Source organism: Nerophis ophidion, linkage group LG19 (genome assembly GCF_033978795.1).
Source record: "Nerophis ophidion isolate RoL-2023_Sa linkage group LG19, RoL_Noph_v1.0, whole genome shotgun sequence".
Taxonomy (NCBI): domain Eukaryota; kingdom Metazoa; phylum Chordata; class Actinopteri; order Syngnathiformes; family Syngnathidae; genus Nerophis; species Nerophis ophidion.
In genome coordinates, this window is record NC_084629.1 from 28910000 (window position 1) to 28982088 (window position 72089).

Genomic DNA, 72089 nt, shown 5'->3' on the forward strand with positions numbered 1-72089 from the left:
CATATTTTTATTGACAGCTGTTGCGCGTGCCTGCTCCCTGTCGCCGAAGGAAGGAGGTGGCGACGTCATTTTATCAGGTATTGTGGCGGTGATGTCAAAGTTTTTAGACTTTCCCGCTCTGGAGCCAGTTTTAAACAACTTTCGTTTCAACCCCCTGAAAATGCCGTTTGCTTGGGGATAAAAGACTGAAACGGTTTATATCTCTTCACCGTTTCCACCAAAAAACAGTAGAAAAAATATTTGACTTATTTTTTGCAGTACGTCTTAAAAAAACAGCAGCTTGTCTGATGGAGGAGCAATAGTGCTGGAAACAGCAGCAAGTCATAAAGAGGATTTTCGATTTTTATTTTGGCTGTATGTTCTTAAAAACAGTAGATAATCATGTAGGAGATCTATGGCTAGCATTTGTATAGTGGTTGCTTAAAGGGGAACATTATCACCAGACCTACAGTATGTAAGTGTCAATATATACCTTGATGTTGCAGACAAAAGACCATATATTTTCTTAACCGATTTCAGAACTCTAAATGGGTGAATTTTGGCGAATTAAATGCCTTTCTATTTATCGCTCTCGGAGCGATGACGTCAGAACGTGACGTCACCTAGGTAATGAAGCCGGAATTTTCTCAAACACATTACAAACACTCCGTCTCAGCTCTGTTATTTTCCGTTTTTTCGATTATTTTCTGGAACCTTGGAGACATCATGCCTCGTCGGTGTGTTGTCGGAGGGTGTAACAACACTAACAGGGAGGGATTCAAGTTGCACCACTGGCCCAACAATGCGAAAGTGGCAAGAAATTGGACGAAATTTGTTCAAAATACGAGGGTGTGGGGAAAGCCAACGAAATGGTCAGTTGTTTGTTCCGCACACTTTACCGACAAAAGCTATGCTACCACAAAAATGGCAAGATTGTGTGGATATCCTGCGACACTCAAAGCAGATGCATTTCCAACGATAAAGTCAAAGAAATCTGCCGCCAGACCCCCATTGAATGTGCCGGAGTGTCTGTACATTTTACCGGCGATGCTAAGGAGGACACGGCACAGAGATGTATGGATAACCTGCAGATATATTTCGAACGATAAAGTCAACTAAATCTCAAAGATGAGTTTTGTTGATGTTGTTGACTTATGTGATAAGACATATTTGGTCGGACCATGACTGCCAGCTAATCGATGCTAACATGCTATTTAGGCTAGCTGTATGTACATTTGAAACTATATTTTCATCCAGCGTTTCCCTCCACCCACATTTAATGCCAAACAAACACTTACCAATCAATGGATTTAAGTTGATCCAGTGTCACAAGATGCAAAACTTCCGATCGTTGGTCTGCACATTTTACCGGCGATGCTAAGGCAAACATGGCCGAATAGCGTCAATAGCTATTCGCTCAATAGCTTCAGTTTATTCTTCAATTTCGTTTTCGCTATCTGCCTCCATACTCCAACCATCCTTTTCAATACATGCGTAATCTGTTGAATCGCTTAAGCCGCTGAAATCCGAGTGTGAATCCGAGCTAATGTCGCTATATCTTGCTGTGCTATTCGTATTGGCATCACTGGATGACGTCACAGGAAAATGGACGATGGATTCACAGATAGCGAAAATCAGGCACTTTAAAGCTTTTTTTTTTAGGGATATTCCGGGATGGGTAAAATTTTGTAAAAAACTTCCAAAAATAAAATAAGCCACTGGGAACTGATTTTTATTGGTTTTAACCCTTCTGAAATTGTGATAATGTTCCCCTTTAAAAACAGATGCTGGTATACAGTATATAAGATCTTTTGCAGTAGGTTCTTAAAAACAGCAGCCTGTCATACGAAAGATCTTTGCAGTAGGTTTTTAAAAACAGTAGCCTGTAATTTTGCAATAGGTGTATAAAAACAGCCTGTCATATAGAACGTTGTGTTTTGGTAAAAGATTCTTAAAAACGGCCGCCTGTTACACTGTATAAAGGATATTAGAGCTGCAACAACTAATCAATTAAAACGATTAAAATCGATTATAAAAATAGTTGGCGATTAATTTAGTCATCGATTTGTTGGATCTATGGTGTGCGCTGCGGCTACGTCTCATGAGGTGGCAGTAAGCCAGCCATTGATGTGTCATGTGCCACTCACGTGACCACGCAGTCTCCTTTGCCTAGAAACATTAGAAAAATCACGGAGGAAAACAGTACCGATAATTCAGCGGAGAAACATCTCGAGGTTATTGCTTCAATGGAGAAAAATGTGGGTACACTATACTTTAAAGACTTCAAAGAAGACAGTTTCCTGCAAAATCTACAGCATGGACCTCGGTTGGCACGGAAGTACAACATTGATTGGGGAGCAACTGAAGAGGAAACATGTTGGAGCCATGGATGAAGGGAAGAACTCACGGTATGTAACTTTTTAAGTCCATAGGCCGGGTACATTGATCTGTTGTGTCCGTCTTTGTGTCTTTTAAATTTTTTGTTGACGAGATCCTGAGTAGTCAGGGTTCAATCCTGGGCTCGGGATCTTTCTGTGTGGAGTTTGCATGTCCTCCCCGTGAATGTGTGGGTTCGCTCCGTGTACACGGGCTTCCTCCCACCTCCAAAAACATGCACCTGGGGATAGGTTGATTGGCAGCACTAAATTGGCCCTAGTGTGTGAATGTGAATGTTGTCTATCTGTGTTGGCCCTGCGATAAGGTGGCAACTTGTCCAGGGTGTACGCTGCCTTCCGACTGATTGTAGCTGAGATAGGCACCAGCACCCCCACGACCCCAAAGGGAATAAGAGGTAGAAGATGGATGGAGATTTTTTTTTTTAAGGAAGCGCAGCAGCAAATGTTGTGTATTAACTTTCAGTGTGTTAGGAACTTCTTGGAGAGTGCGACGACTTCATTTTCTGTGTTGTTTTGAATGGCAACAGGCATTCATGAGTTCAGCTTTTTTGTGAGTAACGTTAATGTTATCCCTTTGTTGCAACGCGGGGCTGATAATGTGTCTCCAGCAGATTTGACTCCGTTTTGAGAGAGAAAGCGCACGTTTACCAATTTGGAAATAAACTTAACGGTTGTGGCGGGCACTAGGACCATTCTCACACCCAGCAGAAGGGGTGTGGTTTGTTCTACTGGGAGACACTTTAAATATTGCATGTTGTGTTGTGTTTGAGATTTTTCTCATGTTGGCAGTCTACAATAAAGACCTTGAAGAGACAACGTTCTGTTTCTTGCATTTGCCACATTGGAATGACGTCAGGGTCACCAATGTGGCAAATGGCAAATATTTAAAGTGTCTCCCAGTAGAACAAACCACACCCCTTCTGCTGGGTGTGAGAATGGTCCTAGTGCCCGCCACACGGTCAGACATATCTCAGGTTGGTTTCATGATGCAGTGGTTCTCAACCTTTTTTCAGTGATGTACCCCCTGTGAAATTTTTTTTAATTCAAGTACCCCCTAATCAGAGCAAAGCATTTTTGGTTGAAAAAAAGAGATAAAGAAGTAAAATACAGCACTATGTCATCAGTTTCTGATTTATTAAATTGTATAACAGTGCTCATTTGTAGTAGTCTTTCTTGAACTATTTGGAAAAAAAGTTATAAAAATAACTAAAAACTTGTTGAAAAATAAACAAGTGATTCAATTGTAAATAAAGATTTCTACACATAAAAGTAATCATAACTTAAAGTGCCCTCTTTGAGGATTGTAATAGAGATCCATCTGGATTCATGAACTTAATTCTAAACATTTCTTCACAGAAAATAAAATCTTTAACATCAATATTTGATAATAATAATAATAATAACTTAGATTTAAATTGCGCTTTTCTAGACACTCAAAGCTCTCACAGAGAAGTGGGACTCAACATTCATTCACACTTGGTGGTGGTAAGCTACATCAGTAGCCACAGCTGCCCTGGGGTAGACTGACGGAAGCGTGGCTGCGGTTTTGCGTCTACGGCCCATCCGACCACCACCTATCATTCATTCATCATTCATTCACCAGTGTGAGCGGCACCGGGGGCAAAGGGTGAAGTGTCCTGCCCAAGGACACAACGGCAGCGATTTTTTGGATGTCAATAGGTGGCAAGCAAACTTGCAACCCTCAGGTTTTCTGGCCAGCCGCTCTACCCACTACGCCACGCAGGAACATGTCCACAAAAAATCTAGCTGTCAACACTGAATATTGCATTGTTGCATTTCTTTTCACAGTTTATGAACTTGCATTCATATTTTGTTTAAGTATTATTCAATAAATATATTTATAAAGGATTTTTGAATTCTTGCTATTTTTAGAATATTTTAAAAAAATCTCACGTACCCCTTGGCATACAGTCAAGTACCCCTAGGGGTACGCATGCCCCCATTTGAGAACCACTGTCATAATGGATCAAATTATCAAGCTATATAAATATATTTAGATTTGAGTGACGCTTTAGCATACTAAAAGTTATGAAGTTGCTGGAATAATTCATGCTATTATTCAGAGGCAGCCTAAAATGAATTCTTTATTATTCACAACAGAAATGTGTACAATATATGATCAGTTCTGATCTGATGAGTTACATTTCTGTGTTATTATTGTTGTATACTGCAACCCCAATGTCCATTTATTTAATTCAGCTTTTTTTTTAATGTGGTGGCGTATTTTCCTTTTACATCAGAAATTATTAAATAAATCAACTAGGTATCTATTAAGTTACATGTAAATGATGCTACTATGTACGTTCATTATAAGGTTTCTCTCATTTCAGAAAGAAACAACCCAGAATTAGAGACTTGGTACAAAAGAAGGTGTGCAGACCACAGCAAGCGGCTGCATTGACTAATGCTATCCTCAATACGTTGGTAACTGACATGAGGCCACTATCAATTGTGGAGGACGAAGGTTTTAAACAATTGATTCACATCCTCAACCCTGGTTACTCTTTCCTCGAGGACTCATTTTACCAAACTGATGGAGAGGAAGTAAAGCAGACATTCCAAGCAGTGTAGACTGACATAAAAGCCACCCAGAGCAAAACTGCTCTTACTACTGATGTGTGGACAAGTGTAACCACGGAAGCCTACCTCGGCAATACATGCCATTACATTGGAGACGAATGGAACATGAAGTCAATCTGCCTTACGACCATGCTACTAGAGGAAAGACATTCAGCATCCAACATTGCAGAATGGTTGGAATAGGTAGTAGCCAGGTTTGAAATTCCCTCAAGCAAAATTATTACTATTGTGCATGAAAATGGTGCACTTTATAAAAATAAGTTTGTAACATTTGCCTTGTTTTATTTGGCTAGTTGAAATAACATGGTGACAGTATGCTTGTTTTTTTTTTTGTTTAAATACTTGAAAGGATATAAATTTAGTTTGTCTCTTATTTGATTATTAATTGATTAATCAAAGTAATGATCGACAGATTGATCGATTATCAAATTAGTTGTTAGTTGCAGCCCTAGATATATGATTATCATTTTTGCAGAAGGTTCCCTAAAACAGCAGCCTGTCCTACAGAGGATCTTTGACTTGTTTGGCATTTGGTTCTTAAACACAAAGCAGCCTGTCATTAAAATGATCTCTAACTTACAATTTTGCAATAGGTGCATAAAACAGCAGTGAGTCGCTTAGAAGATCTTTGACTTGTGTTTTAGCAGTAGGTCCTTAGAAAATCTTTATTAAAGTTTTCAGTCAGTGCTTGAAACAGACACCAGCCACAAATGATCTTTGACTACTATTTGTATTTGCTGTAGGGCCTGGATTAAAAAAAAGCAGCCTGTCATATGCAGACAGGATCTTTGACAAGTGTTTTTGCAAAACAGCAACTACTTATAAAATAGCACTTACAGGATCTTGGACAAGTATTCACGAGGTATCTTTTATAAAAACAGCAGCTTGTCATATAGAGGATTTATAATTTTTCTTTTGGCAGTACATTCTTAACAACAGCAGTCAGTCATTGACAGGACCTTTACATTGTGTTTCTGCACTAGGTGCCTAAAAACGGCCAGCTGTTATACTTCATAGATAACCTTCACCATACAAAGAGCCATTTAAGCCCATTTCCCACCAAATAAAACCCACTGAGAGCCGCAAACTCTGTTCGATCCATAAAATGCCGATAATTCCACTTATAGTTCCACTACACTTATGAAATAGCACTAGACCAAAAACGACTCACCAAGTTTATTTGCTGTGATCAGCTTTCCGCAGCAGTTCTGAAACTGCTCTTTTTCAGTCATCTCCAGCTGGGTATTTTTTCGCAAATGTGTGTGTTTGTTCTGGAAATTTCTTCCACATGCAATTTTTTTTGGTTGTTTACTATTTTCTCCCCACATATGAAGCACACACATGAACCAATCTCGTCAACAATGAAGGCATTTGAATTTGTCCATGAAGTATTAAATAATTTCCGTCAATTGCTAGTTTACCGGATGTTGACCACTAAAAACAATACAATTGGTTGGCAACAAAAGATGACACATAGGGGGTGTGACGTACATTTTGATCGAAAAAGTGTTTTATTTTTATATTACAAGATCACACAACTATCCAAAAAAAACCTAACATGCAAATAAACTAACAAAATATAATTAATTAAAATTAAATAGCTATCATTTATTGAGATTTTGTGTCAAAAGCAAACCAAAGGGAGCCAGGGCAGAGGCATGAGAGAACTGCATGCAGCTCCAAAGCCACGGTTTGCAGACAGCTGGTATAGAGGATATTTGACCTTTTTTTTTGCAGTAGGTCCTTAAAAACTTTGATTTGTGTTTTGGCAGCAGTTTCAAAAAAACAGCAGGCTGACATGAAAATCTTTTACTTACAATTTTGCTGGAGGTGCATAAAAACAACAGAATGTCATACAGAAGATCTTTTTTAGGGATTTTCAGTCAGTGCTTAAAACCGACACCAGTCACATAAAAGATATTTGACTGTTTTTTGTTCAGTAGGCACTTAATTTTTAAAAAAGCAGCCTGTTATGTAGAGGATCTTTGACAAGTGATTTTGCAGCAGGCCCTTGGTTAAAAACCACAGCCTGTTGTATACAGGATCTTTGATAAGTGTTATTGCAGTAAATAGAGCTTTAAAAACATCAACCTATTGTTTCAAGGATCTTTGACAAGTGTTTTTGCAGTCGCCCTTAAAAATAACAGCACGTTACTGTATATAAAGCGTATTTGACAATTGTTTTTCCAGTCGATGCTTAAAATGAAGGCTTGTCACATAAATGTTCTTTGACTGGCTTCAAGTACTGCAAAATAGCCAAAATGGTTCAATTACCTGCAAGACTTGCCTATAAAAGCTCACCAGCTCGTCTCTGTCCTTCGTTGGTCCTTAATGGGGTCCTTCACGGGGTCCGTCAGTGCGAGTCTCTGTGTTCAAAGACAAAAGGCGCTGAGGTAAAACCAGCATGTTTACAAATGACAACAGGGAAATCAAATATTACATTGGCTCTGAATGGAGGAGGGTTTTTTATGAGTAAATATTAAATAAACTTTTTCCAAATTAACAAATGAAATAATCTGATCTAGAGGTCAAGCTCTCGCAATCATAACCCTAAAACTGTAAAGTATGTATGTTTTTAGCAACATTTTAATTGTTATAAATGTGATCAAGAAGTTTTAAAATAAGATTAAATAAAACTGACTCACCATTTGATGATGCTGGATGCAGCGAACGAGGAAGCTGTGCTGTCCTACAAGTGTAAAAAGAAGTTAACAATAGTAAAATTTAACGGACGACAAATACATTTCTCACTGTTCAAAACATGCAGAGGGAGGAGGGTCTCCAACTTAGAATACTTTCAGACTTTTTTTTTTTCTTGAATTATCAGACAGGCTTTTTCCATCTGGGTTTTTACATCTCACTTAAAAAAGTATTATATCTTTCTAACCTTTTCTGTGAATTTCTTATTTGACTTTGATTTATTTTACTTTAATTTGACTTCTTAATTTTGTTTTACTTTGGTAGGTTATGTAACCCTTTTATAAGATTGTTTTTTATTTTAAACATTTTTGGTTACATTTTCTAGTTCTGTTGACCGTATATCTTAGAAGCATTTTAGTATGAGTACTTAAAATAAGCAGTGCTTGAGTATAATAAGATCTTGTTAGACAAAAATATGTATTTTTGGCCCGAATTCCAGGATTTGAATAGAACTTTAATTTCAGTTTTTGCAGTGAAAAAACACTATTTTCAGATCCTTTCAGCCTTAACAGGACAGTGCAGCACTGGTTTTGGCACACGGACCTCTGGCTTGACACATATTAAGACTCTGGCTTAGGCCCCGTTTACACAAAGCCAGATAAGGTTATCCAGGGTAAATCCCACCTAACGTTATCCGTGTCCAAACACAACAAAACCACCATTTCAGACCCCCACCCCACACCGTCCGCCGGCAAAATGCGACATAGTACGCATGCGGGAAAAAATAAAATAAAAAATCCAGCTCAGCGTCCATCTGCTCCAAGCGCTCCACTGTATGACTTTACTTCACTGTGAAGTTATTTAAAAGAGCTATATTGTAAATAGTTTGCTGTGCATTTTACATTTGTTTGCTGTGTTTTGTGTGCAAGTTTTTAAATTAAAAAAATCTCTCCTTTGAACAACATCCAGTGTTGTGGTATTTCAATTAACTAGAATCCAGTGTGCTGTGTGGCCCTATTGTTGTGAATCCCACCTGAGACATAATACATTAATCAAATCAATAATCAAAAAGAGAAAGTAGACAATGCGATAAACATTTTACAACAATTACAAAATGTAATCGATGGATATAAATCAGGACACTCCTCACTCACTCTTTTGCCTTCACTACATTTTCCATTTTTGCAATCCAGCCTGTGCTTGGAGGCTTAAAATGTCGTACTCCAAGACGGCAACCACGTACTACTCGTTAAGTGGCTCCTTAATGTCTTCACTGTAGTTACAGAGTACAAAACAAGCATACACAACGGTCTGCCTAATGTCCATGGGGCGCCGCAGTGAACCAAGGCGTGTCTTCAGTCGTCCAAAGGCATACTCGATGACCATGCAGGCCTTGCACAGAGAATACCTATAGTATTGTTGTTGTGGGTTGACTCCACCGTTGGGGTATTCTTTCGTGAGATATGGCGTCAGGGGATAAGCTGGGTCACCCAAAAGAAAAACAGGGACCGGATCTTCATCTTCCAGCAGTTGTTTAGGACACAAGGGGATGGTTCCATCTTACAGCTGCACGCTAATGGTGCAATTAGCGAAGATGCACGCTGCCTGACCATTTCACAGTCCAGTTTCTCTCTGGCACTCATATATATAAAAAAATATATATAAACCACGTGTTAGTGCCCCAGTCGAGGAAAATGAGCAAACTACATAAATAACATCCTGTAATTTGATTTTGATATTATTTTTTATCTTGATGGATTGGAAATTAACACCAATGAGTTGACTGATGAACATTATCACATCATTTATTCAGAAAGTGTAAATAACGACAAATAAAGATAGAATACTATTAATCGCAACATGTACATGCACCTGGGGATAGGTTGATTGGCAACACTAAATTGGCCCTAGTGTGTGAATGTGAGTGTGTATGTTGTCTATCTCTGTTGGCCCTGCGATGAGGTGGCAACTTGTCCAGGGTGTAAAACGCCTTCCGCCCGATTGTAGCTGAGATAAGCGCCAGCGCCCCCCGCGACCCCAAAGGGAATAAGCGGTAGAAAATGGATGGATGTATGTGTAAAAAAAAAACAACAACATTATGACTTGTACATTTTCAGAGTGTGCTTGCTCTGTTTATAGACAAAGAAAACAATCTGAAGTTATCTTTGTTTTTAAGTTATCGTGCTGTGAATTTACCAGTCCGACTCATTTGGGAGTACATTTTTCTCCAAGTGGCCCCCAATCTAAAATGACTTTGACACCACTGGTTTAGTGTCTTTCACCTTTTACTTTCTGAGAAGTACTGTCCTCTACAGTGGACATTTTTTTAAATTAGTTTGGAAAATGCTGTTATTCAGAAAAGTTAACTAAAAAATAATACTTTTCAATAATGTAAATACCTCTAACTGATGTTTGGCTTTGCTGGCTTCAAATATTTTTTCCGGGTGACCGTTTATGAGGTGGCGACTTGACCAGGATGTTTGGGTGTAGGGTTGGCAGGTCATATAAAATGATGCAAGGTACCGGTTTTGGCCCGCAGAGCTTCAGTTTGAATACGGACAAACACAGAGCTAAAATCTTCGAGATTTGGTGAAATCTGGTCATGTTTTGACATTTTTACCATAAAATTGTCTAACTTGAGGTCTTGCTATAGCAGTCCACTAAAACACGACAAAGGAAGCCAAATCTTCAACATTGCGAGGGCTCGGCTGCATTCTAACACTTTTAGAGTGTTAGAGAAAGGATAGGACAACAATAAGACACCTCCTCAGTCAGTACGAGTCAGCATTTTCATTTTTTTTCTTGTCAAGTGTTGTGGTCTACTGAAGCCTATCGGATGTTTACGCTGTAAAGTGGGAGTAGCGGCTTCCTTGAAGGAGGAAGCCATTCGGGCCCTGACGTTCATGCGTATGTGAGGAAAAGGCCGGTTTTGCAAGATCTCGGATGAAAGGCGGCAGATTTGCACAGGAAGGCTGCTGTATGTGGACCTCTGTGCCAACACACAAACGGAGGGAGGCGTAGAAAGGAGGAAAAAACTGAGAGAATGACAAATCACACTTAATAATAGTTTAGGTCAGGGGAGCTATTTCAGGTCAATGGGTTCTTTTTAATGGATCCTGTCAAAAGTAAAATGTTGTATTAATGGACTCAAACTTTGTTGTTTTTGGTCGTTTTTACTGACTGAGGTGGTTTCCACACGTTTTGCAAATATAACTTTTTTTTTCTGTATTAGTTTTGAACAACGATGTGTGCAATGGCCATTTCGGTAAATACACTAGGAAATGTCTGACAAGTGCATGCGTAAAAATTTGAAATAACCACAAGTTAAAAAGCAAAATTTCACTAAAAAGGAGCACAACATTCTTATATTGCTTTTGTGTTCGTTCAAATGTCAAAAAGGCAAGATGTGTCGTGGATATTTTCATACATTTTGGACAAAGCAGAAGTTAAAAATCTGCTGCTCCCCATATTTTATATGCAGCTGTTATGGCAATATGATTGTGTTGATTTTTTATGGGTACAATCTTCTGAAGCTTACCAAGTGCAACATATTCAACAGTGCTTGTATTACGTATGACGTAGCATATGGATTAAACTCTAGACTCTGCCAGCTCATTCCAGTGACCACTACTTCTCATAGTCATAACACTAGAAGGAAACCTTGATTGAGAGAGAAAAATCGTCATCTGAAGTGTCCAAGCTTTAGTAAAGCCTATAGAGGCTCGATCTGGAATGAGATCCATAGCTCTAATCACATTCTTTAAACATTTTTAAAAAGGGTTTTAAGCAAAATGTATTGCAACGTTATGCTTAGTACATTTAGCACAACCCTTATGGTTGAGGAACTCACATTAGTTGCATAATTTTGGTTTTGACCTCTGTATGTATGATGAGATTATCGCAGACCTTCAAGATGCAAACTTTTAATCAACTTTGACAAATAGGATATTGAGACTGATTTGGTGGATTTAAAGATTCCTTTATTTATAAATGAAATTGTACATGGGTATTAGGTGGGTAGATTTTGAAATGTATTGTACTGTACTGTATTTTGTATGTACGGTAATATCCATCCATCCATTTCCTACCGCTTGTCCTTTTTGGGGTCGCTGGCGCCTATCTCAGCTGCATTTTGGCGGTAGGCGGGGTACACCCTGGACAAGTCGCCACCTCATCGCAGTTTTATATAATATGATGATGTATATTTTAGCTGTGGGTCCCTGTCCATAAATTGTGTGTTTCTCAGAATTACCTTTTTGCAGAACGGACTCTGATATTTACAAAATAAACAATAATGAAATACAAAACTATGTCTGTCTGTAAAAAAAAAAAAAAAAAAAAAAAAATATGTAAATTCAGATTTGGCTTTTTTTCCAACAACCCCCTGACTTAAATGAAACCTCATATAAATGTATTAAAAAAACATTGCAAATGTTCAAAAAAATCCCATCCTGATCATGTTTTATCAACTTTAATCACCCTGGACTTTAAAAGTGTGCAAAGTCAGCTTTAATAATGGCAACCCTCCAAAAAACAACATGAAATAAATTACTAATGTTAGGATTATTGAAGCAATATTAATGCTATTAGTATGTTAAATATTATGGCTTTCAAATAATCCCAAAAGCAGCCCAAACAAGGGTTTGCATGAGATTAACGTGAGATAATTGCATTTCAGCGTATTTAAACACATTGCTATCGATTTATCGAAGTTATTATCATTGTATTTAAGTGACTGTGTAAACTTAAACAGTAATGTATGTTATAAAATAGTTTACAGGGTGGGAGGGAATTTTTATTTTACTTTTAATATTTTTCCGTAATTTTTGTATTTTTTTGTATGTTTTTTTTGGGCGGGGGCAAAAACGTTACAATAAAAATAAATAAACAAATACAAAAATTACAGAAAAATTATAAAAGTTAAATAATAACACTCCCTCTTACCTTTTTAAAGTATTTCACAAAATTTAGATAAATTTGCTAACTACACGACAACGTGACAAATTATACCTCATCGTATAGCTGCACGTGGACCAGCCAGGTCCACACAGCGACTACAATGTACACACATTACATTTCTCGGGCCTCCGGAAGCAAACATTGGATGTGTTTGAGACATAATCACGCGGGAAAAAAAAATTGACATGCCCAAGAGTAAAACGTCTCATCGTGGACCAGCCAGGACTACAGGACTAAAGCATCCTTTCCTTAGACTTCCATGAAGTAAGTTAGACACTTTAATATTACTGTAAAAATGCCCAATAACGGACGCTTTTTTATGGGCCAAAGTCAGGAAGAGAACATCCATCCATCCATTTTCTACCGCTTATTCCCTTTTGGGGTCGCGGGGGGCGCTGGCGCCTATCTCAGCTACAATCCGGCGGAAGGCGGGGTACACCCTGGACAAGTCGCCACCTCATAACATGTATTTTTTTATTAAAGAACATTACGTAATTGTATATGCATATATTGCCTATTAAGATTTTAGCCATATCTAAAACACCTTCAATTGGACAAGATTGGTCGCCAAAATATGCTGACCGAATGTCCGCTAACTCGCATGGCGCTAACAACAAGTTGAAATCTAACGTCTGCCCTACTGGACCAGCCAGGACCATCGACCAAATACTGACTATAATGAAGGCACAACAAACATTTGAGGTTGGAGGCTACAAAATGCCCTTTTGGTGGTGGCATTTTATTACCCTGATTAGTGGACCAGCCAGGACCACTGACCAAGCACAGATGATGTTTGATATCTTTTGTGGAGAGAAATGACCGTACACTGACCACAATACTTCTGTTTTGTAAATAGCTCAAACTCTTCCCACTTAAAGAAAAAAAACATTTCTTTAAGTTTGTGGAAAAAGCTCCATTGGACCCCTAAGAGTGTTTAATCACTATTAAATGGACAAAAAATATTTTTGTAGAGATAAAGTCAATAAATGGCCAAAAAACAGACTTTTTCCTATTATTAAAAGAAATGCTGTTCTATAAAAAATAAAACCTTACATGGTAAATAGTTAGGTGTCGAGTGAGATGCCCGAATGCAAAGAAAAAACTGAAAAATCAGGCAAAAAAAAGAAGAAAAAAAATGTGTGTATTTGACCACTGTACTTCTCTGTTTTGTAAATAGTTCAAGCTCCTCCCACTTTTAAAAATATATATATTTAAGTTTGTCAAAAAGCTCCAATGGACCCCCTAAGAGTCTTTAATCAAGTGGAGGCTACAAAGTTCAGTTTTTTCACTATTAAATGGACAAAAAATGTTTTTGTAAAGATAAAGTCGATCAATTGATCAAACAGTGACTGCAACTGCTTTTTTCCTATTATTAAAGGAAATGCCGTGCTATAAAAATAAAACCTTACATGGCAAATATTTAGGTATCGAGTGAGATGCCCGAATGCAAAAACACCAGAAAAATTAGGCACGAGGAAGAAGAAAAAAATGTGTATATGACCACGTACTTCTCTGTTTTGTAAATAGTTCAAGTTCCTCCCACTTTTACAATATATATATATATATATATATATATATATATATATATATATATATATATATATTTAAGTTTGTCAAAAAGCTCCAATGGACCCCCTAAGAGTCTTTAATCAAGTGGAGGCAACAAAGTTTAGTTTATTCACTATTAGATGGACAAAAATAATTTTTGTAGAGATAAAGTCAATAAATTGACCAAACAACAGCCTTTTTCCCATTATTAAAGGAAATGCTGTGCTATAAAAATAAAACCTTACATGGCAAATATTTAGGTATCGAGTGAGATGCCCGAATGCAAAAACACCAGAAAAATTAGGTACAAGGAAGAAAAAAAAAGTGTATATGACCACGGTACTTCTCTGTTTTGTAAATAGTTCAAGCTCCTCCCACTTTTCAAAAAATATTTATTTAAGTTTGCCAAAAAGCTACAATGGACTCCCAAGAGTCTTTAATCAAGTGAACGCAACAAAGTGTCTGTTTTATCAGTACCTGTATTATGATTTTCTTATATATATAAACACATGAATGACGTAAATTAGCGTAATTGCTGACAGGTGGCGCAGATGTAATGACGAAGAATTATTGAAAAGGATTATTGCAATAATAATACGGTCGGCATTCCAATGAGTCGACCTGGCGAGGCAACTACACGTTTATTTTAATCTAATTTAATTTGTGTGTTGCTATAATGTGTTTTGTTTCACATTTTTCGACCGCCTGATGGCCTGGGAGCTGACGAGCCGCAGCACACAAACGTACGACACACGTCACCGTACCACGTATTAATCGTTTTAATCATTATATTTCTTCAACTTTATGAAGCATAAACACAATAATTTTCGTTACCTTTCGATGTTTTACTGCCAAAGTACGTCAGAAAAGATGTGAAACGATACAATGTAGAGACTGTTGTGGCCCGTGAGGCCTGCGGATGAATACCTGCAAACGAATTAAAAAAAAATGTTGTGATGCGTCCGCTGCGTATTGATATACACACTATTCAATTCCATTGAGACGCACTATTTCTGGAACTTTTACGTAAGGGTTACGTAAATTTTAAAAAAAAGTTACGCAACAAAATACAATTTACGTGATAAAATCCAAATGTCCAAAATAAATATGTATCCTAAATGGTAGACATTGAAAACAATGAAAATATATTTAAATAGTGTGACGTCATAGATCTGCATTCAAAACAGCTTTAATAGAAGATAGGAAAAGGAATTTTACCTTTGCAACCTCTTTATACTATTGACAAAGTTTTATATTCATAAATGTAAGTGTCTCAATAGCCGGCCTGTTTTTTGTGCCTTTAAAAAAGAATTAGAACTTTACTTTCAAACGCTTTCTAGCTCTAACAACCAAAAGGCTGTGAAGACTATGATGCTGTCCTCCAAATTTGGATTATTTACAGAACTTGTGTGAGCCTATGGCCTGACATTTTGTTACATATGTATATTTTGCATTCTATTTTGGTAACTTTATTGAGTTTATAAACCCCTGGCACTGTTTTTGTACTTGTTTTGATTATTATTCTTTCTTTGCTTGTATGTAAATGTTGCATATAATAAATAAAGGTTTATAAAAATCTCCAAAAATATAATAATAATAAAAAATAACAATAAAAGTTAGTGCATAAAATATGCGTGTGAGTTCTCAACATGGAACAGGTCCACAAGGGACTAAAAAAGAAGAAGGGGAAAAAAAAAAAAAGAAGCCTGCATCCTTCAGCGGTGGATCGATATGAGCCCAGCAGGAGCAGAACAGGAACTGAGCGCCATGTGGACCCACTGAGCATAAATGACCTTTCCTCGCTTCCTGCGGCTAGCGGCTTCTTCTTCCTCCCTGCGGCTAGTGGCTTCTTCCTCCTCAGAGGTCACTGGGCCGCTGCTTGCTTATGGTTTATTATTGTTATTATTATTATTGTCATTGTAGAGAAACACACCGTGTGATGCTGCTCAGCGCCATGTTGGGAACTAAAACACAACTCAGGAAAAAAGTGGTGAGGTGTCATGGAAACAGACACACGTGTTGCACGTAAACATGTCACGTTGTTGGTGAATTGTCGTGCATGTCGGAAGTCAGACTTGTGTCTCTTGGACCAGCCAAAAGTCTCAAATCTGCACATGGACCAGCCAGGACCGCACAAAATGAGGACCATAAAATAGAGACAACACAATACTCACAACAATCCTACTCCTTGGACTTCCAGAACCCAACAACAAAATAAAACTGGATATGTTTTAAAAGAGTAAAAACAAAAAACAAAAAAAAAACCTGCTGTGTACCAGCCAGGACCGAATACTGCATGTACAACAAGGTGAAAAAAGTATTTCCAATATTAACGCGCCCCCTATTAAAACCTTCAGAACCAGGCGACAAAATTGGAATTAGAAAATGTTCAGAGGAAAAATTTTTTTTTTTCAATTATATCTAAGTGGACCAGCCAGGACCACAGAGCCGTACAACTTACAGTACGTACGACAAGCCTCTCTAAACACCAACTTGGACTTTCAGAACTCATCACAAATCACACGTGAAAAGTCAAGCACCTATTGGACCAGCCAGGACCACACAGACTACAATGCAAGCATAATAAGACATTTCTTAGATACCCATAATCAAACCAAGATACGTAACACACGACAACTTCATGTTACATTCCCAAAAGTGAAAATCATTGACCAGCCAGGACCACATACCGAACACCGACTACAAGCTATCTCACCATGATCCCCACACCTCAGATCTCCAGAACTAACCATGGGAAGGGATTGAGATCAATTTGCTAATCACATGACAACGTGATGAATTATACATCATCATGAGTAAATAGTTGGACGTGGACCAGCCATGTCCACACAGCGACGACAACATACACACAACATGACATTTCTTGGGCCTCCGGAAGCAAACATTGGTTGTGTTTTAGACCAAATCACGTGAAAAAGAAAATGACAGAAGCCCAAAAGTAAAATGTCTCATCGTGGACCAGCCAGGACCACACAGACGCCGACTAAAGCATCCTCTCCTTAGACTTCCGTGAAGTAAGTTCAAGACTTTAATATTACTGTAAGAATGCCCAATAACCCCCATAAGCCAAAGTCAAGACGAGAAAATGTATTTTTTACTAAAGAACAATACGTAATCGTAGCTGCATATGTAACCTTTTAAGATTTTAGTCATACGTAAAAGACCTTCAATTGGACAAGGTTGGTCGCTAAAATGTGCTGACCAAATGTCCGCTATCTAGCATGGCGCTAAAAACAACTTCAAGTCTAACGTCTGCCCTATTGGACCAGCCAGGACCATCGACCGAACAGTGACTACGATGAAGCCACAGCAAATATTTGAGGTTGGAGGCTACAAAATGCCCTTTTGGTGGTGGTGTTTTTATTACCTCGATTAGTGCACCAGCCAGGACCACAGAACAAAAACAAATGATGTTCGCTATCTTTTGTGGAGAGAAAATGACCGAACACTGACCACGGTACTTCTCTGTTTTGTAAATATCGCAAGCTCCTCCCACTGTGAAACAAACATTTATTTAAGTTCGTGAAAAAGCTCCAATGGACCCATAAGAGTCTTTAATCAAGAGGAGGCAACAAAGTTCTATTTTTTCACTATTAAAAGGACCAAAAATAATTTTTGTAAAGATAAATAGACCAAACAATGACTACAACAGCCTTTTTCCTATTATTAAAGGAAATGCTGTGCTATAAAAATAAAACTTTAGATGGCAAATAGGTGCCGAGTGAGATGCCCGAATGCAAAAACACCAGAAAAATGAGGCACAAGGAAGAAAAAAAATATGTGTGTCTATATATATCACTTGCAACAATTGATTTTATTATATTTGTATGGAGTCAAATGTTTTATCACAGTCAGGATGAAAACACTTTTTTTTTTAAACTTTCCAAAAACAAAACAAAAAAATGCATGACGAAACAACTGCCCAGGTTAAGCTCTTAAAATATACATATTTATAGTTCAAAAAAAAAAAACACAAAAAAAAACAAAGATTCTTTTATAAATACATTTCATCTGTAGCAAGTAATTACCATAATTTACTTACAAATGGATAAATATGGCAGTTGGCTATTTACAAATACACACACAAACAAAACAAAATGTTAGCCTTTTTTTTTCCTTTCCATGGTTTGTTGGCCACAACTTGCAGAACACACACACACACACACGCACACACACACACACACACACACACACGCACACACACACGCACAAACAAATGACACAAGTAAGTTAAGCCTGGCAAACTTTTCAAAATAAAACATAATGTACATTCACAAAGCATGATCAAATGTCTGCGTTCAACTTTGGCACCCTTTCCGCTTCTTATTCTTTTTCTATAATACAATCGATTTTCCAAGTTTAGGACGAAATATGGAGTACAGTTGTTGTTGGATTATGTGCACACGAGAGTCCAGTTCAGAGAGAGAGAGAGAGAGAGAGAAAGCTACCATCGAAGAAACATTTAGACACCAAAGAGACCAAACGAGCACAAAGTCAGCCATTATTTACATCAGCGTTCTATGATACACTTCTTGTAAGCGGCGCTGGAGACTAAGTCATCGTCACATGTCCTTAATGTCCTGGTCCAGTGCTGGGAAATGTGTGTGTGTGTGTGTATGTGTGTGAGAGACGCCTTCAGTTCGGGTCCTACACATACCATTCACTGAAATTGGACGAGAGGCCGCTGTGGCTGGTGCTGCTGTGCACGGCAGAGGCCGGCGACAGGGTGGTGTTGCTTTGGGTCTCGGCTGTGGGCGACACCAGGCCTGGGGGGGTGGACGACTCGTAGCCCGAGCTGGCTGCCGGCGACGAGTCGGACGTGGGCGGGGATGACTCGTGCACCTAAGAAAGAAAAAATCTCGGTTAGATTTAACCTCACGTAAATAAATGACATGTCGGGGCCATTCCGGAAGTACAGTATAGGGCAGTGGTTCTCAAATGGGGGTACGCGTACCCCTGAGGGTAGTTGAAGGTGTGCCAAGGGGTACGTGAGATTTAAAAAAAATATCCTAAACATAGCAACAATTCAAAAACACTTTATATATATATATATTGAATAATACTTCAACAAATGAATGTAAGTTCATAAACTTTGAAAAGAAATGCAACAATGCAATATTCAGTATTTTTTTGTGGACATGTTCCATAAATATTGACGTCAAAGATTTCTTTTTCTGTGAAGAAATGTTTAGAATAAAGTTCATGAATCCAGATGGATCTCTATTACAATCCCCAAAGAGGGCATTTTAAAGTTTATGATTACTTCTATGTGTAGAAATCTTTATTTATAATTGAATCACTTGTTTATTTAGGTATTTTTATATATTTTTTTTCTAAAATGTTCAAGAAAGACCACTACAAATGAGCAATATTGTGCGCTGTTATAGAATTTAATAAATAAAAAACAGATGACATAGTGCTGTATTTTACTTCTTTATCTCTTTTTTTCAACCAAAAATGCTTTGCTCTGATTAGGGGGTACTTGAATTAAAAAAATGTTCACAGGGGGTACATCCCTGAATAAAGGTCTAGAACCACTGGTGTAGGGTTTTATATTAATGGACATTTTTAAATGTTTTTTTTTTGGGGTATTGTGTTGAATTTATGTTAACTGTGTGTCAAAAAAACTCATGTTTAAAAAATTTAATAGATAAATTACAATAAATTATTTGTCATTAATTATTGATCAACACAATTATAAAGCTGCATATGCACATTATGTAGCAAAAAAGTGCAACGTAACACATATTCATTGCACAATATGATTATGTATCTATACTCCAATTTGTGCATATTTGCCAAAAAGTGCACTTATTTATGACTTTGCATGAATAAACCATGTTTTGTGATAGGAAGGACTTCATTGTTGCAGTGAAGATTTTACACACAGCAAAAAAAAAAGTGAACATATTTATATATTGCACGAACAAAAAAAACTATTAATACTGTTCAACTATTAGCATAATGCCAGCTAGCTGATGTTTGAACATTTATAACACATATACAACTTGGTTATTACACATTATGAATATTTTATGCTACTAGTAGACCTGTTAATTCCCTGCTATTATTAAAAAAAAAAAAAAAATCTTCCCATTTGTGTGCATTGTTTACCTTCATGTGTTTCCGCAAGGAGCTGGGATGCGTGTAGGACTTGTCGCACATCTTGCACAGGTAGGGCTTGTCCGAGGTGTGGACGTGCATGTGTTTCTTTCGGTCGCTGCTGTTTGCAAACCTCCTGTCGCAGCCTTCAAACTCGCACTGGAAAGGTTTCTCTCCTGTAGAAAAATGAATTGCAACGTTTTTTTTTTAATTAATGAAAATGCCTCCAGTTGGAATAAAATGCATGTGAAAAAGAAGACTTAAAAAATATAGCAATGACTTAAATTAACACAACTAAAACCTTCTTGCATATGCAAAGCTGAATGGGGGTTTGGGGACAGTTGGGGGGCAAATAATGCGCATATTGATTTAGTGAGGGGGGAGTGGGGGTTGGGGGGGGGCAGAGCCATCATCAAGCAGGCCCACAGAAGGCAAGCACCATTTGCTTGAGAGACAATAAAAATCTAATTAGCACCTGGCCATTTTCATGGCACCCATCATGCACCCCCCCCCCCCCCCCACACACACACACACGCACCACCCCCGTCCCCAAAGCAATAGGTGGACATGTGAAAAGGTTGGTAACGGCCTGTCTAGCACCTTCACACACATCTCCCTTTAAAAAATAAATAACTTCGCCACAATGCAAAATTAGCACCATCTTTTGCACGTATTTAATTTGCCCCCGTGGGTAAAAGTGAAAGGCAAACACGCCGAATATTCCAGCGAGCGCTTGGGTCAAATTCGGGTTCTTTTATAGGGCGTAAAAGTGGAAGGAAAATAACCGAAGCAGACATTTAGTTTAAAAGTGAACGAAAAACCACGTTACCTGTGTGCGTGCGCTTGTGGATCTTGAGGTTCTCGGAGCGCGCAAAGACCTTCCCGCAGCCGGGGAAGGGACAGGGAAAGGGTTTCTCTCCGGTGTGGACCCTGATGTGGTTGACCAGCTTGTACTTGGCCTTGAAGGGTTTGCTCTCCCGCGGGCACTCCTCCCAGAAGCAGATGTGGTTGGTCTGCTCGGGCCCGCCGACGTGCTCCACGGAGACGTGCGTGACCAACTCGTGCATGGTGCTGAAGGTCTTGTTGCAGCACTTCTTGGGGCTGCTCAGCTGCTCCGGCTCGATCCACTTGCAGATCAGCTCCTGCTTGATGCACTGCTGCCGCATGTAGCGGAAGAAGGCGCCCGGGTGGTGGTGGTGGTGATGGTGGTGGTGCGCCGCCATGTTCATGTTCATGGAGCCGTATTGGTTGTGCAGCTGCGCCGCCGCGTACGGGTCGGTCCGGGGGCTGGACACCTGGTGGTACTGCTCGGAGCGCCCGAACACCTCCCCGGCCAGGCCGAGCCTCATCTGCCCGTTGAGGACGTTGCCGGAGCCGTGCTGCTCGTGGATGCCCGGGAACAAGATGTGGCCCTGCGGCGTGTCCGTGTGGTGGTGCGACGGGTGCAGGGAGCCCGCCGCCGCCGCCGCCGCGCCGAAGAGCGCATGCTGCCCGCCCGCCGGGGACGAGTCGCCGAAGCCGCGGCTGCGGAACAGAAAGTCCCGCGTGGAGTTGAACGGGGAGCCCGCGTAGGAGGTGACATGGGCGGCGTGCGCGCCCAGAGCCGCCGCCGGGTAGCCCGGAGCTTGGCTGCTGAAGGCGGAGCTCTGCCCCGGGGAGAGGTCGTGGTTGAGCTTGAAGGCGCCCATGTGGGCCGAGTCCACGAAGGAGTTCTGGGCCAGACTCAGGTCGCGGTCCTGCATGTCGGCGGCGGCGGGGTGATGGCGGGCGAAGGAGCCCAGACCGGCATCCAGCAGCATGGCGCCGTGCGCGCGTCGTCTCTCTCGGGCTCGCTTCTTTAGGCAAGGAAAACAACAATAATCTTCTGACTCACAAACCGCATAGCAGGCGCCACTCCGCCCCGCCGCAGAGCGTCAAAAACTACAACAACAAAAAAAAGTTGAAATGGGGAAAAAATTCCTCTTCTTCTGCGTCCTTGGGTTTTTATTTTTTATTTTGTCGTTGCAGCATGGCGACCAAATATTTGCGAGTAAACAGGATGGCTGTGCGCGTCTCTCAGAGTCTTTGTGAGAAAGAGTCAGCAGTCAGATTGTGGTCTCTGTGAGGGTCCTAAAAGATCCTCCTGGACTGGCCCGTCCTCCTCTCACGCCCCCTTTAACTGGGACCACTTGGCGGCGTCCTCGCAGCCTCATTGGCCGCACACGCTCATCAATCCCAGGTGGCCCTCCAATGGCAGGTAGGTAGCGCCTCTCTCTCTCTCTCTCCACACACACACACGCACACACCCACACACACACACGCACGCACACACACACGCACACGCACACATACACACACACACAAATAATTACCGCCTACTTTATTATTTTTATTTTTTTACAGTGACAGCTTTGCAACGAAGCAAAAACATGTATAAATATAAAGATTTGTTTTATTATGTTTGGCAAAAAAATAAATACAAATTGCATTTTTTAATATGTCATAAAAATATGTCAGGACTGGGTAGTGACATAAAAAAGTGCAAAGGTTATTTAAGATGCGCATGCGTGCATAAATTAGGAGAATAAATTGCACGGTTTACAGAAAAAGTCTATCAAAATAATCCGAAATGCATTGTAAAATCTTGTTAGGATAATTATAATTATGTTAGGGCTGCAGAAATAGAATAGAATAGAATCGAGTTTTATTGTCATTATTGCAATGAACAGGTTCAAAGAACAACGAAATTGGAGCAGATCCTCCTAAGGTGCATATACAATATGGTAATATAAATAGTAAAAAAAAATAAAAAAATATGCCCCAAAATACACTGTAACGATATGTAAATAAAACATCCATCCAAAATACCCATAATGCATTGTTACTGTAACCCAATATTGTTATTTTTTACATAGGTTCCAACATATATTAATTAAAACATTATTCCAAAGGCATTAAATTCGCCCAAATGCATTGTAAGTATGATTATATATTGACATGTTTGTTTAAAGTGCTGCATAAATATGACTTTTAAGGCCCAAAATGCTAACCCAGTACTGTTAAATAAATCATTACGACAGGGGGTCCGACACGTAGAACATGATTCTAATCTAAGGCATGAAATAGTTCAAAATGCAATGTCAGTATGATTCTATATTGCTATATTTTTCAAAACTATAGATTGACACCTATGTCAAAAGTCCTATGTGAATGTGACTTTCAAGGCTGTAACCCCATATTGTTATGGTTTTAAAGAACTATAAAAATGTGATATGATCTCAAACATGGATTAGTTCAAAAATGCAACCTAATTATCATTCCATTTTGGTATATGCATCATAACTATACAGTTTGCTATATCATGTTCTGCAAAAATATGACTTGCATGAAATGAGTTGACACAAAATGCATTGAAGCAATCAGCACGTATTGTTGAACCAGTCACAAGTATGAGGGCTGCTATATATTTATATCAAAAGTGATGCAAAATTAAGATTTTGTACTTGCCCAAAATGCATTGCAACTATTAGCCACATTGTTTAAGTAATCGTAGATCTAATGTTTGCTATGTGTATAAAAAGTGCTGCAAAAAAATATCATAAAACTGACACAAAATGAAAAAATATATTGTTAAACTGATCATAACCAAAAAGGCTGCTATCAAAAGTGCTGTAAAATTGTGATTTTAGGACATACAATGGTCCAAAATACATTGTGACTATGCCCATATTGTCAAAAAGCTTCCTAATTACAATCCATACACACAAAAACATGATTTTAAAGCATAAAACAGCATATTGCATAATAATTTACATGGATTGCAATGACAATTGGCACACAAATGTAAAGTTCTAAAGAAAGTGCACTCAAGAAGCCCATACCATGAATTGATTAACGTGGACCCCGACTTAAACCAGTTGAAAAAAAATTGCACGGTGCAATCTACTAATAAAAGTCTCAATCAATCAATCAATAAATCAAAGTGGATGCTATTTATCTATGGAATGCATGAATAACACGATTTTAAGGCACAAAAAGATACAAAACAACTTTTTAAAAATTATGACACTCGAAGCCTATATGAAACATAATAATAATAATACTATTTGTCAAGGAGCCATGAAACAATCTAACTTAGTTCAAATTCATTGTGACTACAAAATAGTACACACAATCATACTAATAATAACCCACACATGCAAAAAAATATACACTACAGATATTATACTTATAATAATTAAAAGTAAAAATTAAAACAATGACCTCCTCCTGCATGGTGCAAAATTCCTCAATTTTTTACTGTAAATTATGTTGAATAGGCCCCGCCCACTAGCATGTAGTGCCTAATTAGCCTCATAAGCTTTGCATGCCTGATCAACAATATGTGCTCACAGTGTGGCTGAGGCACCTATTAAATATTAACATCAAATATGAATACCACCATATTTATTACACAACTGTGAAGCTGTTCCACCACACACACACACACACACACACACACACACCTCGAATGGAAGTGTTCAAAACGACAAAAACAGAACCAGCGGTGACCCCTGAAAGGTCAGCAGCACAGAGAACAGTCTCCCCCCCCCCCCCACCCCCCCCCAGCAGACAGTGAAGGCAACACATTGCAAACTCCACTCAGCCTATTTTAGTTTTAGTGGAAGGAAGTTGACTTACATTGTCGTGGTTCCTCCATGAGTTCTCTAGGTGCATGCGGGACCACGTCGCCTCCAGTCTGGAAGCTTCGTCTTGGTCTTCTGGTCCATTTCAGGGACGACACGGTGGGAAACGGGGGAGCTGATCCAAGTTCAAAGTCAGGTCCGCCGACCCTCTTTTGTAAGACCTTCTTTATTCCAGTCTGGGATAGGAGCGAGAGAGCCAGAGGGGGGAGAGAGAGAGAGAGCTGAAGGATTAATAGTTTAATAACTCCCCAGTTTATGATTGTAATTATTATCAATGAGGGTGTTGTACTTTATGACAATATCAATATGTTGACACGCCACAAAGGTGCTTTCGCTGACCTTATGTTTCATGGATCTTTGACCTCTGACCCCCTTAAGACCACATATGCCGCCCTCTTGACTCTTGGCGGTAAAATGAGCCCGTTTGTGACAAAGAAGCTTTGTTTTTGGGAAGGAGGGCTGCAAGACGTGTAGGACACCCCCCCCCCCTCCTGCAGACCACTCACTTTAAATGATGTATGTCAATATAATTTAGTGCATATGAAGATTTTTTTCCTTTCTGCAATGTGATAAAAAAAAACTGCTTTTCCTGCCTGGTTTTTGGATTTCAAAATATCTACATGCCCCGCAATATATTAATTTTGGCACCTATGGGTGGTCCTCCTGGTATGCATCTCTTATCAGCGGTCGCCCGGCACCCGCTTTCTTCCCCCACAGAAGTAACGTGGACAAACAATCAAAGCACAATTTGAAAAATTAATTTACACGCATTAAAATTGTGCATTTCCTAAAAACAAAAATCACTATATTTAAGCCATATTTGGGTCAAATGCTGTGTTTACACTAAATTTGGACAAAAATTGTATTGTTATCAATACGCACATGCATGTACATAACGGTAATATATAGCATATAGTGGAACACAGACATAAATAAATTAATTTAGTACACAATTTAACCCAATAATATTAATTTTAGTAGTATATATAAATGGAAATGAGTAAAACTGAAATGCATACCAATTTGATGGCCTAACCATGAGAGCAAAACATCTAAAATACCAACCTGACTAAATTTTGACCTAAATTATTATTGTAAAGACTAAATGCCTGCAAAAAAAACAAAAAAACAATTAACACAAAATATGCTAAAAATAATGATTAAAAAAATAATTTTATCAGAAAAATACAAAAAGCATATACTAACAGTGAGCTAAACATATACATGAATAAAATATAATAAATTGTACAAAACTTAAGGATTTTACCATATGTTTCATATTCAACAAATTAAAATGTTAATTTGGTGTGGGCAGAGAAAACATTTTTTTCCCCCAAATTTGGACTTGAATGCTTACACAAGGTAAAAAAAAAACTAAGGTGGGACAATCTTGACTACACAAAAGTTGTACCTCAATACACAAAACATTTATTTGACATTTAGCCAAAACGTGTCTTTATGCCAAACAAAACCGACATTTCCTGTCACTTATTTACAAGTATGTCATTTTTTCACCTCACGGAGGTGACTTTTTGATCATTTTAGCACGTGCAACAGGACTACACGGCGCGCCAAAAAAGGGTAGAATTGCAGAACACTGTTGCACTGACAACATGCACGGCACAAAGCTGCAGCATAAACAAACATGACAATGAAGACATTTGAGTGACAGACTGCTGTCACGCGGGGACCAGTCAAAAATGTGTGTGCGTGATCCGTCTGTGAACTTGAGCTCAGTTGCACGCACGCAGACTGGTGCGTGTGCATGTGTGTGTGAAACCATCCATCTTTAAGCTGATGGTAAATAACAGTTGACAGGTGAAACACACACACACACACACACACACATGATTAGAGCTGAAATGATGTGGAAGGTGCAGATGCTCAAGTGTCGCAAAGGCATTTTTTTTTTAGTTAAAATGTAGACTAAAACTGTATCAATTTATATGTCATTTGTAATGTGGCATTAAAGCTCAAATTTCAAATTTGGAATCTACAGTAAAATCTGGTTCATGCACATTAAAGAAGACAATATTACGAATCATAATAAAATCATTCAATTTTTTTGTTTTTGTTTTTGTTTACTTCAGTTCTGCCGGGGTTTGGAGTAAAGGTTAATGACGTGTTTGCACCTAAAATGGCCACTTTTTAAAGTGGAGTTCTGCATTGGAGCATCCGACTCGTCTCCGTCGCGCCAGACACGGACTCGAGTGCGACCCGCAACTTTGCGAGTCCCAACTTTTTGTAGTTGCGACCGCTCGACTCCGGGAGGGGTCGGGGGAGGGGGGGGGGGGGCGGAACCCTGCTGGGCCCCTCGGCTGAACGGCAGCCAATCGCCTCGTCCGCCGAGCTGCCAGTCACCCAAATCCGTCCAATACCCGCGGTGCCATTTCTAAAGCGCGTCCCCCCACTGTGCGCTCCAACTGTTGTGTGTTCTGCCAGGCGCTGGAGGACAGAGTGAAGGGGGGAAAGCGGAGTTAGGAGCCGGACAAAAGAACTTATAGAGCCCCTTATATCATATTTCCATGTTTTGGCGCGCCATGGACCGGTGCGAGTAGTCATGGAAGCCCCTTTGAGCAAGAGGAACCCCGCGTTAAGATTAGCGGACTTGGCGGCGACCCAAGCGCACAACATGACAGGCTTCCCGGGGCTGGGGGGGCACCACCCGCTCTCCCACCATGCCCACCTCCACCCGGGGGAGCTGGCCAACGACCCCGGCGTGGCACTCACTCCATTCGGACCGGAGCACATGGCCCAGACCGGTGCAGTCAAGCTCAGCCCCTCGCAGCACCTCCAAAGTCACCACCAGGCGCAGACCGCGGCGGCGGTAGCGGCGTCGTTCGCTTCGGCTCAAGGCACCGTGGGCTTCCCCGGCGTGGGCCACCCCCACTCGGGCAGCTACCCGAGCAGCAGGGACTTGATCCTCAGGAGAGAGCTGTCCGCCTCCGCCATGCACGCCCTCGGCGACCAGTCCGCCTCCTCCCCGCATCACCACCACCACCACCACGGCGTCTTCATCGCCCCAACAGGTGCGTACGGCCACGCGGAGAGCGGGGGCCTCTTCTCGGGGCTCCACGAGCAGGCGTCCCCCGGCTCGCACCACGCCCTCAACGCCCAGATGCGCCTGGGTCTGCCGGGGGACATCTACGCCCGGGCGGACCACTTCGCGGCCAGGCAGGACCACTACGCGGCCTCCGCCCTGCACGGCTACAACCCCGCCGGCGCGCCCCACGGCCCCGCGGGGGCCTTCCTGCGGTATATGCGGCAGCCAATCAAGCAGGAGCTCATCTGCAAGTGGGTCGAGCCGGAGCAGCAGAGCCACGGGAAGACCTGCTCCAAGACCTACAGCACCATGCACGAGCTGGTCAACCACGTCACGGTGGAGCACGTCGGCGGGCCCGAGCAGAGCACCCACGTCTGCTTCTGGGAGGAGTGCCCGCGGGAGGGGAAGGCGTTCAAGGCCAAGTACAAACTCATCAACCACATCCGAGTGCACACCGGGGAGAAACCCTTCCCGTGTCCCTTCCCGGGCTGCGGGAAGGTCTTTGCGCGCTCGGAGAACCTGAAGATCCACAAGAGGACCCACACAGGTAATGCGTAATTACGCACGCAACATTTGTGTACGCATGTCACTTTTCTCCCGTTAAAACTTGACGAGTTGGTGCGCTTTTACGCGTGGCAAGTGGCTTTCCTGAGCAGGGGCGCCGAAAAGGGGGTGTAAAGGAGAGGAATTCTAGGGGCCCATGATGGAGGGGGTCCCAGAGAGGCCCTTAATGTGAAGTGAAGTGAATTATATTTATATAGCGCTTTTCTCTAGTGACTCAAAGCGCTTTACATAGTGAAACCCAATATTTATGTTACAATTAAACCAGTGTGGGGCCCAGGGAGCAGGTGGGTAAAGTGTCTTGCTTAAGGACACAACGGCAGTGACGTGGATGGCGGAAGCGGGAATCGAACCTGCAACCCTCAAGTTGCTGGCACGGCCACTCTACCATCCGAGCTATACATGCTATATAATGATGATGAAATCATATGAAATTATGTGTTGGGGGCCCTGTAAAGTTTCTTTTCATGGGGCCCAAAATCCCTAGCGGTGCCCCTGTTCTTGAGTAAAGTTTTCAACTCGCAATAATCGCATGCCACGGCTAGACCTCACGGGCTACGATATTGCCACTGACCCCTGAAAGGGACAAGCGGTAGAAAATGGACGGAGGAATGGTTTCTTGAGTCGAGTGGCCCTGCACGCGTTTTAAAACATAAAAAAAAAAAAAAAATAGCAAAACTACACAAAAATGCAAACACTTGGACGTGGCAATGTGCATGCGCACCATGTATGCATACGTAGTGTTTACGCGTGGGGTTACAGCACACTCCACTCCACTTCAGGGTACATAAAACCACTCAGTGCACAAAACACACACACACACACACACACACACACACACACACACACACACACACACACACACACACACACACACACGCACACACACACACACACACAACCAGGGGGCCTTCAGGCATGTTACATGTGTTCACACTGTAAAAAGCTGTGTGTGTTTATGCTTTCAAGATGTTAAAAAAAAACTGCTCTGCTTGTGTCCACTAAAAAAAAAAAAAAAAAAAAAAGGTGAGAAGCCCTTCAAGTGCGAGTTTGAAGGCTGCGACCGGAAGTTCGCCAACAGCAGCGACCGGAAGAAGCACTCCCACGTGCACACGTCCGACAAGCCTTACTACTGCAAGGTGCGCGGCTGCGACAAGTCCTACACGCACCCGAGCTCCCTGCGCAAGCACATGAAGGTGCACTGCAAGTCGCCCCCCCCGCCCCCCGGTACCACCACCACCACCACCACCTTCATCCCCTCCACGCACCCGCTGGGGGAGCCCCTCTCGCCGGACGCGCAGCAGCAGCGGAGTCGCACCACCGCCGACATCTCCCCGCAGGTCACCAACCTGAACGAGTGGTACGTGTGTCAGGGCAGCGGCGTGGGGGGCGGGGGGGTGCAGCCACACCATCATCATCCTCACCAGCATCAGCAGCATCAGCATCAGCACCACCACCTGCACTCCCCCTCCAGCGAGGTGCCCACGTCAGAGTCGGAAGATGAGGACTCGTTCGGGGACTCGGACCCCAGGACTATGCTATGATTGACCAACAACAACAACAGAAAAAAAAAAAACTTAAAAGAGGAGATTCCAAATAAATAAATAAAAATTTCATACTAAAAGGTCATGCAGAATTACAGCAATATTAAAAAACCAGTCCAACAAGTGTCCTACATTTAGTGTGCTTCTTCTGGGCCACCGAGGTACAATTTTTGATAAAAAAAAAAAACTCCCAAGGGTTCCTTTTTGTAATATTTAAGAGCTATTTAAGTCTATATTTTATGCAAAAGGAAAAGTCCCAAGAGACCCCAGATGTTTAAAAAAAAAAAAAAAGACAGGCTTGGTTGTAAATATGTTTGTGATATCATGTGTTGTTTTTTTAAATTGTTATAATTGTAATTTATTCACTGGTTTTTAAATGTTGGAAATGACAAACGCACCAAAGATTCATATTAATAATAATAATAATAATGATAATAATAATAATGAAACCAGTTTTTTGGTGATGCCCTATAGTAACCTGCTGATACTTTTTGGTAACTTTTTGCTGATTTTTTTGTAATTATTATTATATAAAAAAAAGAAGAAGTTTTTTTCTAAACAAAACATGACTTGAATAGGCTGTGTAATGTGAATTTTGTTTTTTAATCTCTCGCATGCCTTGTTTGGTTTTGTTAGTTTTTTTTTTGTTAAAAAAAAGTGACTTGTTGAGGTGCATGGTGCCATTCGGATATGATGGATATTTAAAAAAAAAAAAGATGGGTGACGAATGTGGAACCCTTTGATGTTCAAAATGGTACTTACAATATAAAAAAAAACAATAATGCAAAAATAAATACCACGGCGTAATGTTTAACTCATGTGTCCCATTGTTATTATTATTATGGAATAATTATTTATTTTTAGGGAATTTAGTGAATCTCACCTTAAAAGCTGTTTTTTTTAACTTGCAGGAGAAAAAAAACAGAACATAAATCAACATACATCAGACATTATTGCTATTTCTTGCATTATTAATTGCGTTATTGTGTGTATGCGCGCGCAGGGGCGCCTTTACGCACCGCTTCAAAGGGCTGCAAAAGTCCCGCACAGGAAGGCTGCTTGACCGCTTGGAGGCCCCTTTGTGGCCGAGGAAGGTGTTTTAAATAAATAAATAAAAACACAATAAAAATAGAAGAACAATATGCATTTGAATACTAAATTGGTGCAAAAATAAACTGGACTCCAATAACGCAAAAAAACAACAATTCATTATTATGATGGCTTTGCATTATTAATGCTTTTTTCCCCTCGCACGCACGTTATTACCGTTATAGGAAAAAAAATACCATTTAAAGATAATGACAAAATACATAAATATAAGAAAAAAAATCAAAGTAAAATAAGTCTAATATATAACACTATATTAAAAGTCATACATCACTTAAGTCATAACACTTGCAATATGGCCTTTTCTCTACTGTATCTCTTATGGAAATAGGTACAAATAAAAACAAATCATACTTTTCAAAAAAGCCTACTTGCATTATATTTTATGACTTCATTAAAAATGTCAAATGATTTAATATAATTTGCTCTAAATGACGAGTTTATGTTTTTTCTGATGCATGCTCATCATTTAAATACATTACGAGCTCGTTTAAAATACTGGGATTGTGGCAAAAGTTGTGCCTTGGAGTGCCAAATCAATGAAAAAACACTTCGCGCGCTTTAATAATCACTGTAAAAAATACTTTTATAATCACTTCAATACTTACTTTAAAAACCACTTTAATAACCCACTTTAATGATAACTTATTTCCCCTGCAAGCAGTGTGAATTTTGCACATATAAACATCTTGCATGGCGTGCAGAAGACGGGAGAGTTAATAAAATGAGAAGAAGAGAGGCGGTCACCCTTGAGTGGGGTAGAGAAAAAAAAAAAAGAAAAAAAGAAAAAAAAGAAAAGTGGGCTTTGAAGTGCAACTTATTATCCCGGGAATACTTTTTGGGTTGTCCTAACGACGCAGCTGAATGGGAGAAGGCGCGCCTTTGTCAGCGATTTGTTCTCCTATGGTGGAAATGTACTTACAGCCACCTTAACGCACTGGCTGCAAATCAGTGACTGGCAGAGTCAGACATGCAGACGCCACCTTTAAAGGCCCCAGGAGGACAAAGCGCTTGGATGCTGCTCAGTTGCACCCTTCAAAATCATCATCATCTTAATAACAATAAAGAAGAAAAAGGGTGCCTGAATGACACTTTTTTTTTTGGCATGAAAAAAGAAAGTCTTGTCAGATTGTAATAATGCAAGGAGGCATCAAGTTATCAAGGTTCAAGCACCTGTGCTGCATGGCACCCCTGGGGTGGGCTCCTTCTTGGGGGGCACGCCACAAAAATGTGCGGTACTAAAATATTACTCAAACTTGTGCATTAAGCGGGGGGAAAGGAGGAAAGCGGGACACAAATAAAAGGAGGACACACAAACAGATCCAACAAATTGTTACTTTATGAAGGAGTCATTTTGTAGAGGGGTGGGGGGGGGGGGGGGGGATATATATGCATGGAGAAAAGGGGGCGCAAAGAAAATAATTTCAAAAAAGGCTAAACTTATTATTTTAAATAATTTAGGCGACCTATGTTGAGGGATAAGCAGTAGAAATGGATGGATGGATGTTCAATATAGGCACTTTGTATGCCTATATTCAGTATTGGGGGGCTGGTATAGGGAGGGAGTGAGGAAAAGGGGGTTGGAACAAAATAATTTTAGTCAAACAAAATAATTACAAAAAAAGGCTCAATTTATTTGGAATACTTTTATCATTTTAAATATATTAGGCAAACTATGTGCAATACAGGCACTTTGTATGCTGGTGCAGGTTGATTATTGGGGGCTGGTAGTGAGTGAGGAAAAGGGGGTTCGAACAAAATAATTTTAGTGAAAGGTTAACTAATTAAAAATATGTTATTGTTATGAATATTTTAGACTACTTATGTAGGCACTTTGTATGCTGGTGCAAGTCAATATTTTTGGCGGGGTGGGGGGTAGAGGGATAGTAGTGCAAAAAGAATAAATACAAAAAAATGCTTAACTTATTTGGAATTATTTTAAATATATTAGGAAAACTATGTGCAATATAGACACTTTGTATGCTGGTGCAGGTTGATTATTGGGGGGCTGGTATAGGGAGGGAGTGAGAAAAAGGGGGTATGAACAAAATAATTTTAGTCAGGGGTTAACTCATCAAAAACATGTTTTTGTTTTGAATATTTTAGGCTACTTATGTGCATGTAGGCACTTTGTAAGCTGGTGCTGGTTAATTTTTTTGGCGGGGTGGGGGGAATATGGATGAGAGTGCAAACAAAATAATTCCACAAAATGCTCAACTTATCTGCAATATTTTTATTTTATTTTAAATATATTAGGCGACCTATGCGCAATATAGGCACTTTGTATACTGGTGCAGGTTGATTATTGGGGGGCTGGTATGGGGATTGAGTGAAGGAAAGGGGGTACGAACAAAATCATTTTAGTCCAGGATTAATTGATTAAAAATACGTTATTGTTTTGAATATTTTAGGCTACTTATGAGCGATATAGACACTTTGTATGCTGGCGCTGGTTCATTTTTCTTGGGGTGGGTGGGTAGGTGGGGGGGGGGGTGTTTATATTGGGATGGGAAGAAAAGGGACACAAAAAAATAATTTCAAAAAAGGATCAACTTATTTGGAATACTTTTATTACTTTAAATATATTAGGCAAACTATGTGCAATATAGACACTTTGTATGCTGGTGCAGGTTGATTATTGGGGGGCTGTTATAGGGAGAGAGTGAGGAAAAGGAGTTAGGAACAAAATAATTTTAATCAGGGGTTAACTAATTAAAAATATGTTATTGTTTTAAATATATTAGGCTAATTACTGTATGTGCATGTAGGCACTTTGTAAGCTGGTGCAGGTTCATTTTTTTGGCGGGGTGGGGGGTATAGGGATGGGAGTGCAAACAAAATAATTCCACAAAAGGCTCAACTTATTTGCAATATTTTATTTTATTTTAAATATATTAGGCAACCTATGTGCAATGTAGGCACTTTGCATACTGGTGTAGGTTGATTATTGGGGGGCTGGTATAGGGAGGGAGTGAGGAAAAGGAAGTACGAACAAAATAATTTTAGTCCAGGGTTAACCAATTAAAAATACGTTATTGTTTTGAATATTTTAGGCAACTTATGTGCGATATAGACACTTTGTATGCTGGTGCTGGTTCATTTTGGGGTGGGGTGTCAATATAGGGATGGGGAAAAAAGGGACACAAACCAAATAATTTCAAAAAAGGCTAAACTTATTTTTTATTTTAAATATTTTAGGCATTGAGGGACAAGTGGTAGTAAATGGATGGATGGATGTTCAATATAGGCACTATATATGCCTATATTCAGTATTGGGGGCTGGTATAGGGAGGGAGGGAGGAAAAGGGGGCACGAACAAAATAATTTTAGTCAAACAAAAAAATTACAATAAAAGGCTAAACTTATTTGGAATACTTTTATTATTTTAGATATATTAGGCAAACTCTGTGCAACATCAATCCATCAATCAATCAATCAATCAATGTTTACTTATATAGCCCTAAATCACTAGTGTCTCAAAGGGCTGCACAAACCACAACACAAACCACTACAACATCCCCGGTAGGCCCATATAAGGGCAAGGAAAACTCACACCCAGTGGGATGTCACAGACACTTTGCATGCTGGTGCAGGTTGATTATTGGGGGATGGTAGGGAGTGAGTGAGGAAAAGGGGGTATGAACAAAATAAATTTAGTCAGGAGTTTACTAATCAAAAATATGTTTTTGTTTTGAATATTTTAGGCTACTTGTGTGCATGTAGGCACTTTGTATGCTGGTGCAGGTTCATTTTTTTGGCGGGGTGGGGGGTATAGGGATGGGAGTGCAAACAAAATAATTCCACAAAAGGCTCAACTTATTTGCAATTTTTATTTTTTATTTTAAATTTTATTAGGCAAACTATGTGCAATATAGACACTTTGTATGCTGGTGCAGGTTAATTACTGGGGGGCTGGTATAGGGAGGGAGTGAGGAAAAGGGGGTACGGACAAAATAATTTTACTCCAGGGTTAATTAATTAAAAATACGTTATTGTTTTAAATATTTTAGGCCACTTATGTGCGATATAGACACTTTGTATGCTGGTGCTGGTTCATTTTTTTGGGAGGGGGGGCTGTCAATATAGGGATGGGGAAAAAAGGGACACAAACAAAATAATTTCAAAAAAGGCTCAACTTATTTGCAATATTTTTTTAAATTTTAAATATATTAGGCGACCTATGTGCAATATAGACACTTTGTATTTTGGTGCAGGATGATTATTGGGGGCCGGGTATAGGGAGGCCATGAGGAAAAGGGGGTATGAACAAAACAATTTTAGTCCAGGGTTAACTCATTAAAAATACGTTATTGATTTGAATATTTTAGGCTACTTATGTGCGATATAGACACTTTGTATGCTGGTGCTGGTTCATTTTTCTGGGGGCTTGGGGGGGGGGGGGGGGTTGTGGCATATAGGATGGGGAAAAAAGGGACACAAACCAAATAATTTCAAAAAAGGCTAAACTTATTTAGAATACTTTTTTTTATTTTAAATATATTAGGTGACCAATGAGGCCCTGCGATGAGGTGGCGACTTGTCCAGGGTGTACCCCGCCTTCCGCCCGATTGTAGCTGAGATAGGCGCCAGCGCCCCCCGCGACCCCGAAAGGGAATAAGCGGTAGAAAATGGATGGATGGATGGAGGTGACCAATGAGCAATAAGGCACTTTGCATGCTGGTGCAGGTTGATTATTGGGGGGCTGGTATAGGGAGGGAGGGAGGAAAAGGGGGTAAGAAACAAAATAATTTTAGTCAAGGGTTAACTAATTAAAAATATGTTTTTGTTTTGAATATTTAGGCGACCTATGTGAAATATCGGCACTTTGTATGCTGGTACAAGTTCTTTTTTGGGGTTGCCGGTGGTCGGTATAGGGGATGGGTAAAAGGTGCGCAAACAAAATAATTTCAAAAAAGGCTAAACTTATTTGCAATTCTTTTTTACATTTTAAATATATTAGGCAACCTATGTGCAATATAGACACTTTGTAGGCTGGTGCACGTTCATTTTTGGGGGGCTGGTATAGGGAGGGAGTGAGGAAAAGGCAGCACAAACAACACATTTTTAGTAAAGGGTTAACTAATTAAAAATATCTTTTATTTTGAATATTTTAGGCCACTTATGTGCATGTAGGCACTTTGTATGCTAGTGCTGGTGGCGAAAAGGGGGCACAAACAGAATAATTTGAAAAATGATTAAACTTATTTGCAGTTCTTTTTATATTAAATATATTAGGCAACCTATGTGCAATGTAGGCACTTTGTATGCTGGTGCAGGTTCATTTTTGGGGGGCTGCAGGGAAATATGGGGCTGGGGGCTTACACACAAAATAATGTATTGTGAAAGTTTTAACGTATTTGATTGACTTTATGTGGATTAGGCACTTTGCATGCTGGTTCATTTTGTTGGGGTCGGTGGAAGGGGACACAAACGAAAATTGTTTCTAGTAAAAGCTTTCAACTTGTTTGAAGGCTTTTTTTTAAATTAAATGTTTCTAGGCTGCTTATGTGTCATATGTTGGGGCAGGTTCATTTTTAGTGTGGATCGGATGTGGGAATGGAGACACAAACAAAAATAGTTTATAGTAAAGGTTTAAACTTGTTTTTGTTTAGCTGTTTTATTATAAAAAAAATGGGGACTGGTGTTTCTTTTTGGTGGGAGGTTGGTGGTTGGACAGCAGGGTCTGGGGGAAACATTTGTTTTTTTCCAGTAAAGGTTTCATCTTTTTTAAATGTTTTTCTTCTTTTTTTTAAATGTGTTATTTATGTGCATTATATATATAAGCCCTTTGAGTGTTGGCCCAGGTTCATTTATTGGGGGGCTGGTGGGTGGTAGAGGGGGGTTTGGGGTAAAAATATTTCCTCGTAAAGGTTTCAACTTAGGTAAAAAAAATAATATATATTTTTAATGTTTTGTGTGTTTTAGGCACATTGCATAACCCTAACCTCTTATTAAGACATTTCCCCCTTGAAAATGTCTTATGTTGGCACTTTTTGGGAACTTGTCGAGGGTCCTTGGTGGGAGGGGCACAAAACAAATGATTTAATAAAACTAGTCCAGTAATGTTACTTAAGCGTATTATTTGTCACTTTACATGGGTAAGGGGGTCATTTTGTGGCAATGGGGTGGAATGTGGTACAGGGGAAGAGGGGCCATTAAGAAAATAATTTTCCACAAATAATTAAGGTCTGTTCACAAATATACATATTTTAAAACTGTAAATTATTTATTTGCATCAAAGCCCCACTGGTATGGTCTCACATTCTGGGGTAGAAGGTATAGGGGACTGCGATGAGATGGCGACTTGTCCAGGGTGTAACCCGCCTTCCGCCCGATTGTAGCTGAGATAGGCGCCAGCGCCCCCCGCGAACTCAAAAGGGAATAAGCGGTAGAAAATGGATAGATGGAAGTATAGGGGATGGAGAAAATGAGGTCAAACTAATTTTTTACTCAAGTAAAATCCCACATTTCTTGTTTGAAATATGATTTTTATTTTCAAATTAAGATTTTACTGTGCATAATTTTTAGTATAGGTTTGTTTTTTGGGGGAACTGGAGGGTGGTATGGTGGCAGAGGGAAAGGGGGGAAGTTTCTTTACTTTATTATACGAAGCAGGGGTGTCAAACTCATTCTAGATCAGGGGCCACATGGAGAAAATTTCAAAAAGTGGCCAGTCTTTTTGACAATGTTCATAACATTCATGAAAAATAAAATAAAGCTTATTTAAGGAAACTTACAGCAACATATAGTAATTGATAAAAAAGGCACACTGCACAAATACGGCCGACTACAAGCGGGGAAATGGAACTTTATTTGTCTAAATTGCAAAGTGTATCAGGTTCCTTAATAACTAAAAAAAAAAAGAAAGTATTTTGCAAAAGTTAACGGCAATAATAATCGATCCATCCATTCATTTTCTACCGCTTATTCCCTTTTGGGGTCGCGGGGGGCGCTGGCGCCTATCTCAGCTACAATCGGGCGGAAGGCAGGGTACACGCTGGACAAGTCGCCCCCTCATCGCAGGGCCAACACAGATAGACAGACAACATTCACACTCACATTCACACACTAGGGCCAATTTTAGTGTTGCCAATCAACCTATCCCCAGGTGCATGTCTTTGGAGGTGGGAGGAAGCCGGAGTACCCGGAGGGAACTCACGCATTCACGGGGAGAACATGCAAACTCCACACAGAAAGGTCCCGAGCCTGGAGTTGAACCCAGGACTACAGGAACTTCGTATTGTGAGGCAGACGCACTAACCCCTCTCCCACCGTCAATAATAACATTCTCAAAATTTGTCCAGCCCTAAAAAAGGACAGCCACAAATATGACCTAAATCTTTAAAGTAGGGGTGTCAAACTCATTTTAGAGGGGGTGGGGGACGTGGAGAAAAATCGACTCCCAAATGGGCCTGACTGGTAAAATCACGGCACGATAACTTAAAAATAAAGACAACTTCAAGTTGTTTTCTTTGTTTAAAAATAGAACAAGTACATTCTGAAAATGTACAAATCATAATGCTGTTTTTTTTTGTACATACACGTTGCGGTTAATAGTATTCTATCTTTATTTGTCGTTATTTATACTTTCTGAATAAATGATGTGATAATTTTCATCAGTCAACTCATTGGTGTTAATTTTCAATCCATCAAGATAAAAAAATAACATCGAAATCAAATTTCAGAATGATGTTTATGTAGTTTGCTCATTTTCCTCAACTGGTGCACTAACATCATGTGGTTTATTTATTGTGTTACATATGTAGCATCATCTAAAGCAGGGGTCACCAACCTTTTTGAAACCAAGAGCTACTTCTTGGGTACTGATTAATGCGAATGGCTACCAGTTTGATACACACTTAAATAAATTGCCAGAAATAGCCAATTTGCTCAATTTACCTTTAATAAATAAATCTATATATATATATAAAAAAAAGGGTATTTCTGTCTGTCATTCCGTCGTACATTTTTTTCCTTTTACGGAAGGTTTTTTGTAGAGAATAAATGATGAAAAAAACACCTAATTGAAGGGTTTAAAAGAGGAGAAAACAGGAAAAAAAAAAGAAAATTCAAAATTCAACCGAAAAAAGAAAAGAAAAACTAGCTAATTAGAATCTTTTTGAAAAAAAAAAAAATAATATTAATAATTTATGGAACATCATTAGTACTTTTTCCTGATTAAGATTAATTTTAGAATTTTGATGACATGTTTTAAATAGGTTAAAATCCAATCTGCACTTTGTTAGAATATATAAGAAATTGGACCAAGCTATATTTCTAACAAAGACAAATCATTATTTCTTTTAGATTTTCCAGAACAAAATTTTTAAAAGAAATTATAAAGTCTTTGAAATGAGATTTAAATTTGATTCTAAAGTAAAGATTTTCTAAATTTGCCATAATAATTTCTTTGAATTTTAATCATAATAAGTTTGAAGACATATTTCACAAATATTCTTCGTCGAAAAAACAGAAGCTAAAATGAAGAATTAAATCAAAATGTATTTATTATTCTTTACAATAAAAAAAATAAATATACTTGAACATTGATTTAAATTGTCAGGAAAGAAGAGGAAGGAATTTAAAAGGTAAAAAAGTATGTGTGTTTAAAAATTCTAAAATCATTTTTAAGGTTGTACTTTTTTCTCTAAAATTGTCTTTCTGAAAGTTATAAGAAGCAAAGTAAAAAAAAAATGAATTTATTTAAACGATTGAAGACCAAGTCTTTGAAATATTTTCTTGGATTTTCAAATTCTATTTGAGTTTTGTCTCTCTTAGAATTAAAAATGTCGAGCAAAGCGACACCAGCTTGCTAGTAAATAAATACAATTTAAAAACTAGAGGCAGCTCACTGGTAAGTGCTGCTATTTTGAGTTATTTTTAGAACAGGCCAGTGGGCGACTCATCTGGTCCTTACGGGCAACCTGGTGCCCGCAGGCACCGTGTTGGTGACCCCTGATATAAAGAATTGCTTTTGCGACATCTAGTGGACACATCTAGAACAGTAGTTTCTTTCATTCAAACATTTTGGCTCATTTTTATACTTACCAAACTCGGGCTGGATAAAACCTGTTCACGGGCCTGATCCGGCCCACGGGCCTTACGTTTGACACCCCTGATATAAAGCCACAAATCACATAAATTACCATTACTGGCACACTTTATAGGGTGGCTTTAAGATTACTTTTATTTATTTTTTTTTTTTTTCGGGGGCTGGTGGGCGGTATGGTGGAGTATTTTTTGTGTAGTTGGGGTTCCGAGTGAAAAGTGTAAGCTGGATCCATTGGTCTTGGAGCAGCTCTGGGAGACGGAGGAGCGAGGGAGTTAAAACATCTGACAGTGTAGACCGCCAGGGGGGTCACTACAATGACCTTGGGGGGTGTGTGGGGGGGAGGTTCATTGGAACTTCATTACATCAATTACTCAGTGAACACATCAGGATTGGGGGGGTGGGGTTCATATTAAGCCGTTTTGACTTCACATATTTGGTTCATTGAGGATCAACAGTTTTCATGCTTGTTTGGACCAAATTCCAACAGGAAATATTTTTTCTTTTTTTTAAGCAATAATATTTCATCATCTATTACAATGGGGCGGCATAGCTCGGTTGGTAGAGTGGCCGTGCCAGCAACTTGAGGGTTGCAGGTTCGATTCCCGCTTGTGCCATCCTAGTTTCTGCCGTTGTGTCCTTGGGCAAGACACTTTACCCACCTGCTCCCAGTGCCACCCACACTGGTTTAAATGTAACTTAGATATTGGGTGTCACTATGTAAAGCGCTTTGAGTCACTTGAGAAAAGCGCTATATAAATATAATTCACGATTCACAAAAGAAGTTTGTTTCGGACAGGAAGTGCATCAATGACACACGTCACATGATACAGTTAAGTTAAAGTTAAAGTACCAACGATTGTCCCATACACACCAGGTGTGGAGAAATTTGTCCTTTGCATTTGATCCATCCCCTTGTTCACCCCCTGGGAGGTGAGGGGAGCAGCAGCGGTGGCCGTGGCCGAGAATCATTTTAGGGTGATTTAAACCCCAATTCCAACCCTTGATGCTGAGTGCCAAGCAGGGAGGTAATGGGTCCAATTTTTATAGTCTTTGGTATGACTTTGGCCGGGGTTTGAACTCACGACCTACCGATCTCAGGGCGGACACTCTAACCACCAGGTCACTGAGTAAGTTAGAGTGACAACATTGACAACTTCTACATGTCAACCTTTTTTTTTTAAATCAATCAAAGTTTGTATATATAGGCCTTAATGACAGGTGTCTCAAAGGGCTGCACAAGCCACAACCACTTTAAAAGTAAAGCTAAATAAACTAAAAAGGATGACAGAGTGAAATAAATAGTCATGCCTTCAGGGGTTGCGTGTTGCTCATCCATCACCAAAACAATGTGAGTAATACACTTTTATTTTGTAATTTCCTGTCACCACAGGGTAGCACTGTGACAAATTCAGGAAGTAAGTGTCCTATTTTACCAATTATGAACAAGGTATGTCTGAATGGAACAGTTATTTTTGTCAGGCACTCGTGTTATCCCGATACCAAAGTTATTTCATACTTTTCTAAATTAAGGGGACGACAAAAAAATGCATTATTGGCTTTATTTTAGTAAAACATCTTAGGGTACATCAAACATATGTTTCTTATTGCAAGTTCGTCCTTGAAAAAAATAGTGAACATACAAGACAACTTGTCTTTTAGTAGTAAGTAAACAAACAAAGGCTCCTAATTTAGTCTGCGGACATATGCAGTAACATATTGTGTCTTTCATCTACCTATTATTTTGCCAACATTATCAAAGGCCTACTGAAATGAGATTTTCTTATTCAAACGGGGATAGCAGGTCCATTCTATGTGTCATACTTGATCATTTCACAATATTGCCATATTTTTGCTGAAAGGATTTAGTAGAGAACATCGACGATAAAGTTCGCAACTTTTGGTGCTGATAAAAAAGCCTTGCCTTTACCGGAAGTCGCAGACGATGACGTCACAAGGGTGAGGGCTCCTCACGTCCTCACATGGTTTTTAATGGGAGCCTCCAACAGCAAGAGCTATTCGGACCGAGAAAACAACAATTTCCCCATTAATTGGAGCGAGGATGAAAGATTTGTGGATGATGATATTGATAGCGAAGGACTAGCAAAATAATAATAAAATAAAATAAAATAAAACGCGACGGATCCGGGCGGCGGCAGTGTGAGCGTTTCAGATGTAGTTAGACACATTTACTAGGATAATTCTGGGGGATCCCTTATCTGCTTATTGTTTTAATAGTGTTTTAGTGAGATTGTAAAGACATACCTCGAGGTCGGATGGCTGCGGTGAACACGCAGTGTCTCTGAGAGAAGCCGAGCTCACAGCTGCCTTTCAAACAGCTACTACAGGAGGACGAATAATTTAATGATGTCTCCGGTAAGATATATATCACAATTTTCCCATCCAAAAACATGCTGGTTGTGGTAGAGAAACATGTTCGCTTGACCGCTCTGTGTTAAAAACAAAGAAACACCGGCTTTGTCTCGGTGCTAGAGACAGCTGCAATCCACCGCTTTGCAGCAACAGCATTGTTCTTTATAGTCTCCATTATTAATTGAACAAATTGCAAAAGATTCAGCAACACAGATGTCCAGAATACTGTCTAATTGCGCGATGAAAAGAGATGACTTTTAGCCGCAAATAGTGCTGCGCTAATATTTCCTGACAGTCCGTGACGTCACGCGCACGCCTCATCATACCGCGATGTTTTCAACAATAAACTCCGCGGGAAATTTAAAATTGTAATTTAGTAAACTAAAAAAGCCGTATTGGCATGTGTTGCAATGTTAATATTTCATCATTGATATATAAACTATCAGACTGCGTGGTCGGTAGTAGTGGGTTTCAGTAGGCCTTTAAGGACAAGTGGTAGAAAATTAATTATTAATCTACTTGTTCATTTACTGTTAATATCTGCTTACATTCTCTTTTAACATGTTCGATCTACACTTCTGTTAAAATGTAATAATCAGTTATTCTTCTAATGTTTGATACTTTACATTAGTTTTGGATGATACCACAAATTTGGGTATCAATTCGATACCAAGTTGTACAGGATCACACATTGGTCATATTCAAAGTCCTCATGTGTCCAGGGACATATTTCCTGAGTTGATAAATATAATATACATTTGAAAAAATCAAAAGAAGATGTTGTTATGCCAAAAAATATCGACATAATGATAGTAGTATCAACTAGATACGCTCTTGTACTTGATATCATTGCAATGGATGTTAGGTGTGGATCCACCAATGGCATTTGTTTACATTTTGACGCTGGTGAGCTACAGTGTGTAGTGAAGCATGTTTAGCATAGGTATAGTACAGTTTCATTAGTATCGCGGTATTATACTAATACCGGTATACCGTACAACTCTATCAGGCACATCCTACGGCCTAAATCAGGGATATTCAACAACCCGTGGGGCCAAATTCGACGTGAGATGGAACCACAGCGGCCCTCGAATTCAGTTTAAAACTTGGGAAACAATTTTTTAAGCGAATCCTTAAAGGGGAACATTATCACAATTTCAGAAGGGTTAAAACTAAAAATCAGTTCCCAGTGGCTTATTTTATTTTTCGAAGTATTTTTTCACAATTTTACCCATCATGGAATATCCCGAAAAAAGGCTTTAAAGTGCTATCTGTAAATCCACCCGTCCATTTTCCTGTGACGTCACATAGTGATGCCAATACAAACAAACATGGCGGATAGAACAGCAAGATATAGCGGCATTAGCTTGGATTCCGACTCGGATTTCAGCAGCTTAAGCGATTCAACAGATTACGCATGTATTGAAACGGATGGTTGGAGTATGGAGGCAGATAGCGAAAACGAAATTGAAGAAGAAACTGAAGCTATTGAGCGAATAGCTATTGAAGCTATTCGGCGATCGTCTTCTAACCAACGATGGCATCTTTTGACTACTGGAGCAACTCAAATCCGTCGATTGGTAAGTGTTTGTTTGGCATTAAATGTGGGTGGAGGGAAAGGCTGGATGCAAATATAGCTACAAATGTACATGGAGCTAGCCTAAATGGCATGTTAGCATCGATTAGCTGGCAGTCATGCCGTGACCAAATATGTCTGATTAGCACATAAGTCAATAACATCAACAAAACTCACCTTTGTGATTTCGTTGACTTTATCGTTGGAAATGCATCTGCTTTGAGTGTCGCAGGATATCCATACATCTCTGTCGTAGCATCGCTATCGTCGGTAAAATGTGCAGAACAAACGAGAGACTTTCGCATCTTTTGACACTGGTGCAACTTGAATCCGTCGATTGGTATGTGTTTGTTTGGCATTAAATGTGGGTGGAGGAAAAGGCTGGATGCAAATGAGGCATAACGATGCAATATGTACATACAGCTAGCCTAAATAGAATGTTAGCATTGATTAGCATGCCGTGCTAATCGATGCACACTCCACGTAATAACACGATCCCTGATCGTGTTGTTACACCCTCCGACAACACACCGACGAGGCATGATGTCTCCAAGGTACGGAAAACAGTCGAAAAAACAGAAAATAACAGAGCTGATTTGACTTCTGTGTGCAATGTGTTTGAGAAAAGGGCGGATTACTTCCCATTGTAATGTTACGGGAGAAAGGTCATCGCTCCAACAGCGAACAATTGAAAGGCGTTTAACTCGCCAAATTCACCCTTTTAGAGTTCGGATATCGGTTAAAAAAATATATGGTCTTTTTTCTGCAACATCAAGGTATATATTGATGCTTACATAGGTCTGGTGATAATGTTCCCCTTTAACATCACAAGAGTGTTCTTGTTGCACTGAGGAGCTTTGAGCAATGTTGCAGTAGATCTTAATGCACTGCAAGAACTTTCCCATTTACCCTGGATAAATAAAGTACCCCCTCCATTTCCAACAAAAACTACCTCGATTTAGTTCCACAGGAAATAGTTTTAGGCCCTTTCCACATTGAGGATATCCTGGGTAAATACCACCTAACCTTATCCTTTTCCACACACACACAATGGTCGTTTAAGTCCCCTCCACCTCCTTTAGCGACCTAGAACGCATGCGCAGAAAATGCGCACATCATAGTCACCTCCAGAGTTGCATGGTATGCAAGTTATTAAATTAAATGTAACTTCTCTGAACAATATCCAGTGTTATGGTATTTCAATTAACTGGAATACAGTGTACTGTGGGGCCCTATTGTAGTGAGAGACATCATACATTAATCAAATCTTTGATGAAGAACATGTTACATCAATCAAACTAGGGATTTAGATATCTGGTCAAGACACTCTTTTACCTTCACCTTCATTGTCCATTCCTTTTTTGGTGACTTTATATACTCTGGACCTAGACGTTGAGTCTGCAACATACATGGCGGACAATAACTGATACAGTCTGCTTTGCCAGTCCAAATGCATTCGATGTTTTCTGTACTCTTCCCTCGACGGCCAAGTAATACAAAGCACACGCTACATTTTTCATCACATCCACGGGAGCTCGCATTCTCGTTGCCTCTACTTGGACAAATGGACGAAATTTTTCGGTAAGTAGAATCACAGCTGACCTGGACTTTGGAAAGTTCTCTTGCCGTCTGAGAAGTGTTGTATCCCAAATAGCAGCAATCGCTTTCTCTTAAAGGCCTACTGAAAAGAGATTTTCTTATTTAAAAGGGGATATCAGGTCCATTCTATGTGTCATACTTGATCATTTCGCGATATTGCCATATTTTTGCTGAAAGGATTGAGTAGAGAACATCCGCGATAAAGTTCGCAACTGGAGAAAAGCCTTGCCTCTACCAGAAGTTGCAGACGATGACGTCACCTGTTGAGGGCTACTCATATATTCACATTGTTTTTAATGGGAGCCTCCAACAAAAACAGCTATTCAGACCGAGAAAACGACAATTTCCCCATTAATTTGAGCGAGGATGAAAGATATTGATAGCGACGGACTAGAAAAAAAAAAAAAAAACGCGATTGTAATTGTGTTGCATTGGGACGGATTCATATGTTTTTAGACACATTTACTAGGATAATTCTGGGAAATCCCTTATCTTTCTATTGTGTTGCTAGTGTTTTAGTGAGTTTAATAGTACCTGATATTCGGAAGGGTGTTTCCACGGCCGGGTGTTGACGCCCGGTGTCTCTGGGAAGTCGACGGCAGCTGTATGGACGACACAAGCTCAGCTGATATCCGGTAAGTGGCGACTTTTTAACCACAATTTTCTCACCGAAACCTGCTGATTGACATGTAGTTGGGATCCATGTCCGCTGTGATCCATAGTAAAGTTTCACCTCCGGGAATTTTAAACAAGGAATCACCGTGTGTTTGTGTGGCTAAAGGCTAAAGCTTCCCAACTCCATCTTTCTACTTTGACTTCTCTAATATTAATTGAACAAATTGCAAAAGATTCAGCAACACAGATGTCTACAATACTGTGTAATTATGCCGTTAAAGCAGACGACTTTTAGCTGTGTGTGTGCGCAGCGCTCATATTCATAGCCTGTGACTTCACGCATACACGTCATCATTACACGACGTTTTCAAGAAAAAAGACCCGGGAAATTTAAAATTGTAATTTAATAAACTAAAAAAGCCGTATTGGCATGTGTTGCAATGTTAATATTTCATCATTGATATATAAACTATCAGACTGCGTGGTGGCTAGTAGTGGGTTTCAGTAGGCCTTTAATGTATTCAAGGCCTATGTGTTCCTATTGTTGGCGTGAGAGAAATGCTGACATTTATTATTTGTATATTGTTATTTACAGCTGAAATAGACCAAAATGACTCACTTGACCCTCATGAATTCATCATTTACAGAGAGGATGACTGTTTTTGATTGATTGAAACTTTTATTAGTAGATTGCACAGTTCAGTACATATTCCGTACAATTGACCACTAAATGGTAACACCCCAATAAATTTTTCAACTTGTTTAAGTCGGGGTCCACGTTAATCAATTCATGGTACAAATATATACTATCAGCATAATACATAAGAAGGAGAAACACGGGCATGTCTGGATGACTCGCCTTCATATTTCCAGTGGTTAGCTCCGATTGTTATGAAGCTGGCTGTGGTGTCTTCGTCCTGACGTCACTTCCTGTGTTTGGCACAATCTTTCTGACTTCACTTCCTCTCCAGACTCAGTTTGTAAACAATCAATAAGTCAATACAAAGCGAAGAGCCGGAGATTCAAGAAATACACGGCGCACTTACCCGTGTCAAAAATTATCCAAAAAACGTAACCTTAAAGGCTGGTTTTGTGTGGCTGAGACGAGGCTTAGGCTAAATAATTATTTGTTGAAGAAATTTATGTCTTAATGTAGATAGTAGGGTGGGACTTTTGAAAAGTTTGAGGAACTTTCCAGGGGCGGGCTGTGCTGTCGAACGCTGACTGGTTGGGGCCTTCCTGAAATCTTAGTTTTTCGAACAAAAAGACCGCGATTACAGAACGCTAGAAGACTCGATTATTTCTTATTGTTGTGTGTTTCTATTACAACAAACTCAACAAGAGGACAGAAAGAGAAACAAAAGACGCTTGCGACTCGCCGGAACTTTTTGTGTGGCATCAGTGTGCTGAGGATCGCTGATCAGAGGAAATATCTGGTAGTGTTTGTACCCAGTCCATCCATCCATCCATCCATTTTCTACCGCTTATTCCCTTTCGGGGGGCGCTGGCGCCTATCTCAGCTATAATCGGGCGGAAGGCGGGGTACACCCTGGACAAGTCGCCACCTCATCGCAGGGCCAACACAGATAGACAGACAACATTCACACTCACATTCACACACTAGGGCCAATTTTAGTGTTGCCAATCAACCTATCCCCAGGTGCATGTCTTTGGAGGTGGGAGGAAGCCGGAGTACCTGGAGGGAACCCACGCATTCACGGGGAGAACATGCAAACTCCACACAGAAAGATCCCGAGCCTGGATTTGAACCCAGGACTGCAGGAACTTCGTATTGTGAGGCAGACATAATATTAAAATAATATGCAATTTCACGTGGTTTATTATTATTATTTTTACAAATTTTATTTCAATACACAAAGCTACAAGAAGTGGATGGACTCTTTCAATTGAATTTAGAAAGAAATATTCAGTATTTCGCCATACTTTGGAGTGCCGAGGCGAGCTCTGGACTATTGATTGATTGAGACTTTTATTGACACCTTTGATTGATTGATTGAAACTTTTATTAGTAGATTGCACAGTTCAATACATATTCCGTACAATTGACCACTAAATGGCAACACCCGAATACGTCTTTCAACTTGTTTAAGTCGGGGTCCACGATAATCAATTCATGGTAAATCTAAGACTTTGTAGTTTGTGAATAAATGTAAAATGGACTGGACATGCTTGCTTACATGCTGTAAAAGTAGTCAGTGACACACCTTTTGTGAAATGATTAGCCTCACCCAGTGAGCCGATGCTAATGCTAACAAGCTAACACCAAGTCCGATGTGTTCCTATTGTTGGCGTGAGAGAAATGCTGACATTTATTATTTGTATATTGTTATTTACAGCTGAAATAGACCAAAATGACTCACTTGACCCTCATGAAGTCATCATTTACAGAGAGGATAACTTTTTTTGATTGATTGATACTTTTATTAGTAGATTGCACAGTACAGTACATATTCCGTACAATTGACCACTAAATGGTAACACTCAAATACGTTTTTCAACTTGTTTAAGTCGGGGTCCACGTTAATCAATTCATGGTACAAATATATACTATCAACATATGACAGTCATCACACATGAAGTTAATCATCAGAGTATATACATTGAATTATTTACATTATTTACAATCCGGGGGTGGGATGAGGAGCTGATATCAGTACTTCAGTCATCAACAATTGCATCAACAGAGAAATGGACATTGAAACAGTGTAGGTCTTATTTAGTAGGATATGTACAGCCAGCAGAGAACATAGTGAGTTCAGATAGCATAAGAACAAGTATATACATTAGAAGTACATTTGATTATTTACATTAGGTTATTTATAATCCGGGGACATGGGATGTGAATGTAGGAGGGTATTAGTAAAGTGTTGAAGTTGCCTGGAGGTGTTGTTTTAGAGCGGTTTTAAATGGGTTGTACTTGTATAGCGCTTTTCTACCTTCAAGGTACTCAAAGCGTTTTGAAGGAATATAGAGATGCACTTACTTTTACACCTGTTGGGAGTGCATTCCACATTGATGTGGCATAGAAAGAGAACGAGTTAAGACCTTTGTTAGATCGGAATCTGGGTTTAATGTGGTTTGTGGAGCTCCCCCTGGTGTTGTGGTTATGACTCTACATCACATTTTATTTCCTACTCAATGCAGGGTGGAAACTCAGTGGCCTTGGGTTTAGAGTGTACGCCGTGAGATCGGTAGGTTGTGAGTTCAAACCCCCAAAAGTCATACCATGTCAGGCTTGCCCCTGACAGTTTGTCTATGTTTTAGTGTTTTCCTCTGCATTTGTCTGTTTCCTGTGTTTAGTATTTCCTGTCTTTTAGTTCCCGTCAAGTGCTCTTAATTTGTCAGCTTCCTGTCTTGTTCCCTGAGTGCTGTGTTCCCCTTCAGCTGCGGCTGATTGGCATCTGGCCACACTCATGGCCAATCTGCCGGCTCCTATTTGTACCTCCTTTGTCTTGTGTCAATTGCTGGATCATTTTACTGTCATTTGTATTGTCGTTGCCTCATGTCACTCTTGTGTCTTTGCTACCTGTCGTGTCTGGCATCATTTCAGCTATTACCTGTCGTGCTCCATCTTGTCCTGATCGTCGTAGCGGTAAGCTGTTTTTGTTAGCCATAGCTATTTCCAGTTTTTCTGTTTGTTATCCTCTAGCTTCCATGCTAAAGTTCCTTTTTTTTTCTTGTTAGCTTCTATGCTAAAGGCCTTTTGTTTTTTATCCGCCCACGTGCGCGCTTTTGGTTTGAACTCTTTGTTTGGTTTTGTCTTAGTATTTATATTTAAATCATGTTTGCTCACTCCATGCCTGCCTCCATCTCTGCATCTTGGGGTTCGTCAACAAATAACTCTGACAACCAAAGACTATAAAATGCTTGGCACTCAGCATCAAGGGTTGGAATTGGGGGTTATATCACCAAAAATGATTCCGGGGCGCGGCCACCGCTGCTGCTCTCAGGGGGCGAACAAGGGGATGGGTCAAATGCAGGGGACAGATTTCACCACACCTAGTGTGTAAGTGTGACAATCATTGGTACTTTAACTTTTCCTTAAACTTCAGAAAAATAAATAAGAATAAATATTGCCTGTTTATATACATGGTATCAGTGTAGAAATATACTGTACCGCTTATCCGTAAGCAGTGGTGTGTCGTCAGGGCCAGCAAGGCCTTCTCTGCTGCATGGCCTAACATAAGCGGAAATCATAATTATAGATAATTTATAATTGAAGATACAAATAATTTTGTATTTACTTTCCCTAAATATCTTAAAGCAGGGGTCACCAGGTAGCCCGTAAGGACCAGATGAGTCGCCCGCTGGCCTGTCCTAAAATTAGCTCAAATAGCAGCACTTACCAGTGAGCTGCCTCTATTTTTTTAATTTTAATTATTTACTAGCAAGCTGGTCTCGCTTTGCTCGACATTTTTAATTCGTAGAGAGACAAAACTCAAATAGAATTAGAAAATCCAAGAAAATATTTTAAAGACTTGGTCTTCACTTGTTTAAATAAATACATTTTTTTTTTTTACTTTGCTTCTTATAACTTTCAGAAAGACAATTTTGGAGAAAAAATACAACCTTAAAAAGGATTTTGGGATTTTTAAACACATATAACTTTTTAGCTTTTGAATTCCTTCCTATTCTTTCCTGACAATTTAAATCAATGTTCAAGTATATATTTTTTTTATTGTAAAGAATAACAAATTCATTTTAATTTAATTCTTAATTTTAGCTTCTGTTTTTTCGACGAGGAATATTTGTGGAATATTTCTTCAAATTTATGATTAAAATTCAAAAAAATTATTCTGGCAAATCTAGAAAATCTGTAGAATCAAATTTAAATCTTATTTCAAAGTCTTTTGAATTTCTTTTAAAATGTTTGTTCTGGAAAATCTAGAAGAAATAATGATTTGTCCTTGTTAGAAATATAGCTTTGTCCAATTTGTTATATATTCTAACAAAGTGCACATTGGATTTTAACCTATTTTAAACATGTCATCAAAATTCTAAAATGATTCTTAATCAGGAAAAATTACTAACGATGTTCCATAAATTATTATTTTTTATTTTTTCAAATAGATTCGAATTAGCTAGTTTTTGTCTTAATTTTTTTCGGTTGAATTTTGAATTTCAAAGAGTCGAATTTGAAGATAAACTATGTTTCAAAATGTAATTTAAATTTTTTTCGTGTTTTCTCCTCTTTTAAACCGTTCAATTAAGTGTTTTTTTCATCATTTATTCTCTACAAAACACCTTCCGTAAAAGGAAAAAAAATGTATGACGGAATGACTGACAGAAATACCCATTTTTTTTTATACATATAGATGTATTTATTGAAGGTAAATTGAGCAAATTGGCTAATTCTGGCAATTTATTTGTGTATCAAACTGGTAGCCCTTCGCATTAATCAGTAGCCAAGAAGTAGCTCTTGGTTTCAAAAAGGTTGGTGACCCCTGTCTTAAAGTATTCATCTTCTCTTCATGTCATATTATGCTCCTTCCAGCTCTGTTGTTTTTAGGTTAGAGTTTGTATCCAATCAGAATTCAGCTAGCTTATGTTGCCATGCTGTACCAAATCTGCCTTGACACCTTCAGAATCAACAATGCAGGCGTCTGTGCACTGTCAGTGAACAGGCACATACAGTTGATAGATAATTACGACAGCCAATCAGATCACGAGTTCTTGTCAGTAAGGCCTTCGAGATGGCCTAAGGCAGATATATATTGTGATGTCATGAGCTAGGTAACATAAGAACTCCATTACCCAGCATGCCACAGTAGTGAAGCGCATTCGCAGTTAACCCATTTAGGTTGTTGAATCTATAAGCCGGCAACTTGATTTTTATAATCATGATTGAAAATGAACACATTGAGTTGAGTGATGAACATTATTACATCATTTATTCAGAAAGTATAAATAATGACAAACAGGTTTTATCCGGCCCGCGGGATGAGTTTGCCAAGTATAAAAAAGAGCCAAAATGTTTTAATGATATAAACTGCTGTTCTAAATGTGTCCACTAGATGTCACAACAGCAATTATTTCTCTCTTTTTAGATGATGCTCCATATGTAAAAAAAAATAAACCACATGATGTTAGTATACCAGACGAGGAAAATGATCAAACTACATAAATAATATCCTGTAATTTGATTTTTATATTGTCTTGTTTTCATCTTGATAAAAAATTAACACCAATGAGTTGACTAATGAACATTGTCACATAATATATTCAGAAAGTATAAATAACAACAAATAAAGATAGAATACTATTAACCGACAACATTATGATTCGTACATTTTCAGAATGTGCTTGTTCTATTTTTAAACAAACAGATCTGAAGTTGTCTTTATTTTTAAGTTATCGTGCCGTGATTTTACCAGTCCGGCCCACTTGGGAGTAGATCTCCATGTGGCCCCTCATCCAAAACGAGCTTGACACCCCTAGTTTAAATAATCTATAGCGGGCGCTGTTGAGTGAGTGACGAGGATTCCTGTTCAGGATTTCTAAAAGGTGAGGAAACTTGCAGAATGATATCAAAGGCCTACTGAAACCCACTGCTACCCACCACTCAGTCTGATAGTTTATATATCAATGATGAAATATTAACATTGCAACACATGCCAATACGGCCTTTTTAGTTTACTAAATTACAATTTTAAATTTCCCGGGAGTTTCGTCTTGAAAGTGTCGTGTAATGATGACGTGTACGCAAGACGTCACAGGATTTTAGGAAGTATGAGCGCTGCACACACACACAGCTAAAAGTCGTCTGCTTTAACGGCATAATTTTACAGTATTTTGAACATCTGTGTTGCTGAATGTTTTGCAATTTGTTCAATTAATATTGGAGAAGTCACAGTAGAAAGATGGAGTTGGGAAGCTTTAGCCTTTAGCCACACAAACACACGGTGATTCCTTGTTTAAAATTCCTGAAGGTGAAACTTTAATATGGATCAGAGCGCGGTCAAGCAAACATGAATCACGACTACATGTCAACCAGCAGGTTTCGGCGAGAAAATTGTGGTAAAAAGTCGCTTCTTACCGGAGAAAAGCTGAGCTGGTGCCGTCCTTAAGCTGCCGTCGACTCCCCTGACACATTGGCGTCAAGACACCCGTGGACGTACACCTCCGACTATCAGGTACTGTTAAACTCACTAAAACACTAGCAACACAATAGAAAGATAAGGGGATATCCCAGAATTATCCTAGTAAATGTGTCTAAAAACATCAGAATCCGTTCCAATGCAATTGCGTTTTTTTTTTAAACTTATTTTTTATTTTATTTTTCTAGTCCGTCGCTATCAATATCCTCGAACACGAATCTTTCATCCTCGCTCCAATTAATGGGGAAATTGGCGTTTTCTCGGTCCGAATAGCACTTTTTGTTGGAGGCTCCCATTAAAGACAATGTGAATATGTGAGGAGCCCCTACACTTGTGACGTCGTCTGCGACTTCCGGTAAAGGCAGAGCTTTTCTGTTAGCACCGAAAGTTGCGAACTTTATCGTGGATGTTCTCTACTAAATCCTTTCAGAAAAAATATGGCAATATGGCAAAATGATCAAGTATGACACATAGAATGGACCTGCTAACCCCGTTTAAATAGGAAAATCTCATTTCAGTAGGCCTTTAAATGCAAGTGTGCGAAATGGCTCCATGAACAATGCATCATATCTAGTGGCTCAGTAACATCTGTGGGGGTAGAGACTTGGTGCTGGTCCAAAATGCCCCCCATCCGCGGACTGGGAGCCACTCCAAGCCAGTAGGTGAGCAGAAGAGCAAGGTCGTCCACGGACAAGCTACTTCCTGCTTGCTGCTTCTCCTTCTGCAGCCCGCCGGCCAGACGAGTAAAAAGTGCAGATAGGCGTGAGCAAGCTCAGCCCAGCGGCCTCTTGCTGAATGACCAGATTTCTCTAAAAGCCTCTAAATGCAGGATGTCGGCTTCAGCATCCTTGGAAAGAAGCAGGTGGAGAGAAGCAGATGGACTTCTTTATGGGATGGGACACTTTTGGAAAGAAAAGGGTCCAATCACTGGAGGGTGAACAATGTCCTGCAGAGGTTCCAGTGCATTCTACTTGTGCATGGAACATTCATCTGCAAGGAATATGACTTGGAAATGTAAAAAATAATGTTAAGCCACATCAAAAGAAAATGTCTTTCTGTTCTGTTGGTGGAAAATGAATACTTTTATAAAATTAATTCTTTAAGGAATTTTAATTTTTTTTTTTTAAATGTTCTTCCGCCACAAAAATAAATTTGTGAAAATTCAGAAAAGTGGTTGAAACATGATGACAAATGTCATAATGTTAGTAAAGAAGGTCAGGCTGATTTAAGTAAACTCACAGCAGCATGATTCACAAAAATGGCAAGAAGACACACTCCAAAAATATCCACCATTTTTGTGCATTATTAAAAAGTATAATTATTAGGGTTGTGGGAAAAAATCGATTCGAATATGTTGTGCGATTCAGAATGGATTCTCATTTTTAAAAAATCGATTTATTTTTATTTTTATTTTTATTTTTATCAATCCAACAAACCACGACACAGCAATACCATAACAATGCAATCCAATTCCAAAACCGAACCTGACCCAGCATCTCTACCACAGCAACTGCAATAAACAGAGCAATTGAGAGGAGACAGAAACACGACACAGAACAAACCAAAAGTAGTGAAACAAAAATGAATATTAACAACAACAGTATCAATATTAGTAATAATTTTAGCATAGCAGTGATTAAAAATCCCTCATTGACATTATCATTAGACATTTATAAAAAAAATTAAAAAAGAACACACTGTGTCCAATATTTTCACAAAGATAAAATAAGTCAGATTTTTGGTTCCTTTAATAGTTAAAACAAATTTACATTATTGCAATCAGTTGATAAAATATTGTCCTTTACAATTATAAAAGCGTTTTACAAAAAAATCTACTACTCTGCTAGCATGTCAGCAGACTGGGGTAGATCCTGCTGAAATCCTATGTATTGAATGAATACAGAATCCTTTTGAATCGGAAAAATATCGTTGTAGAATCGAGAATCGAATCGAAAACATTGATATATTATCGAATCGTGACCCCAAGAATCGATATTGAATCGAATCGTGGGACACTCAAAGATTCACAGCCCTTATAATTATACTTGTATAGCGCTTTTCTACATTTTTTTTATTTAAGGAACTCAAAGAGCTTTGACACTATTTCCACATTCACCCATTCACACACTGATGGAGGGAGCTGCCATGCAAGGCCCTAACCACGACCCATCAGGAGCAAGGGTGAAGTGTCTTGCCAAGGACACAATGGACGTGACTAGGATGGTAGAAGGTGGGGATTGAACCAGGAACCCTCAGATTGCTGGCACGGCCAATGATTGTCACACACACGCTGGGTGTGATGAAATTATTCCCTGCATTTGACCCATCACCCCTTGGGAGGTGAGAGGAGCAGTGAGCAGCAGCGGTGGCCGCGCCCGGGAATAATTATTGGTGATTTAACCCTAATTCCAACCCTTGATTCTGAGTGCCAAGCAGGGAGGTAATGGGTCCCATTTTTATAATCTTTAGTATGACTCGCAACCTACCCATCTCAGGGCGGACACTCCAGCCACTTGGCCACTGAGTACCCACCCTGCAGGGGGGAAAAAAGTGCTTAAGGTTCATTAACAAGAACCAAAAAATTAGCATTTTGTCAAAGTTGACAGCAAGAATGATATCCCCCACATATGTTGATACCTAAGAACGCACGCGGCCAATATGGCTGACAAGCTGCACTTAAGATGTTGAATTTTGATAATTTCTAAAATGTTTAGAAAATTAGGAATATTTCTCACAACGTATGTTAAGCCAGTGTTTTTCAACCACTGCACCGCGGCACACAAGTGTACCGTGAGATATTATCTGGTGTGCCGTGGGAGATTATGTCAAACCTTACGATTTTATATATATATATATATATATATATATATATATATATATATATATATATATATATATATATATATATATATATGAATGTGAAAAAAAATCATTAAATTCACATAGTTGGAATTTTAAAGAATTGATTTGTAAATTATGGTGGAAAATAAGTATTTAGTCAACCATTCAAAGCTCTCACTGATGGAAGGAGGTTTCGGCTCAAAATCTCACTATACATGGCCCCATTCATTCTTTGCTTAACACGGATCAATCGTCCTGTCCCCTTAGCAGAAAAACAGCCCCAAAGCATGATGTTTCCACCCCCATGCTTCACAGTAGGTGTGGTGTTCTTGGAATGCAACTCAGTATTCTTCTTCCTCCAAACACGACGAGTTGAGTTTATACCACAAAGTTCTATTTTGGTTTCATCTGACCACATGACATTCTCCTAATCCTCTGCTGTATCGTCCATGTGCTCTCTGGCAAACTTCAGACGGGCGTGGACATGCACTGGCTTAAGCAGGGGGACACGTCTGGCACTGCAGGATTTGATTCCATGTCGGCGTAGTGTCTTACTGATGGTAACCTTTGTTACTTTGGCCCCAGCTCTCTGCAGGTCATTCACCAGGTTCTGGGATTTATGCTCACCGTTCTCATGATCATTTTGACCCCAAGGGATGAGATCTTGCGCGGAGCCCCAGATCGAGGGAGATTATCAGAGGATATTTGCTCCCACAATTGATTTTTTCACACCAAGCTGCTTGCCTATTGTAGATTCACTCTTCCCAGTCTGGTGCAGGTCTACAATTCTTTTCCTGGTGTCCTTCGACAGCTCTTTGGTCTTGGCCATAGTGGAGTTTGGAGTCTTACTGTTTGAGGCTGTGGACAGGTGTCTTTTTTACAAAAAACGAGTTCAAACAAGTGCCATTAATACAGGTAACGAATGGAGGACAGAAGAGCTTCTTAAAGAAGAATTTACAGGTCTGTGAGAGCCAGAGATCTTCCTTGTTTGAAGTGACCAAATACTTATTTTCCACCATAATTTACAAATAAATTCTTTAAAATTCCTACAATGTGAATTCCTGGATTTTTTTTTCCACATTCTCTCTCTCACAGTTGAAGTGTACCTATGATGAAAATTACAGACCTCTGTCATCATTTTAAGTGGGAGAACTTGCACAATCGGTGGCTGACTAAATACTTTTTTGCCCCACTGTATGTTGCTGTAAGTTTCCTTGAATTTGCTTTATTTTTTCTTCACTATAATCATGAAACATTTTTGGAATTTCTCCAAACATTTTCAGAAATATTTCTGGCGTTTTCTAACTTTTCGGTTATTTTGATCTTTTTTTTGTACAATCCCGGTCGATAACGCCATGATACAAAGGACAAAAGTCCGTCTGTTTGGTTCTGATCCAAATGAGGGACGGTTCGGCCTTGAGTGCCATCCTGCTTGTCACTAAGATGGATCAGACTTGATGTTTTTTCCGCGAGGACTGCTGTCATTTCCCAAAGAATACGTCTTCCCAAGGCCGAAAGGTGGCCATCCCCCGCCAGAGCGGCCCTAATGACACAATTAGTCTTGTGATTGGGACGCTACCAAAGTGTCCTGTGGGCCGCATTAGAGATGTCATAGAACACACACCTAGTTTTATTTTTTGGGTTGGCTTTTTATGCTGTACCACCTATGAAAAGCAGCATATTTTCTGGCCCCCATAGGTCATCTTGGTATTCAATCATTCCTGTCGTATAAGCCTCGTTCCAAACCAAAGCCACATCTCTTTGAAGCCACGGGTCAAATGGAGACCCTCGTATCTCAATCTCATTGCCTATCCAGCCATATGTCCTTTCTGGCTTATCCCTTACTAGGCTGCAAACATCAAGACAGCACATTTTCTCCTGCCCATCCGGGCCTGGTATCTATCATTGCCCAAAGCAACCGTTGCGGGCCTCCTGTGATGTTTCTGGATCCGTGCGGACACTTCCAGCGAGTCCGAGGGAGGTCCCGCGCTCTGCATGCTTGAGGGCTCACACCACGCTTCCGCGCTGGAAGGTGCATTGGGTTTGGGTTTTTTTTTTTTTATCGCAATGGATTTACAGCTCCTAGGGTGAGGCTGAAGGCGATTGGTGACCAGTGCTGCCAGACTTGGTCCATGGTGCACATCCAGTGGCTCAAAGTGAAATGTTAATAAATAGAGCAGCTTTATCTGGGCTGCTCCTCTGAAATGATCATGGACATGAAGGTCCGTCGCCATCCTCTCTCTGGCCATTAAATGCTGACCTTTTCCACTTCTGATAATGCCTCCAATGTCATGAAGTCGCTACAAGAGCAGCACTGTTGGGAAAGACTATTTAGTAGGACTTTGTACACAAAGTGATGTTCACTTATTGGTAGAAAGTCTACTTTTTGTCAGGAAGTGTTCTAACTTTCATCCCCCCCCCCCAACACCTTGAATTACACAAAATATACAGCTTAAGAAGCTATTTTTACGACTATACTGGATATATATCACCTAAAAGCTTTTGAAATAATGGCAAAACACAGTAGAACTTGTGAATTAATGAATGTAAGTCACGACAATTTCAGAGATTGTCTGACCTACCGTGTTTCGCAGGTTTCCCTGCTCTTCAGGGACAATATAGCACAAATCCCCCGAAAAGCAAGGAAACCAGCGGAACAGGCTTGTAGGGATGAAATAGCCTCCGTGTTTTTTCCTCACCGAACGATTATATACAGTAGGGCTGTGGATCTTTGGGTGTCCCACGATTCGATTCAATATCGATTCTTGGGGTCACGATTCGATAATATATCGAGATTTTCGATTCGATCCGATTCTCGATTCAAAAACGGTATTTTTCCGTTTCAAAACGATTCTGTATTCATTCAATACATAGGATTTTAGCAGGATCTACCCCAGTCTGCTGACATGCTAGCAGAGTAGTAGATTTTTTTTTAAAAAGCTTTTATAATTGTTAAGGACAGTGTTTTATCAACTGATTGCGATAATGTAAATATGACTTATTTTATCTTTCTGAAAATACTGGACACAGTGTGTTGTCAAGCTTATGAGATGCGATGCAAGTGTAAGCCACTGTGACACCATTGTTCTTTTTTATTATTTTTTATAAATGTCTAATGATAATGTCAATGAGGGTTTTTTAATCATTGCTATGCTAAAATTATAACTAATATTGATACTGTTGTTGATAATATTCATTTTTGTTTCACTACTTTTGGTTTGTTCTCTGTCGTGTTTGTGTCTCCTCTCAATTGCTCTGTTTATTGCAGTTTGAGTGTTGCTGGGTCAGGTTTGGTTTTGGAATTGGATTGCATTGTTATGGTATTGTTGTGGTGTGGTTTGTTGGATTGATGAAAAAAAAATTATAAAAAAAAAATCGCTTTTTTAAAAATGAGAATCGATTCTGAATCGCACAACGTATTCGAATCGATTTTTCCCCACAACCCTAATATACAGTATAGTCATTGACAAAAACGGCAGACTCCACAGATACGACCAACTCCAAACAGGGAAATATAACTATATTTGTCAAAATTGCAAAGTGTATCGGATTCTTTAATAACAAAAAAAAAAAAAAAGAAGTATTTTGCTAAAGTTAACGGCAATAATAATATTCTCAAAATTGGTCCAGCCCTAAAAAAGGACAGGCTACAAATACGGCCTGAAGCTTGAAAGCAGGGGAGTCAAACTCATTTGAGATGGGGGGTCCAGGTAAAGAAAAATCTACTCCCAAGTGGGCCGGACTAGTAAAATCACGGCAAGGCAACTTAAAAAAAAAGACAACTTTGGATTGTTTTCTTTGTTTAAAAATAAAAAAGCGAATTCTGAAATTCTACAAATAATACATATTTTTTCATTTTTTACACGTTGCGGTTAATAGTATATCTATCTACAGTGGGGCAAAAAAGTATTTAGTCAGCCACCGATTGTGCAAGTTCTCCCACTTAAAATGATGACAGAGGTCTGTAATTTTCATCATAGGTACACTTCAACTGTGAGAGACAGAATGTGAAAAAAATAATCCAAGAATTCACATTGTAGGAATTTTAAAGAATTCATTTGTAAATTATGGTGGAAAATGAGTATTTGGTCAACCATTCAAAGCTCTCACTGATGGAAGGTTTCGGCTCAAAATCTCACGATACATGGCCCCATTCATTCTTTCCTTAACACGGATCAATCGTCCTGTCCCCTTAGCAGAAAAACAGCCCCAAAGCATGATGTTTCCACCCCCATTCTTCACAGTAGGTGTGGTGTTCTTGGGATGCAACTCAGTATTCTTCTTCCTCCAAACACGACGAGTTGAGTTTATACCAAAATGGATACATGGATGATACAGCAGAGGATTGGGAGAATGTCATGTGGTCAGATGAAACCAAGATATAACTTTCTGTTATGTATATGCATACATATATATATACATATACATACATATATATATATATATATATATATATATATATGTATGTATATATATATATATATATGTATGTATATATATGTATATATACATACACATACATACATACATATACATATAGATATATGTATATAAATGTGTGTATATATATGTATATGTATGTATATATATACACATACATATACACATACATATGTACATATATATATATATATACATATATATATATATATATATATATGTATATATATATATATATATATATGTATATATATATATATATATATATATATATATATATATATATATATATTTATATATATATATATATGTATATATATATATATATATATATATATTTATATATATATATATATATATATATATATATATATTTATATATATGTATATATATATATATATGTACATATGTATGTGTATATGTATGTGTATATATATACATACATATACATATATATACACACATTTATATACATATATCTATATGTATATGTATGTATGTATGTGTATGTATATGTATATGTATATATATGTATATATATATATATATGTATATATATATATATATATATATATATATTTATATATATATATATATATATATATATATATATATATATATATTTATATATATGTAGGTGTGGGAAAAAATCACAAGACTACTTCATCTCTACAGATCTGTTTCATGAGGGGTTCCCTCAATCATCAGGACATATATATATATATATATATATATATATATATATATATATATATATATATATATATATATATATATATATATATATATATATATATATTTATATATACCCCCAACCCCGCCCCCCTTACCGACGCACGGGGGTGAGGGGGTTGGGGTTTGGTGCTAGCGGGGCGTATAATATAGTCAGGAAGAGTCATGGATGCAAAGGATCCTGGGTATTTGTTGTGTTGCGTTTATGTTGTGTTACTGTGAGGATGTTCTCCCGAAATTTGTTTGTCATTCTTGTTTGGTGTGGCTTCACAGCGTGGCGCATATTAGTAAGAGTGTTAAAATTGTTTATATCACAACCATCAGTGTAATCTGTATCACACAGTATGCCTTACAGTCGTGTGCGTGTGACAGCGGAAGCCTCATACAACATGTTGCTAGACTGGCAAGCAGTTTGTACATGTTGTAGAAGGCGTCAAAGGCAATGGCTTCATAGCACGCCCTAATACTTGTTAACTGGGCAACCGCCAGCAGATAATCGCAAGAATGTATGTGGCTCCTATTGTCTTCTTTACTTTGTGACACGGGTCAAAATGGCACTTTGCGTGGTAAAGGCCGCCGATCCTTGAACCATGTATATCGAATATTTCCGAATGGTTCAACCGCCACCCGCCCGAATATATCTAAAATGTATTTTTTCGTCATGTCACCCGCCCGACCCGCGGTTTATCCGCGGACTCCACGGATGAGACCGGAAACCGCGCATCTCTACCAGGCACCTTCTCAGTTGGTTATTTATGAGTCAAATAACGTACACTTATTCAGCCTGTTGTTCACTATTCTTTATTTATTTTAAATTGCCTTTCAAATGTCTATTCTTGGTGTTGGATTTTATCAAATAAATTTCCCCCAAAAATGCGATTTATACTCCAGTGCAACTTATACATGTTTTTTTCCTTCTTTATTATGCATTTTGGGCAAGTGCGACGTATACTCCGGAGCGACTTATACTCCGGAGCGACTTATGTATGTAGGTAATGTAGTAACAAACATACTTATAATAAAGTTTAATATTTATGTATTTTGTTCATTTTAAGCATAGGCGGCGCATGATTTAAAAACATGCATCATAACTAGAGATGTCCGATAATATCTGACGGCCGATAAATGCTTCAAAATGTAATATCGGAAATTATCGGTATCGGTTTCAAAAAGTAAAATGTATGACTTTTTAAAACGCCGCTGTAGGGCGTGGTACACGGACGTAGGGAGAAGTACAGAGCGCCAATAAACCTTAAAGGCATTGCCTTTGCGTGCCGGCCCAGTCACATAATATATACGGCTTTTCACACACACAAGTGAATGCAAGGCCTACTTGGTCAACAGCCATAACGGTCACACTGAGGGTGGCTGTATAAAAAACTTTAACACTGTTACAAACATGCGCCACACTGTGAACCCTCACCAAACAAGAATGGCAAACACATTTCGGGAGAACATCCGCACCGTAACACAACAGAACAAATACCCAGAACCCTTTGCAGCACTAACTCTTCCGGAACGCTACAATATACACCCCCGCAACCCTCCTCCTCCACACTTCAACCCCGCCCACCTCAACCTCCTCATGCTCTCTCAGGGAGAGCATGTCCCAAATTCCAAGTTGCTGTTAAAAAAAAATGCACTTTGTGACTTCAATAATAAATATGGCAGTGCAATGTTGGCATTTTTTTCCATAACTTGAGTTGATTTATTTTGGAAAGCCTTGTTACATTGTTTAATGCATCCAACGGGGCATCACAACAAAATGAGGCATAATAATGTGTTAATTCCACAACTGTATAAATTGGTATCGGTTGATATCGGAATTGGTAATTAAGAGTTGGACCATATCGGAATATTGGATATCGGCAAAAAAGCCATTATCGGACATCTCTAATTGTAATAATTAAATACATGCAATCAAAAGTCCGCTTACAATGGAGCCCATGGGTGTCGCTTTAGTCTGCCTATAAAGCCATTGAAAACATCCTAACGAGGTTAGGTTTTATATGCATGTACCGTATATAGGTAATGTATTAACAAACACATTTATAATAATGCTTTATATTTACTTATTTTGTTCATTTTAAGCATAAAAAATGCATCCCAACTATTATTACAGATTATTACTCACTGCAGACTTAATGAGAACCAACAACCTTAATAAAATATCACTTACTGTACAATGTCTGCTCCCATTAGGATGCCGATTGATAACATCTTGTTCTATCCCTGTTTAGATAAATAATGACTCATAATCTTCTTGAAGAAGAGGCGCTTGGAACATGCATGTGGTTGCCCTTCTAATAACAATATCACTAATACTTGTTTACTATTCCACATACGGATGGTGATTTATTGGCTTTTATAGGCGAAATAACGCACCTTTGGTTGATTGATTGAAACTTGTATTAATAGATTGCACAGTACAGTACATATTCCGTACAATTGACCACTAAATGGTAACACCCGAATAAGTTTTTCAACTTGTTTAAGTCTAGGTCCACGTTAATCAATTCAATTGGCTCTGTTGTAAGTAAACTTTTATTTACGTCTATTTACGAGTTGGAATGCATTGAATAAAAATACAACTGTCATCATGTCTTTCATAATGATTGTGAACGACAGGCAATATATTAAAAAAAGTGCAGTTCCATCCATCCATCCATTTTCTACCGCTTATTCCCTTTTGTGCAGTTCCCCCTTTTTTAAATTGTTTTATGTTGCGATCCGTGACTCGGATCTTCACATATTATTGTTTATTTTTCCATCTTTGTTCTCATTCTCCGTTTAATCCTTTTATTTCCCGTTTAGTCTATCACCATGGTTACCTATTAGTTTCAGCTGCTACTCCGGTTCCTGCACACCTGTTCTCTGCTAATCACCTTCCCTTTATAAGCCAGCCTCTTCTGTTTATTCTTTCCGGGACTATAATTTGCTCACATGCAACAAGTAACGTCAGGTATATTTTTCTCGCTAGCTCATTAGCTAAGCCACCTTATTGTCATCTTTAGCTCACATGCTAATCATCTTTGTTTTTACTTTTTGTGCCATCGTGCCAAGTCTTAGCTCTTTATATTTCCTAGCTTTCATGCTAGCGTCTTTTGTTTCCCTTTTTATCAGCTCCAGTGTTTTAGTTCAGAGCTCACTTTTTGTTAATACATTTGTTAGATCCTACCTTTGTTGTGTTCTTCGTTTGACGCATCCTCGAGGGAATCGAACCCGGTACCACGATGCCGAACCGCCGTTACATTTTATTCATTTTATTTGAGACAAAGATTATTTACGTATTTAATATTTGTTTACTTACTATGGTATATCATTTGTACATTTTTGTGTACGTTACACCCCTATTGGATATATTGTTTTCTTCTGTTTTTGTTACACAATATTACAACCTACCCTGTTTTTCCCAATTCTTTGAACCCAGACTTGGCCTAAAATGACCGTACAACTCCAGTTTGTCCTTCATTTGAAAGAGACATTGCCAACAACGGGAGATTCCCAAAGCACTAAGAAAAAGAACGCAAAACAAATGGACTAATTCCCCCGCCTCTCCTTTTGCATACTGGGACCGCGACTCAAAAGGGGTCATTCGATTAAGCACACCCCTGTCCCCCATTCATTGGAGACCGGGCCCAACCCACCCCCACCCCCACTTTTCTCATATTGTAGAGGATTATTGTCAATAACGTCTCACTTTTACAACACCTTCAATACGATGCTGTGTTCCATAAACGGGATAAATAAACCGATTGTCTTTCTTAAATATTAATGACAACAAAATACTAATATAGAATTATTCAAGAGTTATATTTTTGATATTGCAAGTTATTTTTGTGTAAATATTTGCGCCTACACAAAGTAGACACAAAGTGGTTGTTTGGTCAGAAACAAATAACTGTCACCAGCTCTGAATGAAGCCTCTCTTATTTTGCTGAAGAGCCAAATTAACGCACTGTGATGAGCACCCCTTTGGAAAAAAAGAGAAGGGGTGGGGGGGGGGGGGTTCCATCCAAACATCCATCCGTCCATACAAAAGCTCAAGGACCAATGAGGGGCGTTGGTAGGCCGGGATTAAGAAAGAAGCCTCTTGACTCCTTCCTTTCACGCCCGAGCAAAAGAGTCCTTGTCAGCGACTCGGGGGAAGAAAGGGGAGAAGAATAGGTGAAGTGCGGGATTATCGGCTTGTTAATTGGATTAACAGGGTGTCGTGTTCGAGTCCCGAGCGTGACCGGCGACAAGACACTCGACGGTCCTCATGTGATACAGCTAATACCAGAAAAAGTGGCATTAAATGGATAGGAGAGCCAAGGGAATGCAACAAAACGAGTGACGGGGGGGGGGACATGCATTATTTTTCTTAAGTATCCAGTTTCAGTTCTAATTATATTACGTATATATGTTATACAAACCCTGTTTCCATATGAGTTGGGAAATTGTGTTAGATGTAAATAAAAACAGAATACAATGATTTGCAAATCCTTTTCAACCTATATTCAATTGAATGCTCTACAAAGACAAGATATTTGATGTTCAAAATCATAAACTTTATTTTTTTTTGCAAATAATAGTTATCTTAAAATTGCATGGCTGCAACATGTGCCAAAGTAGTTGGGAAAGGGCATTTTCACCACTGTATTAAAATCACATTTTCTTTCAACAACACTCAATAAACAGTTGGGAACTGAGGAAACTAATTGTTGAAGCTTTGAAAGTGGAATTCTTTCCCATTTGTGTTTCATGTAGAGCTTCAGTCGTTCAACAGTCCGGGGTCTCCGCTGTCGTATTTTACGCTTCATAATGCGTCACACATTTTCGATGGGAGACAGGTCTGGACTGCAGGCGGGCCAGGAAAGTACCCGCACTCTTTTTTTACGAAACCACGCTGTTGTCACATGTGCTGAATGTGGCTTGGCATTGTCTTGCTGAAATAAGCAGGGGCATCCATGAAAAAGACGCCGCTTAGTTGGCAGCATATGTTGTTCCAAAACCTGTATGTACCTTTCAGCATTAATGGTGCCTTCACAGATGTGTAAGTTACCCATGCCTTGGGCACTAATGCACCCCCATACCATCACAGATGCTGGCTTAAAACTTTGCGTCGATAACAGTCTTGATGGTTCGCTTCCCCTTTGATCCGGATGACACAATGTTGAATATTTCCAAAAACAATTTGAAATGTGGACTCATCAGACCACAGAACACTTTCCCACTTTGCATCAATCCATCTTAGATGATCTCGGGCCCAGATAAGCCGGCGGCGTTTCTGGATGTTGTTGATAAATGGCTTTCGCTTTGCATAGTAGAGCTTTAACTTGCATTTACAGATGTAGCGACAAACTGTATTTAGTGACAGTGGTTTTCTGAAATGTTCCTGAGCCCATGTGGTGATATCCTTTAGAGATTGATGTCAGTATTTTATACAGTGCCGTCTGAGGGATGGAAGGTCACGGTCATTCACTGTTGGTTTCCGGCCATGCCGCTTACGTGGAGTGATTTCTCCAGATTCTATGAACCTTTTGATGATATTATGGACCACAGATGTTGAAATCCCTAAATTTCTTGCAATTGCACTTTGAGAAACGTTGTTCTTAAACTGTTTGACTATTTGCTCACGCAGTTGTGGACAAAGGGGTGTACCTCGCCCCATCCTTTCTTATGAAAGACTGAGCATTTTTTGGGAAGCTGTTTTTATACCCAATAATGGCACCCACCTGTTTCTAATTAGCCTGCACACCTGTGGGATGTTCCAAATAAGTGTTTGATGAACATTCCTTAACTTTATCGGTATTCATTGCCTCCTTTCCCAACTTCTTTGTCATGTGTTGCTGGCATGAAATTCTAAAGTTAATGATTATTTGCAAAAAAAAATCAGTTTGAACATCAAATATTTTGTCTTTGTAGCATATTCAACTGAATATGGGTTGAAAATTATTTGCAAATCATTGAATTCCGTTTATATTTACATCTAACAGAGTTTCCCAACTCATATGGAAACCGGTTTGTATTTTATTTTGCCATATTTAGTCTATTTATTTCTGCAAATCTTTTCCATTCCTTACACTTTCAATCATTGTAACTGAGCTACTGTGTGGAACCATTTACCTTGTGGATCATTACAGTTTGTTTAAGTCTAAGTCTAAGTCTAAAGTACACAAAAAAAAAAATTAATATTGGTTTACCAATACTTAAGATGCTGTTTGTTTCTTTTGTGAACCACTTATAAAGTTGACATTGTGTGTCTGGCAGAATGTGTGAGGCTTATATTTAAGTGGGACACCTCATTAGGTACACCTGTACTGGTTCAATAAAGAGATACAAGAGCTAGTATGTTAAAAAAAATATCCATCTTAAAACTTAATCATCTATTGTAATTTGTCTTTCATTCTGCACTCCATCCGGCTGTATAATCACTCATACAGCAATAGATGATATCTGTTTATTACCTGACACCTTCTATGTTAGAATTGAATGGAATGGACTTTATTGTCATTATATTTGCTATAAACAAATTGCTATATAAACAAAGAGCTACCTCTCTTTGTTTATAATGTATATATTTTATGCTGGATCTACTCTCTATTTTATGCTGTAGCTGTTACATATAATTTAATATTGTATATATTATATAAAAATATAACATTACAATATATCAGTATATATTAAATACCGTATATATAATATGTAAATATTACAGATATGTTATATTTTATATTGCTACTACGGTACATTTTTTAGTCTACTTAATAAGTGCATTATCCATTCCATCCTTACCCTTTCCATCCTTTCTAACTGAGCTACTATGTGGAACAATTTCCCTTGTGGATCAATAACGTTTGTCTAAGTCTAAGCCTAAGTAATGAACACACCATTATGCGTATTAAGAGCAAGTTTGGAAGGACACACCATTAGGTATGCCCTCGCCAGGTCCCAGAAATGGATTTAATCGTGGATGAGAGTAAGTGTCTCTTCACACATGTCCACCTTTAAGGACACATTAGGCACACCTGCACGTTCTCATGCAGCCTCATATCAAATTTGCATTGACAAGTACAGCATAAAAGTCAATTGCATGGTGTCATCAACTTCTATAAAGAGCTACTATAAGGCATTTAAGCAGTTTAAAAAATGGGGCAATTGAGGCTCAATAAAAAGATCCACCAAAAAGAATAAGTGAATAATATAATTACCGGTAAGTTAAGGTAATAGCAGGAATTTACCCATTTTATCCAAGGGAACATTATAAAACTAAAGGGACGCAACTTTTGAGGTTAAATAAAAAAATCATATTTTAAATATACACCTTAAAGGCCTACTGAAACCCACTACTACCCACCACGCAGTCTGATAGTTTATATATCAATGATGAAATATTAACATTGCAACACATGCCAATACGGCCTTTTTAGTTTACTAAATTACAATTTTAAATTTCCCGCGGAGTTTCTTGTTGAAAACGTCGCGGAATGATGACGCGTGCGCGTGACGTCACGGACTGTCAGGAAATATTAGCGCAGCACCGATTGCGGCTAAAAATCGTCTCTTTTCATCGCGTAATTAAACAGTATTCTGGACATCTGTGTTGCTGAATCTTTTGCAATTTGTTCAATTAATAATGGAGAAGTCACAGTAGAAAGATGGAGTTGGGAAGCTTTAGCTTTTAGCCACACAAACACAAGGTGATTGCTTGTTTAAAATTCCCGGAGCTTAACTATAGATTAGAGCGGTCAAGCGATTGTGTTAAAAAGTCGCTTCTTACCGGAGATCTGTGGAGTTTTCGCCGTCTTTGTATCTTCCGTGACTTCCCTCAGACACTGGCGTCAAGACACCCGTGGACACATCCCTCCGACTATCAGGTACTATTTAACTCACTAAAACACTAGCAACACAATAGAAAGATAAGGGATTTCCCAGAATTATCCTAGTAAATGTGTCTAAAAACATCTGAATCCGTCCCAATGCAATCGCCTTTTTTTTAAAAACTTTATTGTTTTTATTTTTTCCTAGTCTTTCGCTATCAATATCATCATCAACGAATCTTTCATCCTCGCTCAAATTAATGGGAAAATTGTCGTTTTCTCGATCCGAATAGCACTTTTTGTTGGAGGCTCCAATGTGAGGACGTGGGGAGCCCTCACCCTTGTGACGTCATCGTCTGCGACTTCCGGTAAAAGCAAGGATTTTTTTATCAGCACCAAAAGTTGCAAACTTTATCGTGGATGTTCTCTACTAAATCCTTTCAGCAAAAATATGGCAATATCGCAAAATGATCAAGTATGACACATAGAATGGACCTGCTATCCTTTTTTAAATAAAAAAATCTCATTTCAGTAGGCCTTTAAAATTTACACAGAGAACATGTAATACAACAAACATGTTATATTGTGTAAAATGTTGTTTTTAAAAAAAAAAAAATTTCTTCCTTTAATTTTTATGAATGAAATAAATAAATGAACAAGACACAAAATTTGGCACACCTGCAGCCTCCAATGCAGGCCTGGGCAATTATTTTGACTGGAGAAAGAAATGCGTCTGAGGGCCGGTGTATCTATTTTAAGGAACACTAATACAAAACCTCACAATAATGTCTAACTGAATGCCAAAAACGTTACAACAGACCGCCTTGAAAAACAGAATGGAATTTTACATTTTTCTGTGAAGGATAAAACACTGAATAATGACAACATATGAACCTCACACCCCCTCTCGATCGACACATTTTACAATCAAGCAAAATGCCACAAAAATGCGTCAAAAGTGCGACAAACAGCGCAATATGAATGCAAAGGGTAAAATTACAATATACAATCTAATAGAGATGCGTGGTTTGCGGTTTCATCCGCGGCGTCCGCGGTTAAACTCGGGCGGTTGACATGACGAAAAAATAGATTTCAGTTAGATTCGGGCGGGTGGCGGTTGAACCATCCCGAAATATTTGATAAGCATGGTTATGTAATCGGTATCCTTTGCCATTCAAAGTGCCATTTAAGACCCGTGTCATAAAGCAAAGAAGACAACAAGAGACGCTATAATTATCCTGGATGACAGCCGGTAGTCACCCAGATAGTAAGTATTAGGGCGTGCTATGAAGCCATTGGCTTTGTCGCCTACTACAAGATGTACGATCTGCTTGTCAGTCCAGCATCATGTTGTGTGTGGCTTCTGCGGCAACACTCACACGACTGCCAGGCATACTGGGTGACACAGAGTACACTAATGGTTGTGATATAAACAATTTTAACACTCTTAGTAATATGCGCCACGCTGTGAAGCCACACCAATTAAGAACGACATACACATTTCGGGAGAACATCCTCACAGTAACACAACATAAACGCAACACAACAAATACCCATAATCCTTTGTATCCATGACAATTCCTGACTATTTTATACACCCCGCTAGCAGCAAACTCCACCCTGTGCGTCGGTAAGGTGGGCGGGGTCGGGGTAGCGGGGGTGTAAAATATATTCAGGATGTGTCACGGATACAAAGGATTAAGGGTATTTGTTGTGTTGCGTTTATGTTGTGTTACTGTGAGGATGTTCTACCGAAATGTCTTTGTCAATCTTGTTGGGCGTGGCTTCACAGCGTGGCGCATATTAGTAAGTGTTAAAGTTGTTTATATCACAACCATTAGTGTACTCTGTGTCACCCAGTATGCCTTTCAATCTTGAACGTATAATTGCGGAAGCTACACACAACATGTTGCCCGATCAACAATCGGTTCGTACATGTTGTTGAAGGTGTCTAAGGCAACGGTTTCGTAGCACGCCCATATTTTTGTAATCAGGATGAAAGCTTTTAGAGAGTCGCAGGAACGTTAATGGCTCCAATTGTCATCATTACCCTGTGAAACAGGTTTAAATAGTTCTGCGGTTGGCGGGCGGGTACGGTCCTGATTAAATGTTGGCTCGGGTGGACGGCGGGTGGATGACGACTTTGGTGATGCGGATGCGGGTGATATAATTGCCTATCCGCGCATCTCTACAATCTAATTATTAACTAAGCTTTAGAACTTTGTTGTGGAAATCTTCTTCCACGTTTGTCCCTGACACCCACATTTTAGGCTGACACTCTGTGCAAACACTCCCCCACCCCCATTGCTTGGTGCCTCATCTGTGACTTAGATTGCCACCGTAACTAATTAATTACCATAGTAACTAGTACATCATGCAAAAGTGCAGATTCCAACCATGGAAATACTTTGTATAATTCAAGACCTACGGTCATTAGAAAACATCACTGCACATCATAATGGCAGCTACACTTTCCATCTTAAAGATCTAAAACAAGGATTTGGGAATGTCCGGCGGGCCGGATTGAAATACTTAACGGGCCGCATGTGGCCCCCGGACCTTAATTTTCCCAGGTCTGCTCTAATGAAAGCCAATGCAAGGGCGGCGTCAAAATAAATCCACCTTAAAAACATGTGTAGTCAGTTTTATTTGGCACTAAGCAAGCGGGCCTAGGCCCCGTTAATACATGATGTGCATTAAAGATGCTAAAACAGCAAAACAAAACCTACAGTAATAGCTTTATGTTATAGGCGGCAAAGCAAATGAATGATTATAAAT

At 39.1% G+C, this 72089-nt stretch overlaps 2 protein-coding genes across 2 annotated transcripts; one reads left to right on the forward strand and one right to left on the reverse strand.

The window, feature by feature from the left end:
• Window positions 1–17939: 17939 nt before the first annotated feature.
• On the reverse strand, window positions 17940–22518 carry zic2a (zic family member 2 (odd-paired homolog, Drosophila), a). The gene is made up of 3 exons (XM_061879754.1): window positions 21076–22518; window positions 20259–20422; window positions 17940–18986 (listed from the first exon to the last, which is right to left on the reverse strand). Exons 1-3 carry the CDS (start codon window positions 22043–22045, stop codon window positions 18792–18794), a joined length of 1329 nt encoding a protein of 442 aa, XP_061735738.1. The 5' UTR covers window positions 22046–22518; the 3' UTR covers window positions 17940–18791.
• A 4835-nt stretch (window positions 22519–27353) lies between these two features.
• On the forward strand, window positions 27354–30856 carry zic5 (zic family member 5 (odd-paired homolog, Drosophila)). Its single transcript, XM_061878860.1, has 2 exons — window positions 27354–28500; window positions 29541–30856. Exons 1-2 carry the CDS (start codon window positions 27471–27473, stop codon window positions 30056–30058), a joined length of 1548 nt encoding a protein of 515 aa, XP_061734844.1. The 5' UTR covers window positions 27354–27470; the 3' UTR covers window positions 30059–30856.
• The last annotated feature ends 41233 nt before the right edge of the window (window positions 30857–72089 follow it).

What these genes read in the sequence shown, in the direction of transcription:
- zic2a (XM_061879754.1), bottom strand. Translation starts at nt 22,045, where the DNA reads ATGCTGCTGGATGCCGGTCTGGGCTCCTTCGCCCGCCATCACCCCGCC. An exon ending in CCACAAGCGCACGCACACAG is followed by an intron (nt 20,423 to 21,075) that starts GTAACGTGGTTT and finishes ATTTTTCTACAG; the next exon opens with GAGAGAAACCTTTCCAGTGC. An exon ending in CCTTGCGGAAACACATGAAG is followed by an intron (nt 18,987 to 20,258) that starts GTAAACAATGCA and finishes TTTCTTTCTTAG; the next exon opens with GTGCACGAGTCATCCCCGCC.
- zic5 (XM_061878860.1), top strand. Translation starts at nt 27,471, where the DNA reads ATGGAAGCCCCTTTGAGCAAGAGGAACCCCGCGTTAAGATTAGCGGAC. An exon ending in CCACAAGAGGACCCACACAG is followed by an intron (nt 28,501 to 29,540) that starts GTAATGCGTAAT and finishes AAAAAAAAAAAG; the next exon opens with GTGAGAAGCCCTTCAAGTGC.